Source organism: Aquarana catesbeiana, linkage group LG08, assembly GCF_042186555.1.
Source record: "Aquarana catesbeiana isolate 2022-GZ linkage group LG08, ASM4218655v1, whole genome shotgun sequence".
Classification (NCBI taxonomy): domain Eukaryota; kingdom Metazoa; phylum Chordata; class Amphibia; order Anura; family Ranidae; genus Aquarana; species Aquarana catesbeiana.
In genome coordinates, this window is record NC_133331.1 from 11,278,681 (window position 1) to 11,346,342 (window position 67,662).

The following is a 67,662-nucleotide window of genomic DNA, read 5'->3' on the forward strand; positions in this document are numbered from 1 at the left end:
CACCCCCCCTGTACACGGCCGCCTCTGTACCACCCCCCCTGTACACGGCCGCCTCTGTACCACCCCCCCTGTACACGGCCGCCTCTGTACCACCCCCCCTGTACACAGAAACCACTGTACCCCCCCTGTACACAGCCACCTCTGTACCCCCCCTGTACACAGCCACCTCTGTACCCCCCCTGTACACAGCCACCACTGTACCCCCCTGTACACAGCCACCACTGTACCCCCCCTGTACACAGCAATCTCTGTACCCCCCCCGGTACACAGCAATCTCTGTACCCCCCCGGTACACAGCCAACCTCTCTGGAGTTAATCCCCTTTTTAATGCATGCCAATATTCTGTTTGCTTTGTTAGCAGCAGCTTGGCCTTGCAAGCGGCGCTTTCCCTTTTGGGTGGAGCTCTGCTTTAACATCTAGGGACGATCAAGGGGTTAAATGTGTGCCCAACAATGTGTAATGTGTGTACTTAGGGATGTTTTTCACTAAACAATGTCCCAGGTTTTTACTCCCTGCTTTGCAGGGAGAAAAACAAAAAAAAAAAGGGCACATCACTGCTGTCTGTAGAGGGCCCTGTGTTGTTTACCAACACATAGCTCTCTTCTGTCATTCGCTCAGCCGATCAGAGGGTCCAAGCCATAAATCATTGGTCGGGACCCGATAATCTCTTGTGCTGCAGCAAATGACAGCCGTCTTCGGGGGCCGCACACGTATGCGTGGGGGGGGGGGGTACCCGGAAGAACATAGCGATGTACAGGTACGTGACTCTGCAAGCTGACCTGTCGCAGTAAATGTACTGCGGTGAGTCGGCAAGCGGTTAAACTCAATGCACCTGAACATAAGCGAAGCGCAGTGTGCATTAGGCCTCATTCATATGGGCGTACCGATCCGTACATTTGTGCGAAGGGGCCGTCTTCACCCACGCGGGACGCACAGGTGTTCTGTCAAGGCTGCCTGTTTAACCGCATAAAGACCGACCCGCGTTCATATACTGCGGCAGGGCGGCCTTTTAGCGCAAATTCACGTACCTGCGCGTGATTTTTTTTCCCCGTCTGTTTCAGAGTCTGGGGGCGCGCACGCGCGCTGCCGGCGACCTACTCCCACTGCGATTGGACACAGCAGGATCAAATCAGCGGGTCCGGCGGACCCGCCAATCGTTCCCGATGGCAGACAGAACGGTGGTCTGCTTATGTAAACAAGGCAGATCGCCGTTCTGTGACAGGCGAAGACAGAGAACTTGTGTCTTCTTACAGTACAAGCACCTCCCCCACACAGTAAGCACTCCCTAGGGTAGTGATGGTGAACCTTGGCACCCCGGATGTTTTGGAACTACATTTCCCATGATGCTCAGGCACTCTGCAGTGTAGTTGAGCATCATGGGGAATGTAGTTCCAAAACATCTGGGGTGCCAAGGTTCACCATCACTGCCCTAGGGACACATTTAAAGTGATTGTAAAGTTTTGTTTATTTATTTTTAAAAATAAACATGTTATACTTACCTCCTCTGTGCAGTTGGCCATTGGCCTCTTCTCGTGGCCCCTCTTCGGTGCTCTTGGCCCCTCCCTCCTGTGGAGTACCCCCACTGTGGGGGCACCCAAGCCGAGTCACAGCTCCCTGTGTCCATTCAGACACGGGGCGCCGACTCGGTCCCACCCCCTCTCTCCCCTGATTGGCTTACTGATTTTGATTGATAGCCACGGGAGCCAATGGCTCCGCTGTGTCTCGGCCAATTAGGAGAGTTCCAGATGGGTAAGACACTTGTGGACATAGGAAAGAGAGGGGGCTCAGGAAAGTATTGGGGGGGGGGGGGGGGGGTGCTGCTGCACACAGGTGGTTTGCTATCTTAATGCATAGAATGCACTTCCTGCCTTAACAACCCCTTTAATTGCTCCTGATGTTAACCTCTTCCCAGCCAGTGCCATTAGTACAGTGACAGTGCATAATTTTTTTTTTTAGCACTGATCACTGTATTGGTGCCACTGGTCAAAAAAAAAAAAAAGGGTCAAAAGTGTCAGTTAGGTGTCTGTTTTGTCCTCCACAATGTCGCAGTCCCGCTGTAAGTCGCTGATATCTCTAGTAAAAAAAAAAAAATCTATAAAAATTCCATAAAAATATCCCATAGTTTGTAGACGCCATATCTTTTGCGCAAACCAATCAATATACACTTATTGGGATTTTATTTTTACCAAACACATGTAGCAGAATACATATGTGAACGGATCTGAACGCAGTCTGCGCTTCGATCTTTTCATTGGATCCACAATCCGGGATGCACATGGAGATCAGTGCAGCTGGCCAACTGTTACTGATTTCAGCAGGCTGCCTGGAACGCCTGTGCATCCCCCCACGTGGGTGTAGACGATCCTTCACAGGGGTGTACGGATCGGTATCTCGGTGTGAATTAGACATGTGCAGTTTGTTTCCTTCCGAATTCGTTAATTCGGAAATATCCGAATTTTTCAGAATATTCGGAAAATTTGAAAAAGAATAAAAATCCGAAAATTCAAAAGAAGGAGAATCTGAAAACCCAAAATTCGAAAAATCTGAAATAATTTGGCTGTTAGTGAACGTAACGAATACGAATGTATCCGAAGTTACAAATGCTGTATCTAAAACGAATGGAACGTAATGAATTAATAATAATAGCAACAATAAAAACTATTTATTATTATTTATTATTAATTAGTTCCGTTCGATTTTGATTAGATACGACATTTGTTATTTCGGATAATTTGTAACTTCGGATGAATCCGTATTTGTTACGTTCACTAAGAGCCAAATTGGAAAGGAAATTCCAATACTTATAATTTAATAGTTAGTTATTATTAGTTATTATTTGGAATTTTCGGATTGTCGTTCCTTCGGATTTCCAAATTTTTGAAAAAAATAAAAATACATTTTTTTCCGGCAGTGCACATGTCTAGTGTGAATGAGGCCCAACACCATTTAACTCCTAGGAGCCGGTGCCTACCGGCCCTTTAAGGGGGTTTAGGAGGCAGGGCGGGGTTTACGATAATGTGACTGCCGTGATTGGCTGTCACATGAACAGAAAGCTCCCGATCTGAAAAAGGCGATTTCACGTGGTTAGAGGGCCCGGGAGCGCACTCTTGGCACGGCTGTATTAGCCCTAACGAACGCAAATTTTCGGCCACTCAGTGCCAAGGCCCACCCGCCGAGAGGCCACATATTTGCGTACTGTCGGCTCATAGGAGTTAAAACCATTTCATGCATTTTGAAATGTAAACTGTATGTGAATAAGGTCTTATTGGCTCTAAAAAGGTAACAATTTCTGTAATCCCCCCCTCCCCCTTCCCCGGATGCTGCAGGAAAAACTGTGGGAACAGAATCTCAATAAACAGAATTTTTGGCATTATTGCTATTTATTATTCTTCGATGAATTAAATATTAAACACACGTTTTAAAATAATGCAGCAAAATACATCTGAGGGCGAATCATTCCTATATACACCATAACATGTTCAATGGCCTCTATGTACAAAAATAGCGTTTTCCCCTCTATCCCCGCCCACTTTATTCAGATAACGCACAGATGTGCTGCAGCATGGAGGTTGGTCCTAATGCCAAGTTGGCGCATATATGCGTCTCTTTTTTTGCATGCCCCCCCAAGCACCGTGACTGAGCTGTCACCGACCATTCATGGTCACCTAACCGGCCCCTGAGTCCTTTGACAGCCAATCACGGTGATCACACAGTAGAGGAAGCCCAGGTATTGCCCCATAAAAAGGGCCGTCAGAAAATTGCTTTATTAAAACAAACATATATTAGTGCCATTCCCATGCCGCTTGTTCATGTCACACAGAGAGCAGATGAAGACGGCCATTCATGTGGCCAACCAACAATACAAGATGGCGGAGGAGCTCCCGGAACATCGGCGCAGTTGATGAGCAGCGTAGTCAAGGTGAGAACATCCTCCATACATCGTCTTTGACCACCACGGGGGGAAAGTCACCGATAGGAGTTCCAAACCATTCCTAAACTATCAGATGAACCCCCCTGTAGTGCTTTAAATATGTCGTATTCCTCCAGTCCAGAAGGGGGAGACACATGTAGTCCTGGATTTCTATTCACATATCTGACCCAGATACAACAACTCCCCCCCCATCCTCCATCCTTCATCGCTTTATCTGATGCAGATACCCGGAGAGCCGCCTCTGCTGCTGCTGCCTCCTCAGCTCGTGTTTAGTTCTTTGAGCCATCGGTTGGTTCTTCGTTCCGGAGACCGGCGGCTCAACCGGTGCGGTTTCATTGGAGCGGTCAGAATCCTCCTCAGAAGACGTGCTTCCTCTGTGGCCACTTTCATTGATGCTGTAAAGGGATCATAGAAGGAGGAGGAGTTATACCGGAGATATGAACAGGCAGAAGAGGACAACATAAACCAATCAGTACGGGTTTCCTTAAAGTGATTGCAGCACAGAAGGGTTTTCACCTAGAATGCATTAAAGTGAAAAACTTCGAGACTTAAAAAACTTCTTTAAAGTGATTATAACATTAAAGTGGTTCCAAAATCTGAAAGTTTTTTTTAATTAAAAAAACCTTCTGTGTGCGGCAGCCCCCCCCCCAATACTTACCTGAGCCCCCTCTCGATCCAGCGATGTGCAGAAAAGCATCGGCTCTCAGTGGAATCTCCCTCCTCATTGGCTTTCCCAGCTGTCAATCACATCCAATGGGGGGAGAGAGGGGGGGTGGGGCTGTGTCTGAATGAACACACAGAGCAGCGGCTTGGGAGCGCGCCTGCTTGGGCGCCCCCATTGCAAGCTGCTTGCTATGGGGGCACTCGACAGGAGAGAAATGCCAGGAGCATCGGCGCTGAAAAGAAGAGGATTGAGGCTGCTCTGTGCAAAACCATTACACAGAGCAGGCAAGGACAACATGTTTATTTTAAAAAAGAAACAATTTTGCCTTTAATATCACTTTAAAGTGGGGGTCCGCCCACACCGCCAAAAAAAAAATAAATATTAAAAGCCAGCAGCTACAAAATACTGCAGCTGCTGACTTTTAATAAATGGCCACTTACCTGTCCCAGGGTCCAGCGATGTCGGCAGGCGACGCCGAGAACCTGCTCGGTTCTCGGCAGCTGCCACCGCCATCCTAGGTGAGGGAATCAGGAAGTGAAGCGGTGCGGTTTCACTTCCCGGTTCCCTACTGCGCATACGCAAGTCGCACTGCGCATCGTAACTGGTCCCCGCTCTCTCCTGGGAGCTGTGCATTTCCCAGGAGACAGCGTGGAGGGACAGGAAGAGCACACTATGATTGCTTAGAACAGTGAATATCACTGTAATAAAACCACCACTTTTACTGAACGAAAGATACATTTAGTGTTTACTTTTGTGATTAGCTGTGATTGGCCTTGTCTGTACCATGTGACCAATCACAGAGATCGACACAATAATACACAATGAATGGCATGAATAGAAGCCATCCATTGTGTACAACTGTCATGTGACCTGCCGCGATTGGTCACAGCAATCCTGTGGTACAGGCAGCGGGCCGGTACACTGATCTGTCATCTGGACATCACATGACGTTCACCCAGATCTAAAGCGGTCCCGTCTGGTCATCATTTGACTATTATATTACGGTATATTATATTACGGTATATACATACATACACACACACACACACACACACACACACACACACACACATACACACTATATATTGACTATAGGCCAGACTGAACTGGTTAAATAAACATGTCATACTTACCTGCTCTGTAGTGTTTTTACACACAGCAGCCCGGATCCTCCTCTTCTGGGGTCTCCTGAAGGCACTCTTGGCTCTTCGTATTCAGTGAGTGCCCTCATAAGAAGCCGCTTCCTATGGGGGGGGGGGGGGGGGGACTTGTGCAGGCCTGATCCCCAAGCCACGCTGTGTGAGTCCATACAGTGCAGCGTGGCCCCGCCCCCAATCACTGGATTTGATTGACAGCAGCAGGGGCCAATGGCTCACACTGGATCCAGTGAAGGAGAGAGCGAGAGAGCACGCTGGATCAAGATTGGGGTCCAGTATTTATGGTGGCTGGGGGGGGGGGGGGGGCTGACAGTAGGGCATTTTTTTTTTTTTTACCTTTGATGAAAAATTCTTCAGGCCTTACATTCTCCCCCCCCCCCCCAATTACAAAAGCCCATGCAGTCACGGGGTCCCAGAAGATGTAAAATCTAGTGAAGAAATCTCTTGTCTAATTTAAGTTGCATACCTCTACCTCCAAAACTTGGGACTCCAAACTTTCTAAACAAAAGGGCCAGTTTACTGTCCTTCAGGCTTTAGGGGGGCCGGACTGTGGTCAGTGGGGAGTAGAAAATGCCCATCAGTGCCCATCATTGGTTTATAATGGGAGGAATAGTGCACCATTGTTAATATCAAGAAGAAATAGTGACCCACTCAGTGGGAAGTCTAGGGCCCCAAGGGCCAGATAAAGGAAAGCAAAGGGCCACATCTGGCCCCTATGCCATGCTGGTCCCCTCTGAAGTCTCACAAAAAAAAAAAACCCTCCTAATTGGTGGATCTCAGCATTGCTGCTACAGGGAGAAAAAGCGCATGCGTAGCCTTTGACAGCGCTCGCTTCTGTGAGGTTGAGCAGAACATACAACTTAACCCCTTGGTGCCGGCACCTCCCGCCACTTTAAGGGGTTTAGGATGCCGGGAGGCGGGGCTTACGATCATGTGACTGCCATGATTGGCTGTCACATGTTCGGAAAGCTTTCCGTTAGCTGCTGGTAAACATTGGCACAGATGTTTTTGCAATATTGCACGCAAATATGCAGCCGCTCGGTGCCCAGGCCCACCCTCCAAGAGGCCGCATATTTGCGTGTGCCTGGCGCTAAGAGGTTAAGCATACCCGTAGGTCATGTTGGCCCCTCAAAGCCAAGGTGTGTGACTTGGCAGTTTAAAAAGAAGTTACATTGTTGTCTTTGACCATTAAAAAAAAGTATATAACATTTACATAAATAGAAAAGTACAAGGCTGCCACCTAGTGGGCACAGGAGGTGGCCAACACACTCACCTAAAAGGCCTTTTCAAAACAGATAGGACTACATATTTATAAATAGGGCCCGGGGCCCCAACCTTCTATAGGTATAAAACCTGAGCCACAGAATCCACCCCCCCCTCCCTTATACTTAAATAAGCCAATCCAGCCCTGTACAGGAGCAGCGTCTCTCTCTTTCTCCCTCCTCACAGGGCAGAGAGGCAGCAGCAAGAACCATTGGCTCCTGCTGCTGTCAATCAAATCCTGTGTAAAGGAGGGGGCGGGTCCGAGCCGTTCTCACTGTATCTATGTATGCAGGAAGCATGGCTTGGGATTGAGCCCATACATGTGCCATAATAGAAAGCAGCTTCCTATGGGAGGAGCCACTGAATGGGCTGAATACAGAAGCGTACATTATAGAGTGGCAGTGAACATGGAGAGCAGTGTTGGGGGAGTCTGAGGTGGGGGGTGGAGGGCATTCAGGTGCAGCAGGGAAAAAACATTGGTACAGCAGCAGCAAGCACATGCAGGTGCCATGGTGGTGAGTGCAGAACTAAACGGTGGTGGAGTTCTCCCACAGCTCTGCTCTCTAATCTGGTGGGAGAAATAGTGCCCCATCATTGACATCAGTGGGAAGAATAGTGCCCCATCATTGGCATCAGTGGGAGAAATAGTGCCCCATTCATTGGCATCAGTGGGAGGAATAGTGCCCCATCATTGGCATCAGTGGGAGGAATAGTGCCCCATCATTGGCATCAGTGGGAGGAATAGTGCCCCATCATTGGCATCAGTGGGAGGAATAGTGCCCCATTCATTGGCATCAGTGGGAGGAATAGTGCCCCATCATTGGCATCAGTGGGAGGAATAGTGCCCCATCATTGGCATCAGTGGGAAGAATAGTGCCCCATTATTGGCATCAGTGGGAGGAATAGTGCCCCATCATTGGTGTCAGTGAGAGGAATAGTGCCCCATCATTGGTATCAGTGGGAGGAATAGTGCCCCATCATTGGCATCAGTGGGAAGAATAGTGCCCCATTATTGGCATCAGTGGGAAGAATAGTGCCCCATCATTGGTGTCAGTGAGAGGAATAGTGCCCCATCATTGGTATCAGTGGGAGGAATAGTGCCCCATCATTGGTATCAGTGGGAGGAATAGTGCCCCATCATAGGCATCAGTGGGAGGAATAGTGTCCCATCATTGGCATCAGTGGGAGGAATAGTGTCCCATCATTGGCATCAGTGGGAGGAATAGTGTCCCATCATTGGCATCAGTGGGAGGAATAGTGCCCCATTCATTGGCATCAGTGGGAGGAATAGTGCCCCATTCATTGGCATCAGTGGGAGGAATAGTGCCCCATCATTGGCATCAGTGGGAAGAATAGTGCCCCATTCATTGGCATCAGTGGGAGGAATAGTGCCCCATCATTGGCATCAGTGGGAGGAATAGTGCCCCATCATTGGCATCAGTGGGAGGAATAGTGCCCCATCATTGGCATCAGTGGGAGGAATAGTGCCCCATTCATTGGCATCAGTGGGAGGAATAGTGCCCCATCATTGGCATCAGTGGGAGGAATAGTGCCCCATCATTGGCATCAGTGGGAAGAATAGTGCCCCATCATTGGTGTCAGTGAGAGGAATAGTGCCCCATCATTGGTATTAGTGGGAGGAATAGTGCCCCATCATAGGCGTCAGTGGGAGAAATAGTGTCCCATTCATTGGCATCAGTGGGAGGAATAGTGCCCCATCATTGGCATCAGTGGGAGGAATAGTGCCCCATCATTGGCATCAGTGGGAGGAATAGTGTCCCATCATTGGCATCAGTGGGAGGAATAGTGCCCCATTCATTGGCATCAGTGGGAGGAATAGTGCCCCATCATTGGCATCAGTGGGAGGAATAGTGCCCCATCATTGGCATCAGTGGGAAGAATAGTGCCCCATTATTGGCATCAGTGGGAAGAATAGTGCCCCATCATTGGTGTCAGTGAGAGGAATAGTGCCCCATTATTGGCATCAGTGGGAAGAATAGTGCCCCATCATTGGTGTCAGTGAGAGGAATAGTGCCCCATCATTGGTATCAGTGGGAGAAATAGTGCCCCATCATTGGTATCAGTGGGAGGAATCGTGCCCCATCATTGGCACCTGTGGGAGGAATAGTGCCCCATCATTGGTATCAGTGGGAGGAATAGTGCCCCATCATTGGTGTCAGTGGGAGGAATAGTGCCCCATCATTGGCGTCAGTGAGAGGAATAGTGAAGGGTACAGGGGAGAGTTTTAGTTAGTGATCACTATCATAGCCAATCACACGCTATCCCAGCGATCGTGTGAACAGTAGCTGGTCCTCCCAGCTCTCAATCATTAGTACAAGACTTGGAGCTGCTGGGGACATCTCCATCCTGCAGGGGGTGCCATGGAGCGGGCTTCCCGGCGCAAACACAGGCATGTAATATGCAGCCCCAGAGTAGACGACCCGCCTTCCACGAGGCTGTATATATAGGCGTACGCTCGCTGGGCACGGATTAGATAGAAATCTTCTAGAACAAGTCAGGACTTACCAGAGTTTGCTGAAGTTCTGCACGGACAGAGCTGCCATCCCATCAGCGCTCAGTTTGCTCGATGAAGAATGAACGCTTTTATTCCGTTTCTTCCTTCGCAGCTTCATCAGGGCGTCAGCGATGTGCCGGTCTCCTGCGTAGTTGTAGATGATCTGCGCTCGCTCCTCGGCGCACTCGTCCCCGCCGGCGCGGAACAGCGTCTGCAACTGCAGGAGGTCGATGTCTTTGAAGATGTTGGCGGAGGCCTTCTTCCGGGTCCGCGGTTCTGGAGCCTGCCATGCCGGGGAGCTGACTACCGACGCCGGAGTGCCCATGACGAGGTCACCAGGAAACCACTAGAAGGAGAAGAAGAAGACAACAGGAACCGTGAGGATCCAATCGGAGACAACGTAACATCTTCTACAGGATTTTATATCACACGTCATTGGTGCTCACAATTTAACCACCTACCTACCGGGGCAATTCTTTACAAATTCGCACATATGCTAAAAATCTGCATTTTTGGCTAGAAATTACTGTAACCCCCCCCCCCACAAAAAAAAGAATATATTTTCCGAAGGCAGAGACCCTGAAGAATAAAAACGGTGGTAGTTGCAATTTTTGTATGTCGCACAATATTTGTGCAGTTATTTACCAAATACATATTTTTAGGAAAAAAAATAAAATAAATAATAATATTTAAAAATAAAAAATAAAACAATAAACTTAAAATTTAATACATTATACCCAATTTTTTGATAAAATATAAAATGTTGGGCTGCATCGAGCGAATAGAAAACAAAACGTGTCAAGTCTTAAACCTGGGCATGCCCGCGGAATTACAAAAATCCACGCCACTCAAATTCTCCATAGACGATGTTTTAAAAGCCTTTGCAGGTTTTTTTTTTTAACTTTATTGCCATCACAAGAGGGCTAACAAGACCCCTATGTGCTAGCACGGAAGGTGACAGGTACTCTTTTTATTGAGCACAAATATATACGAGTTCAGCTGCAGCCTGTCCTCTGTGCAAGTGAAGCCATATTGGATTCCATGCATGGAGATGGTGAGCGGAGGGTGTTTATCCAGCAGAATGTATCAGAGCCGTGTGAGAGTCACAGAATATCGGAGTCTCCGACATCAGGGGAAGGAGAGAGAGAGAGAGAGAGAGAGAGAGAGAGACCGGTCAGTGGGAGGACCTGTACTGTACGCACATAGACCACCCTCCCAGGCTTCTCCCCCCTTTGCAAGACGACCTTTCCCAGGTATCCCCCCCCCCACGCAATGCGACCCTTCCAGGCATCCACCTCTTGAAATGCGACTTTCCCAGGCAACCTCCCCCTTGCAAAGCGACCCTCCATGGCATCCCCTCATGCAAGGCTTCCCTCCCAGGCATCCCCCTCCCTGCGAGGCAACTTTCCCAAGCATCCCCCCTTGCAAAGCAACCCTTCCAGGCCTCCCCCCCTTGCAGCGCGTATTTCCCAGGCATCCTCCCCCTTGCAAAGTAACCCTTCCACCAGGCATCTCCCTCTTGCAAGGGGACCCCCCCAGGCGTTCACCTCTTTCAAGGCTTCCCTTCCATGCATCCCCCTCCCTACGAGGCGACTTTCCCCAAGCATCCCCCCCGCCCCCTGCAAGGCAACTCTCAGGCATCACTCTCCTTGCAAAGCGACCCTTCCAGGCATCCGCCTCTTGCAAGGCATCCCCCCCTTGCAATGCACTCTTCCCAGGCATCCTCTCCCTTCGAAAGTGACCCTCCCACCAGGCATCTCCCTCTTGCCAGCTGACCCTCCCAGGCATCCTCCCCCTTGCAAAATGACCCTCCCACCAGCTGACCCTCCCAGGCATCCCCCTCTTGCCAGGCAACGCTACCAGGCCCCACCCCCCTTGCAAAGTGACCCTCCCACCAGGCATCCCCCTCTTGCAAGGCAACCCCCCCAGGCACCCACCCTTGCAAGGCGACCCCCCCAGGCATCCCCCCGTGCAAGGCTACCCTCCCAGGTATTCCCCCTCCCCCTGCACAGCAAACTTTCCCAGGCATCCTCCCCTTTCTCGCAAATTGACCCTCCCACCAGGCATCCCCTTTCTCGCAAGGGGACCCTCCCACCAGGCATCCCCTTTCTCGCAAGGGGACCCTCCCACCAGGCATCCCCTTTCTCGCAAGGGGACCCTCCCACCAGGCATCCCCTTTCTCGCAAGGGGACCCTCCCACCAGGCATCCCCTTTCTCGCAAGGGGACCCTCCCACCAGGCATCCCCTTTCTCGCAAGGGGACCCTCCCACCAGGCATCCCCTTTCTCGCAAGGGGACCCTCCCACCAGGCATCCCCTTTCTCGCAAGGGGACCCTCCCACCAGGCATCCCCTTTCTCGCAAGGGGACCCTCCCACCAGGCATCCCCTTTCTCGCAAGGGGACCCTCCCACCAGGCATCCCCTTTCTCGCAAGGGGACCCTCCCACCAGGCATCCCCTTTCTCGCAAGGGGACCCTCCCACCAGGCATCCCCTTTCTCGCAAGGGGACCCTCCCAGGCATCCCCTTTCTCGCAAGGGGACCCTCCCAGGCATCCCCTTTCTCGCAAGGGGACCCTCCCAGGCATCCCCTTTCTCGCAAGGGGACCCTCCCAGGCATCCCCCTCTCGCAAGGGGACCCTCCCAGGCATCCCCCTCTCGCAAGGGGACCCTCCCAGGCATCCCCCTTTTCCAAGGCGACCCTCCCAGGCATCCCTCTCTTGCAAAGCGACCCTTCCAGACACCCCCCTGCGAAGCAACCTTCCCAGGCATTTCTCCCTTAAAAGGCGACCCTCCCAGGCACCCCCCCCCCCCCCTCACAGTGACTTTCCCAAGCATCCCCCTCCTTCAAGGCAACTTTCCCATGACTCACAGCACTCTGCCCAATCTGCTACTGAAACCCATCCCCCATCTGTGCACATCAAATACATGCAGAGATAGAACTAGAGGAGGTGTGGTGCAGAGGGTGATCGCCACCCATAATCCTGCGCTATTCACACTCTGCAATCACCATTAATTATAGATAATGACTCCCCTTCCTGCAGAGATTTGTTCTACTTACAGGGGGGGGGCACTAGGGGGTCAGAGGTCGGGAAATCCTTGTGTGTGGCGCTCAGATCCGGGACGTCTCTAGAATGGAGGGATGAGAACATCGTGTTTGGTCTTCATCTGTAACCTGCATGTCAATGAGCCCAATGTACTAATTATTATCATTCGGTGGGTGGAAGTACTTTCAGTTCCCTGTTGAAACTAGTTCTGCTTTCTGACAACAGAATGATTATTTCTCCAATATAGAGAAGTCACGCAACCGCCACTAAATTCACCCTGTGCCCTGACCGCACTGATACAATCATCACTTTAATGACCACCCCCTCCCCCGCAACTTACTCTGCTCTTCCACCCGGGAATACCTACTAGGCACGGGGAGCATGGGTCTCAACCCATCCTTCCCACAATGCACCAGTGCTGTCATATTGGGGGCGGGGGGTTGGAAAGTCCTAAAGCCCTGATCCATGTGTAAGCTCTGACGACATGGAGCTTACACACGGCTTCTTCTAAGCAGCTTGGGTGGTGGTGGTGGGGGGGGATGTGACATTTAAAGTAGACATAAACCCTAACTGAATGACAATTAGTTGCCTAAAGCACTGTGTATCAATGTAAGGGGGGGGGGGGGGGGGGGGTAAGTCATCTTTGGAAAGGTTTATTAATGGAGAGCTACAAACCAATACTTAGAGAATTGCAGGCTTTTTATTCTTTGCGTACCTTATCCTTGGCTCTGGTGATGAAGCCTTCCCAGGATGCATCTGTGAGGCCAGGGTTACATCACCAGTGTCTCACCAGGAAATGGAAAAAAAGCAAAAAATGGTTGTTGAACAAATGAACGTAAGATAATTATATGGCAGCATTCAGAGCTGTAAGCTGATGCGATTTTAAAGTAAAAGTTGGCAAAGGCCCACTGCACAGTGACACTAAACATCCTTACTCTCCAAAAATAATCCATACACGTCCTCTACTCAATGTCCCGTCATCGATTTTTAAGCATATTGTTTTGGGGGTTTTTTTTGCCTCCTTTTAATGTCCTCCGTGAGCTCCAGAACTTCTAATTCCCCCCCATTTCCTTGGATCAGGGAGTGCAGATAAGTTGCGGTCATGTGCACTGCTCTATGTACAACCCACAGTCCACAACCCTCACCCTGCAGTCCGCAGTCCACAACCCTCACCCCACAGTCCACACCCCACAGTCCACACCCCACAGTCCACAGGAACGAGCAAGAGGGGGGAAAGAGGGGGGCAATGTTCCTACATACAGTGGGATGACGAACAAAACATAGCCACCCTCTAACAGGAAGTCAGATCACAATTTGGGGAATGGAGGAGGAGAAGAACAATAGCAAGAACTTGTCTGAGTACAAGTACAAGAATACATACTGGAATAGGATTTCGTTTTTTTCCCCCCTCAAAATCTGATTTTAGTGGTGCCACGAAATGAAAACTCCGTTGCAGGAAATTCAGGATGCACTTGGCTGAAAACTGACAGCTTTTTTTTTTTAATTTTTAAAATTGAATTAATGTGGCTGGCGACACTGCACTGAAGCCTTATGGGGAGAAGACTTTGCACTAAAATCTAGGAGAAGAAGACTTTGCACTTGCACCACAAATACATGAAAACGCACATGCAAAACACAGAGTTCCTGGTGGCAATGGGCCCAAAGTCCTTTGTGACATCACAGCTTGAATAATCCGGGATGCATCTTGCAACTCTAATTATCCGAGCTGTAATGACCACTTGTACTTTGTATTCCCTATGTGTCCGCACCACATAAAAGCAGCTTTACCTCGCAACACCTGAGCTATTCCTCATTGGAGGATGTGGCCACCAGGACAGGAAGTGAAAGAAAATCCCCAATACAGGACACAGACAACAACAAACCAAAAAAAAAAAAAACAATACAAAGAGTATCCGAGCAATTCCAGAACATATGCAAAACGGAAACAAATTGGCAAGAGATGTATAACCAACCCCCTCCCCCTACTTTCCATCATCCTTCACAGCGCATGTGAACTTTAAAATAAGGTCACCATAAAAAAAATTAAAAAAAAGTAAAAGAAGATTTTGGCTTCACATTGTGTTCAGTTTCACGCCTGTGCTGATGTACTCACATCTCTGGATTTTCTGCATTTCTGCACCTCTATCACTTGTTTTTTTTGTTCTAAAATCTTCAATAAAAAAAATTGATAAATAGTATTGAAAAAAAAAAATATTATAAAAATAAGTTTTTATTATTAGTATTATAACAAAAATAAAATAATAAAACTGTATGACATCATTTTTGCCAGAAAGTAATGGAAGAAAATGTTAATAATTGTTTTTTTAAAACAATTAAATATAATATACCTTCATATCCATCTACTAATGCTAGCAGCAAAATGTTGATTAAGTGAAGATCCACTATAAAAAGTAAATGTAGAGTCACCCTTTAAATCCGTGGCTCGTCATGCGTCAAAAACGTTGCGCCGGTGATCCGCAGGCAAGGAAGCGCCGAGCTGCGCCGGGTGCGATTTCTCTAATTATAATCCACAACAGCTACACGTGTTATGACAGCTTCCCTGCGCATGCACAGCCCCCAATACGATTGGATGGAGGGATTCGATCCGAGAGAGGCTGATCCGTCCCGACGGCAACATTTCCCATTAGTATGCATGGTGACGGGGGAATGAAATCCCTGGCTGGGGATCACATCTCCCAGGATGCAGTGCAGGAAGAATGTGCACACCAGCACTGGCCGCTGACGTCAATCCAGGAGATAACGGGAGGAAATAACAACCCTGTGCAATAAAATCCCTCGCTGCAGGATGACATCAGGAGCCCTGGAACTGGAAAGACTGGAACCATCCGAGATGGAAGAGTCGCATCATCGACCGCAGAACATGGATTGCAAAACTCCACCTTAACCACTTCTATGCCGGGCCATTCTTTACTTTTTTTTTTTTTTCTGCTTTTCTTTTTCTTTCTATATTTTTTTTTGATAGAAACTACTGTAAACCCCCCAAAAAGTATATAATCTTCTAAAAGCAGAGACCCTGGAGAATAAAATAGCGGTAGTTGCATTTTTTTTTATGTCGCTGGATATTGGCACATTTATTTTAAAAATGTATATTTTCAGGGGAAAAAAAAAAAAAAAAAAAACACACTAAAATGAATCTTAGGCTGCGTTCACATCGCCGCGTTCCGGGCGGAATCACCCGCAATTCGCAATCGCGGCACGCCCGTGCGTTCCCGGTGCATTGCCCGTTGATTTGTAATAGCATCCCCAAAACGCGGCGCGACTTTCTCACGAGTCAACGGGTGACAATCGCGGTAAAAAAAAAAAAACGCGCAAACAGAATCGCAGGACGCCCAAAAGAAATACAGGAGCTTCTTTGGGGCGACGGGCGTCCCCGTGCTTCTATTTTTACATTTTTTTTTTACTGCGATTGTCGCCCCCTCCCATACGTGGAGATGTGAGGCCCCTTTCACACTACCGCGACTTCAAAGTCGTGACATTTTACCGCAATTTCAGGGTATGCCTGTGTGAACTTGAGGTCTATGGACCTCAACTCGCATCAAAGTCGCACCAAAGTAGTACAGGGGACTACTTTGAAGTCGGTGCAGATATGAACAGTACTCATTGGAAATCATGGGGTGCGACTTGTCATGCGACTTTGCAGTCCCAAGTCGCAGGACAAGTCACACACAAGTGTGAAAGGAGCCTTAGTGCGAACACACACAATATCATACCCAATTTTTGGTAAAAACGTAAAAAGTTGGGTTGCGTTGAGTAAACAGATACCAAACATGTCAAGTCTTAAAATTGGGCACACTCGTGAAATTGCAAAACAAACAAAAAAAAAGAGCCTTTAGTTCTACTTTAACCACTTGCCTACCAGGCACTTCTGCCCCCCCCCCCTCTTGCCCAGGACTAGAATTTTTCAGCGCCGTAACACTTTGAATGACAATTGCGGTCATGTAACACTGTACACATGACATTTTTATAATTTTTTTTCCACACAAATAGAGCTTTCTTTTGGAAGTATTTAATCAGCACTTGGCTTTTTTTTAATTTTTGGTTAAACAAACCAAAAAAAAAAAAAAAAAAAATAATTTTTTATAGTTTGTTATAACATTTTGCAAACAGGTAATATTTCTCCTTCACTGATGTGCGCTGATGAGGCTGCACTGATAGGTGGCACAGATTGGCAGCTCTGGTGGGCAACGTTGGGACCAATGTCCCTTTAACAGAAGCTGGTTACCGGCTTTCTTCTTTTCCTGATAACCGGCTTCTGTTTAATCCTGTGATCAGCTGTTATTGGCTGAAAGTTGATCACATGGCCCTTTACCCCAAATCTGTGATCTGCTGAGTCCGAAGGTCTCAGCGATCACAGAGCGCGCCCCGAGGACGTCCATGTACGCCCTTCCCAGCATTGTAAGCCTGAGCTGGAGCCGGCTATAGCATGGCAGGAACTGGTTAATATGCAATTGACTCACTTTAGAAATAAAAAAATAAAAAAGGACAGTAAGGGTCATGTGACACTGGTAAATCTGCGCAGGCAAAACTTTGGGGCAGAATATTCAACATAGTTGCAGTAATTATAATGGGGTTCAGAAGGACTCACATGAACATTTTATAGAGGTGACCAGCCGGTCCTGATACTGGAGCAGAAGAGACACTTCCAATATCTTTTACATGAGGGCCGACACACTCTGTAAGAACGGACTGCAGAACAAAAAAAAAGACAGAAAAAGTTGAGCGTCATCATTGAGACCAGAATGTACATAGATTGAAAAAAGACAAAATCCATTTGGTTCAACAGAAAAATGAATAGAATAAATAAATAGAAAACCTCCATATACACAATGCTATACCCATAGTGCAAAAAAATAAAAAATAAAAACCCAATAAAGCAATTATCTAATTTGCTCCAGCTTGGAAAAAAATAAATCCCTTCCTGATCCCCCAGAAGGCAAATCAGACATGTTACCTGCATGTGCTTATGTATGATCCATCAAATTGTTTATTTTTACTATGTATCTGAATGAATCATAACATAACACACAGGCTCAACAGGAGCATACAGATGTGTTGCCAGGCAGATGTTGCTGGTCATAGCGGCTCTGTGGTCAGGAGGACATTTACCTTCATGGTTCCGGTAGCTGCAGACACAACCTGCAGATGAGGAGACAAGAGGCAGTTCATGGAGGTGGAGGAGAGGCGAGGTAGATGACCCAAACTCAGGTCACTCTGCAACCTGCAAACACAAAACAAACACAGCGTTATAACATGTAACAATAAAACTGATGACATCACTGGAGAATGCAGCCTATCCATTCACTAGAGAGCGGTGACATCACTGAGAATGCAGCCTATCCATTCACTAGAGAGCGGTTGACATCACTGAGAATGCAGCCTATCCATTCACTAGAGAGCGGTTGACATCACTGAGAATGTAGCCTATCCAGTCATTAGAGAGAGGTGACATCACTGAGAATGTAGCCTATCAAATCAGTAGAGAGAGGTGACATCACTGGAGAATGCAGCCAATCCATTCACTAGAGAGAGGTGACATCACTGAGAATGTAGCCTATCAAATCAGTAGAGAGTGGTGACATCACTGGCATCATCAGCCCACATGCGGTTACTAAACACATTTGTCTGGATGCCTTTCCTGCAGGACACGGCGATGGTTTTAAGGCAGCCATGCTGTGGAGATCAATCACCACTTGTTTCTGCAGTGACTATAATATTATGGAGGGGAATACCTTTACTGTCACAGTAGGCATAGTGTCTTTTGAAATACAATGCCTTCAACAGACAGGCAGCACATGACATATATATATGTTAACTGTCACATTGTGTCAGATTTTTAATTAAAGGCATGACAGGGATTTAGGTAAAATTAACCAGTTGCCGCCAAATCATGTACCTGGTACGTCGTTGGACTTCAAGCTCTTGTACAGGGAAGATATGCAGCTGCAGGCATCACCCCGGTACTTTTTTTTTTTTTCAAGAGACGATCGGCTCACTTGTAACAACCACCGGAGTGGCTCTCCCATCCCACCAGGAGACCCGAGCTACTGGCTGACACGTCCGCCGGCTAGTCGGGAGACCCCGAAGAAAGCCGGAGATTGGCTTTGATCAGATCTCCACTATGGTAATCCTGAGGCGCTGACTTCACTTCCGGTTTACCAGCATCTTAATGGCGCCATTTTTTTTGGAAAACCGAATATATTAAAAAAAACAAACACAGATCTTGGTGTTTTGAATGCTTTCAAGTGCAGAGGAGGGGATAGGGGGTCTTATAGATCCCAGATCTCCCCATAAAGAGGACCTGTCACATGCCTATTGCTGTCACAAGGGATGTTTACATGGCTTGTGGCAGCAATAAGTGATCAAAAAACATTTTTTTTTTTTTTAAAGCAACAGTGTAATTAAAAAAAAATATATATTTTTTAAAGTGTCCCCGTCCCCCCCATGCTAGCACGCAAAGGCGAACGCGTGCGTCATGTCACACACACACGTAAACTACGATCGTCCCCACACGTGAGGTTTTGCTGCGAACATCAGATCATGGGCAGTAATTCTAGCACCAGACCTCCTCTGTAAATCTAAACTGGTAACCTGTAAAAGCTTTTAAAGCGTTGCCTAGGGATAGTAAAATTTACGTAGTTTGTCGTCGAGCGGGCGTGCGCAATTTTAAAGCGCAACATGTTTGGTATCTATTTACTCTGCGTGACATCTTTTATATTTTACAAAAAAAATTGGGTTATGTATTTTTTTTTTATTTTTTTTTTAATGCCAAAAAAAAAAAAAACCACAAGTGTATTTATTTTCCAAAAACTGCATTTGAAAAAACCGCTGCACAAATACCGCAAGACATAAAAAATTGCAAAACCTGTCAATTTATCCCCTAGAGTCTCCACTTTAAAAAAAATAATAATGTTTGGGGATCTACCCCCAAAAAAAATAGCTTGTCACATGTAGACAAAAAGTGCCAGAAAATGCCTGGTCTTCGTGTGGTAAAAAAAAACACGTGTAAAATGCTGTAATAGGTGGAAACGTTATTACCGTGATAAGTTGCGTGAGCTTTCTCCATTACCGCCAGCCTGGCCAGTAAAGGCTGCAGGTCGTTTTCATTGGGCAGATAGTCATACAGGGCCTGTCACATAACACAAAGAATACATCAAGTTAGCATAAAGCATGCTTATTAATGAAGACAAAAAGGTTTACAGAGGAGAGAGAGAGAGAGAGAGAGAGAGAGAGAGAGAGAGAGAGAGAGAGAGAGAGAGAGAGAGCGCAGAAGAAGGAAGAAAGAATACACTGGACAACCTCCCCTCCACCCCGGTCCCCGCTGTACTTACCTTCAGGGTTGCTGAGCTGTCAGCACCCCTTCAGAGGAGGTCCAGGGATATGAAATCTCCGCTCTTCTCTGTGCTGCGAATCAGGGATGGACCAGATATCGATTCATTGTGAAGACGCTGAACATTCATTGTGAATCCGTCTGGTCCATCCCGGGAAGTGCTGCACGCAGAAGAGGGAGAGGAGCAGAGATTTCAAAATCCCCAGACCACAGGTGCCGATAGGTGCCTTGTCCAGTGTTCGTTCACCTTTACATTTTTTCGATAAAAAGGTGAACTAACCCTTTAACCGCTTCAACACCGGGCACTTTGACCACCCCTGCCCAAGCCAATTTTCAGGTTTCAGCGCTGTCACACCTTGGACAATTGCACGGTCATGTAACACTGTACACATATGAAATTTTTAGCATTTTTTTCACACAAATTGAGCTTTGTTTTGGTGGTATTTAATCACCACTGGGCTTTTAATTTTTTGCTGAAAGTCCGAAAATATAAAAAACAAAAAAAAAAAAAACATTCATAGTTTGTTATAAAATTTTGCAAATAGGTAATTTTTCTCCTTCACTGATGGGCACTGATAAGGCAGCACCGATAGGTGGCAATGATGGGCGCTGATGAGGCTACACTAATAAATGGCAATGATGGGCACTGATGAGGAGGCACTGGTGGGCACTGAGTGGCAATGATGGGCGCTGATGAGGCTGCACTGGTGGGCACTGATAGATGGCAATGATGGGCACTGATGAGGCTGCACTGATAGGTGGCAATGATGGGCACTGATGAGGCGGCACTGATATGTGGCAATGATGGGCGCTGATGAGGCGGCACTGATATGTGGCAATGATGGGCGCTGATGAGGCGGCACTGGTGGGCACTGATAGATGGCAATGATGGGCACTGATGAGGCTGCACTGATAGGCGGCAATGATGGGCACTGATGAGGCTTGCACTGGTGGGCACCATTTGGACTGCACTAATAATCAGGACACGGATAATCAGTGCCCTTCATATCAGTGTAGATGTCCCTTTTAGAGAATCCGGTTATCGGCTCTCCTCTCGCTGTCAGCATGTAATAAGGAGTGCCGATAACCGACTTCAATTTACATCCATGACCAGCTGTGATTGGACAGAGCTGATTACGTGGTAAACAGCCGCTGATTGGCTCTTTACCTCAATGTGTGATCAGCAGTGTCCTCTCGTCAGCGGGCGCTCACGGGATATGACAGCCTCCCAGAACTAGCCATCGGGGCTGTAACCGCCATTCAGCTATAGCGCGGTCAGCAAGTGGTCAAATAAAGACACAAAAAGACAGTTCTCTGCAGAGATTACAGGATGACTCCGGTATCTATGGCAACCCAGGAAGAAAATTTCTAGTAGGGCCGATACAATCTTTTATAGAAATCAGATTTCTCTGAACACATATACTCACTGTGATGATCTGGGCATTGAGCTTGGCGGACAGAGCATTGGCATTAGAGTGAGCGCTGAAGAGGGCATGGAACGCCTGCATGGCACAAGCCGTGATCATCTGCAGAGGGGAAAGAAGAAACATTTAAGAAAATGTAAAGTGAGACATGGTAACCGCTCGCCCCCTGGAAAATTTACCCCCCCCCCCCCCTTCATGACTAGGCCATTTTTGCTGAGCCAGCAGAGATTCAAACCATCTAGACGGCTTTAGTGCAGAAATAGCTGGGTGAGGGGGTATGTAAATGGTATGATACCAACCCCCCCCCCCTCCCCCAAAACACTCACCACATGGTTCAAGGTCATGACCTTCAGTAACGTCTCACAGCAAGACTTGACCACACTGACAGGGAAACACGGCAGCAGATCCTTCAGCAGGGTCAGCATGTGTAGCGTTGTGGTGGCTTCTTTACTGCCTGAAGACCATAGAGGGGGGGGGGAGGGGGACAAAGTTATACATTTATCTGATCAACACAATGATAAAGCTTTCTTTTTGGTGGTATTTAACCTTGTTTTTTTTTTTTATATATATTTTTTGCTAAACTAAAAGACACTGAATTTTGGAAAAAAAAAAAACGCGTTTTTCTTTGTTTCCGTTATATAATTTTGCAAATAATCAATCAATCAATCATTCTTCATAATTTTTAGGCCAAAATGTATTCTGCTACATTTCTTTGGCGGAAATAACGCAAATCAGAGTAATTTATAGTCTGTAGAGTCCACAAACTATGGGATATTATATCTGAAAATTGATCAATCCTGATTTCTTGAGGCCCAAAAATGTTAGGACAGTACAAATACCCCCAAAATGACACCTTTTTTTTTTGGAAAGTAGAGACACAGTCCCAATGTATTTAGTAAGAGGCATGGCGGGTTTTTTGAAGTTTGTCATAAAATTTTAGAAAATAAATAATAAAAAAATCGACAATTGTTTTTACATACTGTCACCAGTACAGCGTTATTATGTAACTGGTGTGGGGGTGATCATAGACTGACTGGTGACAGTACAAAAAAAAACAAACATTTTTTTAACACTCTGACTAGAGCAATAAAATATTTCCATAGTAACATTTTACTACTCTGGGGAAGTGATGTTTTTTTTTCTTTTTTAATATTTTTTTTTTTTTTTTTTTTTTTACACACACATTATGTTTACATTGCATTACATTGCAATAAGCAAGCATTTTACTGAATGAAACTGATTCATTTAGGTTTCTTTTGTTGCGATTAGCTAATCACATGGTACAGATGGGCTGCGATTGGCCCTGTCTGTACCATGTGATCATTGTGACCAATCACAGCTAGCAACACAATTGCACACAATAGTTGGCATAAAAAAGAAGCCAGCCATTGTTTACAATTGGCATGTGATCTGCTGGGATTGGTCACAGCGATCACATGGTACCGGTAGAGGGCCAGTACACTGATCAGTCATCGAACACAGGCAGGGACAGATCGTGCTGCAGTGCAGCCTTGCGGACGCGTGCAAGGCACGATCCTGGAGGACGTCATATGACGTCCATCCGGATCGACAAATGTTCCACCCGGCTGTCATTTTGCTACAGGACGGGTGGGTGATGGTTAACCACTTGCCGACCAACTGCCATCACTGTACACAATGGATGGCACGAAAAGGAAGCCGGCCCGTGATTGTGTAACGCATGCCCCCAGCTCCTCCCCACTGCGTCCTATCATCAGAAACTTCTCCCACTTGAACTTTGTTATAACATTGTATTTACTTTTGAAGTCTGACCTTCAGGCCACTTTCCCACTGAGGCGCTTTACCGGCGTTTTTGCACTAAATATAGCGCCTGTAAACTGCCTCTTCTGCAGCCCCAGTGTGAAAGCCCGAGTGCGTTCACACTGGGGCAGTGCGCTTGCAGGACAGGAAAGAAAAAAAAAGTTCTTTAAACAGCATGTTTGGGGCGGTGCGGGAGCGGAGTACACACTGCTCCCCCACCGCCCTTGCCCATTGAAATAAATAGGTGCCACTTTCAAAGCAGCACTAAGGGGGCACTTTTAACCCCTTCTGGGGTTATGGCTGATGGCTTCAGCCATGAGCCCTATAAACCACTCCAAAACCCACAACATATATACTAATAATTCATATATATATATATATATAATGCGTATAATACAGAATTTATATAGCGCCGACAGTTTACGCAGAGCTTTACAAAAATATATATATATATATATATATATATATATATATATATATATAAATTTATTATATATTTAACACACACACTAGGGATCAACCGATATTGTTTTTCGGTGCTGAAACAATAACAATAATTTTGGCAACCTCTCAGGGCGATAGCCGATATGGTCTGCCAATATGCTGTACATTTAAAAAAAAAATAAATAAAAAATTTTACACTTTTTAAAAATTTTTTATCACTGTTATTGCTGTCACAATGAATGCAAACATCCCGTGTGACAGCAATAGGCAGTGACAGGTTCTCTTCACGAAGACCCCAAACCCCTCCACTGCACTTGAAAGTATTCAAAACGTCAAGATCAGCGTTTCTGAATACTTTCTATTTTTTAAAACTGGTGCTTTTAAGAGGTCAGTAATCCGGGAAGTGATGTCATGGGTTACCAGGTCCAAACGAAGCATTGGCTTTGTTCGGGTCTTCGGCCAGCCGGTGGCGACCAGCTGATTGCTCGGGCCCCCTGGTGGGACAGGAGAGCCCAGGCGAGCGGCGGAAGGCAGCAGGAGGGGGGTGTCACCTGCCACTGTTTGTAATAACAGCCGAGCGGCTGCTGAGCTGCATCGGTTGTTGTTACAATAAAGCCGACCGTCCGCTCTAGAGAGCAGTACCGGGGTGGTGCAAGCAATATCGGTCTAGTTTGCGACCAATACTGATTTTTCAGAAAATGCTGATAACGGCCTTACCGAAAAACGGTTGATCCCTAATATACGTATAGTGATCGAGAAGTGGGTAAAGGTCACCAACATTTTCGAAAGTTGCTTCAGTCTATTGTAGCAAAACTCTAATACTTCCAGGAAGGGCAGGACCTCACACGGGAGTAGAGGTGACTTTTATTTCACCAGCAGTCTATTGGGAACAATCATGATTTGTAGAAGTTGGAAGATTTCAGCTTCAAATTTTTAAACAAAATTTTCAGTCTTGATATTTGAGGTTGAGGTTTTGAGGCATTATTCCTCCCACTGACTCTGCACTCTTCCTTCTATACCCAGCTCTTACTCTACCCTTCCCCCAGTGTTCTGTCCCTTCCCACAAAATACAACTCTCACCTCCCGATTTCTCGATCTCCTGGACACAAAATTTAGCGGTGGACTGGGCAGCAGGATGGTGAGCGGGGGCGGAGTCTGTAAACATGAACTCGCTGCCTTTCAGGATGGAGCACACGCCAAGCTGAGCGGCCTTCCGCACCTACGACAAAAAAAAAAAAAAAAAATCACACATACGGAGGATCAGATCATATTAAAAAAGTACCCACAGACCTCTGAAGACTTCCTTTTCTAAAAGATCTCTTGTTTTTTTTCCTGGTCTACAACTTACTTTTGGCTTTGCATGGACAGTGAAGCTCAGTAAGCCATGGTACACCTGCAGAGTGGAGGGATAACTCCATGCAGACAGGTCCTGTTTCGGAAGCAACACTGACAAACATGAAACGATCTGAAAAAAAAAAATAAATAAAAATTAAAAAAAAGAAGACGATGTAATAATGAGATTGCAGAAAGACATACAAAAGTATATGAAAATAGACATCGCCATCACCGTTGTACTGCAATCCGTGCTCCCACACTCTAAAAATATGTATGAATCTACTAAACACAATATATGAAAGTGCAAGGTGCTACATGTGCAAAAAAGCAAAAAGTATCAATTAAAGTGATTGTTAGTTAAAAAAAACGAAAAAAAAAAAAAAAAAAAAAAAAAAAAACAACTCCTCCTTTACAAACATGTTATACTTGCCTCCACTGTGCAGCTCGTTTTGCAGAGAGAGGCCCCGATGACTGCCAGGTGTTCTTTCACCTTAATGCATAGGATTTTTTTTTTTTTTTTTACCAAAAATATCGCAATAAGCGTATATTGATTGGTGGCAACAGTTATAGCCTCTACAAACTATGGGAAAGATTTATGGCATTTATTATTTCATTTATTTTATTTTTTTTTGTAGAAAAATGGCGGTGATCTGCCATTTTTAGCAGGCCTGTGACATTGCGGCGGACAGATCAAACACTTTTGAGTTTTTTGGGACCATTTACATTATATTAAAAATGCACTGATTACGGTGTAAATGTCACTGGCAGGGAAGGGGTGTGTTCCCCTCGGTGTGTTCTGTGTGGGGATGTGACAAGGAGGGGAGACATATCAATATTCCTACTTAGGAACAAACAATATGGCTCCTCTCCTCTGACAGCACAAGGATTTGATTTGTGCGTATACACACACACAAATCCCCGTGCTGGCACTCGTGCATGCGATAGCGCGTGACTGTCAGTGATTGTGCCTGCGCATCGGGTCCCACAGCAGTGCACGCCCCCTCTGGTGGCCAAAAGGGGTAGGACGTACCCATACGGGGTTTCACCCAAGGGAGCCATTCTGCCGCAGTATATCTGCGGGAGCCGGTCGGGAACCGGTTAAAGGTAAAGCTGGCTTTAGAACCAGTTTAACCACTTACCGACCGGCTCACGCCGATACACGGCGCCACAGTGGCACGTTCCATCAAAAGGACGTATGGGAACGTCTTCTCCTTTCAAAGCCACCGTGTGCGCGCGCCTGCTGCATGGCAGGGGATCCGATGCGCGTAACCGGCGGGGGCGCGATCGCCGCTGGCAACCCACGTTCGCGAGAGCCAGAACGGGGATTTGCTTGTGTAAAACGTACAAATCCCTGTTCTGTCAGGGGAGAGGAGACAGATTGTTTGTTCCTAGTAAGTAGGAACAGCGATATGTCTCCTCCCCCCCACAGTAAGAAACACTCACCAGGGAACACATTTAACCCCTTGATCGCCCCCTAGTGTTAACCCCTTCCCTACCAGTGACATTTACACAGTAATCAGTGCATTTTTATAGCTCTGATCGCTGTATAAATGTAAATGGTCCATAAAAATGTGATAAAAGTGTCCGATTTGTCGGCCGCAATGTTGCAGTACCGCTAAAAAAAAAATAATTAAAATGCCATAAATCTATCCCCTATTTTGTAGATGCTATAACGTTTGCGCAAACCAATTGATATACGCTTATTGCGATTTTTATTTACCAAAAATACGAAGAATATATATTGGCCTAAACAGACGAAATTAGATTTTTTTAAAAAAAACATTTTTTGGGTATATTTATTATAGCAAAAAGAAATGTTTTTTTTTAATTTTTCCCAAAATTGTCGCATTTTTTGTTTATAGCGCAAAAAATAAAAACCGCAGAGGTGATCAAATACCACCAAAAGAAAGCTCCATTTGTGGGGAAAAAAAGGACGTCAATTTTGTTTGGGTGCAGCGTCGCACGACGCTGTGACGGGACCAGCTTCTCTAAAATTACAGAAACATGAAAATCTAAAAACACAGGATAATACAAAAGGAACACGACTTACCCATCTAAGAGCGGAGGTGCTGCCGCTGGTGGCCTGTGAGGACATAATATCCATGAAGGCCTTAGACGTGTCCGAGAATTTCTTAATCAGCACAGGACCCGGAACCCTAAAACACATCATCAGTTACTGGAGGATGAAGGACCAATGACCCGTAACCACTGGGGGGGGGGGCGTTGACAGACAGGCTTACCTTTTCAGAACCAGGTTCAGCAGGTAGGCAACGGCAGACAGCGACTCCGCAGACTCAACAGCTTCCAGAGTGGTCATCTATGGGAGAGAAAAAAAAAAAAAGAATATATAAAAATTTTTGTTTTTATGTTCTGCAGTGTACAGACAAACCATGGAGGGATTTCCACATTTAATCTCCTTATCAGTTAGTAAAATGAAGAGAAAACCAAATCATAAGCAAAAAAGTGTCACCTGGAGGACGATTTTCAGAGCGAGAACTGCTTAACTCCCACAGGTTTCAGTTTTATTAAATAGCAATACAGTAGTAAACTCAAAACGAAGTTGTAAAAGTGGAACTTCTGCTTACCTAATTCCATCCCCCTCTCCGGTGCCACATTTTCAGGGGGGGAGGGGGGAGCAGGTAACTTTTTTTTTTTTTTTTTTTTATTATAGGTACCCTGTCCCCACTCCTGGGTAACCGGGCTGCGGCAAGTTACGTTAAGAGCTCGGCCCCCTTCTGCCGGGCCAGTGAGAGAGTGCAGAGCGCATGCGCAGTAGGGGACCCGGCGGTGAAGCCCGCAAGGCTACACTGCCAGGCTCCCTTACCCGCAACCAAGGCGGCAGCACCTGTCCATCGACTGAGGTGCCAACATCGCTGGACTCCAGGACAGGCAAGTTTTCTAATGTTAAGGCTGCATTCACACCCGAGCGTTTTCAGCTCATAAAACGCCTGAAAAACACCCAACAACCATTCATTTCAATAGCACCTGTTCACATCCGAGCGTTTTGTCAACTGAAGCAAAAACGCCTGAAAAACGCCCTAATCTCAAAAAATAACATGAGCTTCTTTGGGACAGATTACAGGTGTTTCTCTGCCTTTTACATTGGTGACCTGAACAAAACATCGGCAAAAACGAGGCAAAATGCGCAGTAAAAAACGCGCAACTTTGAAATGCTCAGGTGTCAATGTAGCCTAAAAATCAGCAGCTACAGTACGTGGTGCTGCTGACTTTAAATTTTTTTTTTTTTAAAAGGGGCGAGCGGAAGGAACTCCACTTTAAAACAAAAATTTAAAAAAATCTTCTCCCTGCAAGGTAATGTCATAATGTGCTAGTAGGCTTCACCTACTGGCACATTATGAAAATGTTATCTAAGAACGAAGCCCTCCAGTGGCGCGCTGTCATCGCTGAGCTTCCATCTTCACCCGGTCTTCTTTCTGGGTTCGCGGGGCTCCGGCTGCTTGAACGGCCAATCTGCGATGACATCACTCCCTTCCATGCGCGCGGGAGTCTCGGCCACGGCACAGATCTCTGAAGGTAACGGCACGAGTATGCTGCTCCTTCAGTGTGACGTCACCGGCTGCAGGGACATTGAATATCTCCTGTACGGCGCACATTTAGTAGATGTTCCCCGTAGTTACAAGGACTCTTTATTATAAGCTTACCTGTAGGTAGAAGTGTCCAATGGGAGTTCACTACCACTTTAAGCCCCCGTTCACATGGGAGCGACTTCGCATGCAATTTGACGGTGGCACCGGTCAAATTGGTGCGACGCCGACTTTGCGGTGCCACACCAATTTGAAACAGTAGTACATGCGTTGCTTTTGCCGAATTTGCTCTTCCAATGTCAGCTCTGCAAAGACAACAGAGCTAGCGGTGGCTGAGGGGAAAAAAGATGATCCTAAATGCCGCATCTGCGGTGGGTCCGGATGGGACATTGACTTGGTCAGGACCCGGACCGTGGTCCACCATTTAGAGACGCCCGTTTTATTGCATTATAGTGCAGCACATTTGAAAAATGAAGACAATGGCAACCATGCAGAGAAATCACTCACCAGAGCAGCAAAGTATTCCGTTTCTGTCTCCTTCCCTCCCTGAGAGCGGATCACTTCTGTTACTGCAGCCAGAACCGCACAGATCTAAAAAGACAATCAATTAAGTCTCAGATCTATACTTTGTATCGGTGATAGAAGTCCTAGAACACAAATGAATGCAACAGTTATAACGCTACATTGGAGCAAACAATAGATAACGACTTCTCACTAATCACCAATGTAAGGAACATTCTTCTCACTGATCACCAATGTAAGGGACATTCTTCCCACTGATCACCAATGTAAGGAACATTCTTCTCACTGACCACCAATGTAAGGGACATTCTTCTCACTGATCACCAATGTAAGGAACATTCTTCTCACTGATCACCAATGTAAGGAACATTCTTCTCACTGATCACCAATGTAAGGAGCATTCTTCTCACTGATCACCAATGTAAGGAACATTCTTCTCACTGATCACCAATGTAAGGAGCATTCTTCTCACTGATCACCAATGTAAGGAACATTCTTCTCACTGATCACCAATGTAAGGGACATTCTTCCTCCTAACCGCCCACACAGATGTGTCAATCATTCTTCCTCCATTGTGATGTGACTATTTTACAATAAAACACTCGGTTGGTATTTGGTGATCTGTGGTGTGTTGGCAGAGATGTATATGGCCCTTTGATGCTTCCAGTCTCCCGATACTTCTCAGCCTAATCCAGGAACGTGTGTAATGAGAATGTTCATATTCAATGATCTACAAGTCCCATCTGCCGCTGAGGCAGGCAGCTTGTAGTTCTGAATGAACTATGAGCGCTCTGGTAGTTCACTGAACCTTCCTGCTCTTCAGTAATTACCTCCCCTAGGGGCAGACAGCGGTAATGACAGTCTGCAGGAGCCGGACATTGTACCCACCATCTACTGATTATAGGTGCAATGCTCTGCAGGCTAGAAAAACAAATGCATATTTCTGTATTTGCAAAACAATGTGCAGTTATTGGTTATTAGATGAAAAGTTATCCTTCAAAGGTCTACAACCCGAGTCGTCACCCACCTCCTTGTGAGCGGCCGAGTTGGACTCCCAGAATCTCTGGACTTTGTTGAAGGTGATGTTGGTGCAATCGGAGAGGCCGCTGAGGAAGGTGGCCCCGGATCTTTCTGTGACGGCCATTTCCTCCTCCTCTTCCTCCGGCCTCTTCTGTATGGACAGGGAACCCGACTGCAGGTCATTGTGCAGCTTTACAGCGTCTACCGTCAGATCACTCTTCCCTGGAGAGCAGAAAAATGATCAACCAATGACAGGTGAGGACACAGGTATCATGTAAGGTGGAGCACAGGTATCACAAACCTGGAGATGTTTTCACCGGATTGGAAGGACTTTTAAAGTCACTTGCCAACCGCAAATATGATATAAAAAATATATAATTTATACACACCCTATATTACCAAAAGTATTGGGACGCCTGCCTTTACACACACATGAACTTTAATGACATCCCAGTCTTAGTCCGTAGGGTTCAATATTGAGTTGGCTCCGCCCTTTGCAGCTATAACAGCTTCAACTCTTCTGGGAAGGCCGTCCACAAGGTTTAGGAGTGTGTCTATGGGAATGTTTGACCATTCTTCCAGAAGTACATTTGTGGGGTCAGGCACTGATGTTGGACGAGAAGGCCTGGCTGGCAGTCTCCACTCTAAATCATCCCAAAGGTGTTCTATCGGGTTGAGGTCAGGACTCTGTGCAGGTCAGTCAAGTTCCTCCACCCCAAACTCGCTCATCCATGTCTTTATGGACCTTGCTTTGTGCACTGGTCCAAATCATTTGGTGGAGGGGGGATTATGGTGTGGGGGTTGTTTTTCAGGGATTGGGCTTGGCCCCTTAGTTCCAGTGAAGGGAACTCTTAAAGGGTCAGCATACCAAGACATTTTGGACAATTTCATGCTCCCAACTTTGTGGGAACAGTTTTGGGACGGCCCCTTCCTGTTCCAACATGAGTGCCCACCACAAAGTTGGGAACATGAAAATGTCTTGGTATGCCGACACCTTAAGAATTCGATCAGTCCTGATGTACTTAAGGCCGATCTCTTTTGTTGAGACTCAAAAAACGCCAGGAAAGTACAAATACCCCCCAAAATACCCCTTATTAAAGTAGTTGAAAGTAGACAGTCCAAGGTGTTTAGAAAGAGGCATTGCTGTTTTTTTTTATTTTTCTTTGTATTTCTTAACCACTTCCCGCCAGCCAAATGATGGCGCGGCTCTCGTCCTGAGTGAACGGCTTACTACAGCCTCCCAGAACGACCGCGCATCGTGACGATCGCTGGTGCGGTGTGTCAGTCAGACACACCGCTACACCGATCTCGGTAAAGAGCCTCCAACGTAGGCTCTTTACCACGTGATCAGCCGTGTCCAATCACAATGTAAACAGGAATAGCCGTTGATCGGCTTTTCCTCACTCGCGTCTGACAGACGCCGATCGGCTGCTCTCCTGACAAAAGGGGGGGTCTGTGCTGATTGTTTATCAGCGCAGCCCCCCCTCGGATGCCCGCCCAGGACCACCAGGGATTGGCACCACCCTGGTCCACCAGGTATGCCCCCCTAGACCACCAGGCAGCTGCCAATCAGTGCCCATCCCCAATGCCTGCCAGTGCCATCAGTGATGCCTATCAATACCATCAGTGCCACCCATAAGTACCCACCAGTGCAGCCTTTCAGTGTCACCCATGAGTGCCCAGTGCTGCATATCAGTGCCACCTACCAGTGCCCATCAGTGAAGGAGGAAGCTTAGTTATTTACAAAATTTTACAACAGAAACAAAAGAAAAACTTTTTTTTTTCCCCAAAATTTTAGGTTTTTTTTTATTTAATGTTTAGCAACAAATAGAAAAAAAAAACCGCAGAGTTGATCAAATACCACCAAAAGAAAGTTCTATTTGTGGGGAAAAAATGATAAAAATTTAATTTGGGTACAGCGTAGCATGACCGCGCAATTGTCATTTAACCACTTCAATACCGGGCATTTTCACCCTCTTCCTTCCCAAGCCAATTTTCAGCTTTCAGCACTGTCACACTTTGAATAACAATTGCGCGGTCATGCTACACAGTACCCAAATTAAATTTTTATCATTTTTTCCCTACAAATAGAACTTTCTTTTGGTGGTATTTGATCACCTCTGCGGTTTTTATTTCTTGCGCTATAAACAAAACAAGAGTGACGAGTTTGAAAAAAAACACAATATTTTTTACTTTTTGCTATAATAAATATCCAAATTTTTTTTTTTTAACAAATTTTTTCCTCAGTTTAGGCCGATATCTATTCTTCTACATATTTTTGGTAAAAAATATCACAAGAAGCGTATATTTATTGGTTTGCGCAAAAATGATAGCGTCTACAAAATAAGGGGATAAATTTATAGCATTTTTATTATTTTTTTTTTTTTTACTAGTAATGGCGGCTATCTGCGATTTTTATCGTGACTGCGATATTGTCATATGACGGTCGGCGGGCAGCAAGTGGTTAAACAGCAACAAACGGCCTGGGCAGGAAGGGGGTGTAAGTGCCCGATATTGAAGTGGTTAATAAAAAGCTCAATTTTTTTTTATCATATATTGTCACCAGTGTAGTACCGCGTTGTCATATAACTCATATGGCAGCGATCCGAGACACTGACCGGTGACAGTATGTGAAAAATTATATATATATTTATTATTTTTTTATATCTATAGTAACACTGTACTACTACTATGAGGTCATCAGGATTTTTTTTTTTTCACCTTATGATTACCTAATAAAAATAACACACACACATATTATATATATATATATATATATATATATATATATATATATATATATATATATATATATATATATATATATTTTTTTTTTTTTTTTAATTATTTTTCACATACTGTCGCCAGTCAGTTTTTTTTTTCCCTCATATCATCACTACTATGTAATTTTCTATGTTTAATTTTTTTATGTAAACTTCTTTTTTAAAATGAGGATTATTCATTTAATATTCAGAAAAAAAAAAATTATATATATATATATATATATATATATATATATATATATATATATATATATATATATGATTTTTTTATATTTTTTTTTTACTTATATATTTTTTTTTATAATATTAAATGAAAATAATCCTCATTTTAAGAACAATATAATAATAATTGTAGCAGAAAAAATATAATACATAGTAGTGATATGAAAAAAAAAATAATAAAAAATAAATAAAAAGAAAGGGAACAATATTATCATTGTAATTGTTACTTTAATTAATAATGCTCAAAATAATGATAGTGATCGTCTCTCCCCTCCCCCTCTCTCACCGGAACTCCGGCTGAAGAACCGGCTCCGTGCGGCCTCCCGGTGTCTCCTCTCCTCGGGGTTGCAGTCGCTGCTGTGCCCCTTCTTCCAGCGCTTCACCTTCCCGGCCACCCCGGGGCGCAGCTTCCCCGACTTACACCGATCACTTCCGGGCGGAGCTCTATGGTGATCACAGGAAGCACTTGGTGGTGATCGCACTCTATAGGAAGTGCTGGCCTCTGGCGGCACCGGGGAGCATTGCAGTCCCTGAAATGTCACCAGAAAATCTACAGAGCGGAATTCAGCTTATAATATTACATTAAAATAAATAAAACGAATCAAACATACATAATTATTACATTTTATTAACCACTTAAGGACCGAGCCTCTTTCTGAGATTTCTGGTTTACAAGTTAAAAACAGTTTGTTTTTTTTTTTTGCTAGAAAATTACTTAGAACCCCCAAACATTATATATATATATATATATTTTTTTTTTTTCTAACACCCTAGAGAATAAAATGGCGGTCTTTGCACTACATTCTGTCACATCGTATTTGCGCAGCGGTCTTACAAGCGCACTTTTTTTGTAAAAAAAATACACTTTTTTTAATTGAAAAATAAGACAACAGTAAAGTTAGCCCATTTTTTTTTTTTTTTTTTTTAATATTGTGAAAGATAATGTTACACCAAGTAAATTGATACCCAACACGTCACGCTTGAAAATTGCTGCTCACCATTAAAGGCGGAACCCCATGGGAAAAATGAAAAATCTAAAAAAATAAAAACATGGCCACCCAAAATCCAGACCCCCTCCTGAGCATGCATCCTGGCAGGCCAGGAAAGGGGGGGGGGGGATGAGCATGCACCGCCCTCTTCTCCTTGTCCATACCAGGCCACATGCCCTTGACATGGGGGAGGTGCCTTGTCAGGGGGGAGGTGCCTTGTCAGGGGGGAGGCGGGTCCCACTTACCACTCCCCATGTTGAGGACATGTGGTCCAGTATGGCTCAAGAAGTGGAGAGGGGTGCATGCTTATCCCCCCTTCCCTGGCCTGCCAGGCTCCATGCTCGGTTGGGGTTCTGGTATCAGATTTGTGGGGGCCATGTTTTTTTTTTCATTGTTCCCTCTTTGAAGGTGAGCAGCAAACTTACATTTTTTTTTTTCAGTTTTGCTCTGTGAATGAAAACTTGTAACAGATATAAAGTACCCTGTTTCCCCGAAAATAAGACCTAGCGTGATTGTCAGTGATGGCTGCAATATAAGCCCTACCCCCAAAATAAGCCCTACCCTGAAAATAAGACCTACAAGGACTTTAACTAGGGCTTATTTGGGGGGTAGGGCTTATATTGCAGCCATCACCAACAATCATGCTAGGTCTTATTTTCGGGGAAACAGGGTAGGTGTCATCCCAAATATGGCTGCAAATGAGGAAATACCTTTTAGGTGAGCGTCAAAGAAGTGTTGCTGGTGCCCCATTCAAGTGGTCCCCATTCAGATACCCGTAAAACAGTGGAGACCGGCCAGCAGACCTGGGCACGGTAGGTGGAGCTGGTAGCAGCTCCACAGACAATCATAGACAATGATGAAGGACTATCAGGGCATCATTGTTGCCCAATCCACCATACTGGGAATGGACTCTCCACCATCTATGAAGAGCCAGGCTTCCACATTCAACTGAGTTGTCCTGTCTACATTTCAGGTCAAACCCATGGCTAGCTCATGTCCTCTAAGAGAGAGCTTATCCATGGAGTAGAGACACTATGCAGACCAGAGGACACGTATTTGTCCCATTCCTCATGACCAATATTGGCGTAGTGACCACTGAGGCCTACAATGGCTGAAGGACTCTCTAGCTCCAGGTCACTCTACAACAAGGATCTGCCTCTCTAGGTCACCTAAGAATATCGTAACCCAAGGAGAATGAAGGGAAAATATGGACGCTCGTGGCTAGGGTGGGTGGAATGAGAATCGTTCATAGAGTCTCCCCCTACAGGACAGGATATTGAAGAGGAAGAATTCCATGAACATGGGAGAGGCATGGACAGTTCATCTGTAGGGTTGGTGGAATGAGAACAGTTCATACAAACTCCCCCTACAAGACAGAATATGAAAGATTCAAAACTCTACAATATGGACCTGAATCTCCAGGTCTTTTAAGAAATTTAAAGCCAAAGGAGGAAGAGGAGGAAAAGTGGAACTTCTCTATATAGGTAAAGTTCTGCTTTAAGATCGGGCAGCACAAAGGCTTAGTAGTTAGCACTTCTGCCTTGCAGCACTGGGGTGTTTGGTTCATATTCTGACCAGGACATTGTCTGCATGAAGTCCGCATGTTCTCCCTGTGCTTGCGTGGGTTTCCTCCGAGTACTCCGTTTTCCTCCCACACTCCAAAGACATACTACCTCGCGTTTGTGGTGCAGTGGTGAGCATAGCTGCTTTCTAAGCAGCTGATCCGGGTTCGATTCCCGGCCAACATCATCTCATAAGATGGCTGCCTCACCTGGTACGTGTCAACCCCCCCTTCCCATCATATCTGTATATACAATGTTATCTCTACAGTACTGTGCAAACGATTTAGCCAGGTGTGAACAAATTCTGTAACCATAGAAGCCATGTGATCCCTTCCTGGCTATGTCCTGCTCAGAGATCACTATGAACCTACCATAGGGTCCATGTGATCCCTTCCTGGCTATGTCCTGGTCGGAGATCACTATGAACCTACCATAGGGGCCAAGTGATCCCTTCCTGGCTATGTCCTGCTCAGAGATCACTATGAACCTACCATAGGGTCCAAGTGATCCCTTCCTGGCTATGTCCTGGTCGGAGATCACTATGAACCTACCATAGGGGCCTATTGACATGAAATGTTCCCCACATGTCAGTAACAATCTATGAAATCCATACATACAAAGACACTCCAAAAACAGAGATATTGTGCTGCACAGTTGCTCGGCACTCCCATAAGAGATATTTTGAGACACAGTTGCTCAGCACTCCCATTAAGAAATATTGGGCTGCACAGTTGCTCGACACTCCCATACAGAGATATTCGGCTGCACAGTTAATCGGCACTCCCATACAGAAGTATTGTGCTGCACAGTTGCTCGGCACACCCATACAGATGATATTGGGCTGCACAGTTGCTCGGCACTCCCATAGATATTGGCCTGCACAGTTGCTCGGTACTCCTATACAGACGCATTGTGCTGCACAGTTGCTCGGCACTCCCATAGAGAAATTTTACTGCACAGTTGCTTGGACTCCCATACAGTAAGTATTGTGCTGCACAGTTGCTCGGCACTTCCATAGGGTTATTGGGCTGCAGTTGCTTGGAATTCTTAAACAGAAGTATTGTGCTGCACAGTTGCTTGGCACTCCCATAAAGAGATATTGTGATGCACAGTTGCTCAGCACTCCCACACAGAAGTATTGTGATGCATAGCTGCTCGACACTCCCATACAGAAGTATTGTGCTGCACAGTTGCTCGGGACTCCCATAGAGATATTTTACTGCACAGTTGCTCGGTATTCTTATACAGAAGTATTGTGCTGCACAGTTGCTTGGCACTCCCATAGAGATATTGGGCTGCACAGTTGCTTGGCACTCCCATACAGACATATTGGGCTGCACAGCTGCTGGGCAGTAAATGAGTCTCTAGTGAACCCCATGACTTAAAGCAGCACTCCAGCCCTCCCTTCAGTCTTGCACAGTTGTATTGGATCCTTTCCTGTCCTGAAATTGCTTATTGTCATTAGTACAGTGACAGTGCATATTTCTAGCACTGATCACTGTATTGGAGTCACTGGTCCCCAAAAAGTGTCACTTAGTGTCAGATTATCCGCTGTAATGTCACGGTCCCGCTAACAATCGCTGATCGCCGCCATTACTAGTAAGAAAAATGAAAAACAATAAAAATTCCATAAATCTCTCCCATAGCTTGTAGACACAACCGATCAATATACGATTATTGGCATTTTTAGAGGAAGAAATTTTATTTTTTACTTTTTTTTATTGGATGTTTTATAACAGAAAGTCAAAAATATTGTTTTTTTTTTGTTTATAGGCGATAAAATCCCAGCAATAGAAAGTTCTATTTGTGGAAAAAATGAGATGAATGATATTTGTGTAGAGCGTCGCACGACCGCGCAATTGTCACTTATAGGAACGCCGTATCACAGAAAACGGCCTGGTCATGAAGGGGGGGTGAAGAGGTTAAACCCCAATGGTGGAGATAATCACTTTGATAAACGATCAATTTCTTTTCTGATCGATTTCCTCCAATAGGAATAATCGATCGATAGGCGACAACCCATTCAATCGATATGATACATCTGAGGAAGTGGATTTCAATGGAAAAGGATATAATCATAATGGATAATAAATGTATTTCTGTTTCCATGGTGTAATCCCAGAATCTGATTGGTCACAGTAGTAGAGTGGGAGTGGCTTAGATCTTTATCACTGTCTGGGGTCTCCATAGTGGAGATTTAGCCCTCACTTCCTCCGGGGTCAGAAAGGCAGGAAGTGAGCAGAATCTCTCCCACAGCAATAAATAAGGGGAGGAGCATCTACTCTACACACAGTGGCCATCTTGGATTGCAGAGCCTCTTTCCAGGGATAAATGTTTTCGGGGACCAATAGAAATCCCCCAAATGGTTACAAGGGACCCCATACTGAGAGAAATATGTAGGCTGCCATTGCTGATCGCCTTCTGAAAATGCTAAACTCCTGGCTGGCTCTGGCTTCTATGCTTTCTGCATCACTGCATGTTCATTTAGAACTTCTTCCCAATCAGTGATGGAGAACGGACAGAAAGCATCAGACTGACAGCCAGGCAACGAGTAGATTCAGTCTCTGTATTCTCCCATAATAAACAATCCAGGGGCTTTACAAGACGCGCCCCTCCCCTCCCCCCACTACCCTCACAGTAAACACTCTCATTTCTCTCTTTGTAATATGAGACACATCCCCCTCATAACGCTAACAATAAAAACATTTTCCTTTATTTATAATGTAACATATGAGGGAGAAATAAAAAAAAAACATTTGCAGTGAAAGGGTTAAAATGTGTGTGTGGGGGGAGGGGTTACTTGGTTTGACAGCTAAAGGGTTGAAACAAATGAACAATATAGTTTGGTAGTGAAAGGGTTAAAAACTGAAAGAAAAAACAATTAGATTTGGCAGTTGAAGAGAATAAATCTCCCTAAAGGGGGCGCAGACAGCAATAAAAACCTGACAGGGGTTCTAATCCCTCTCCACTCCTTCTAACACTAACCATAAAAACATTTCCCTTTATTTATAATGTAACATATGGGGGAGAAATGAAAAAAAAAAATATTTGGCAGTGAAAGTGGCAGTTAAAATGTGTGTGTGGGGGAGGGGGAGGGGGAGGGGTTACTTGGTTTGACAGTTAAAGGGCTGAAACAAATGAACAATATAGTTTGGTGGTGAAAGGGTTAAAAACTGAAAGAATTTGGCAGTTGAAGAGAATGAATCTCCCTAAAGGGGGCGCAGACAGCAATAAAAACCTGACAGGGGTTCTAATCCCTCTCCACTCCATCCAACACTAACAATAAACAAGTTTTCCCTTTAGTGATAATTTTACATTTGGGCAAGAAATGTGAAAAACACATTTTGGTTTTGTCGGTAAAAGGGTTAAAAATGGGGGGAGGGTATAAAAAAAGAAAAGAAGTTGGTTTGGCGCTAAAAGGGTTAAAAAAAATATAAAACTTACAAAAATCTGTGTTTTGATAAAAAAAAAAAAATGATTCATAGAAAGGGTTAAAAATGAAAAAAAAATACGATTTTGTAGGGCAAGGGTTAAAAACAAAAGGGGGAGGGGAATTGGTTTCATAAATGAAAGGGAAAACATTTGATTTGGCAGTGAAAGGGTTAAAAATGGAGAAATAATTGGTGTGTAATAATGATAAAATAAAAGAAAAGATTTGATGGAGGATTTCTAAGGCTCCATTCACAATGTTATCATAAGAATAGAGATCTTTATTTCAGCCATGGGACTGTAAGGGTTAAATCTCATTCACAATAACATGTTCTTCCAGGAGCCGTATATCCCTATTAGATCCGTATACTGATCCTACAGGCTGAATTCACAAAGCTCACAAATAAGGACGTGGCCCCTTTAAGAAAAATCGTCAGTTATTTTTCAAAAAAAAAAAAAAAAGGTCACCTGACTGCACTCTGCGATCTGATTGGTCCCTTGATTCTCTGCCTATGATGTCATCGGCTGAGTCTCTATATAGCCAGACGCAGGTCAGTGAGCTCTCAGAAGCTCAGAGATCACAGACCAGTGAAGACGCTTCTTATCTCTCCTGAGATATTTCTTGCGATTTTATTGGATTTGATTTCGTTCGATTCAATTTCATTGCGATTTCTATTGTCATACATTTAAAGCGAGTTTCTTTATTCCTAATAATGAACCGATTTAAATGTAATTGGCTTCTTTCTCTGAAAAACACCAAAGAGAAAGCCAGCAAAGGAGGGGCAATGGTAGGAGGTATCAGTGACCAGCCTGCAGATACCCCAACTAAAAAGCCCCCCAAAATGAAGAGGATTGTGCGCGGCTGTTTCAGAGCCGTTGTTGGATGTTTCGGCTGTAACCGAGATACTGGGATTGGTAAGTGTTATGGATAGTGATAGATACAAAAAGTACTCTGGATAAGTCACCTACACTCATCAATCAAATTATTGATTATTTGTTTTCATAGAATTATAGAACAGAAGGGATATTAAAGTGATTGATAAGCCACAATCTGATCTTTATAACATTTCCTCTGTCAGATAAAAATCTGCATCCTCGTGCCTGTGCGTTATTTATAAATAAAACGCTTTCTAGTTGTATTAAAGAGGAAGGAATCCCATCGATTTAACACTTTCAAAAAACATTTCTATTTCTGGCATGTCTGGAATGCTAACTGTCACATTGGTTGTGCTCTCAACCAAACTGTCAAACCATCCAATGGCTGGTGTCATAACGGATCACATGTGCAGCATTATGACAGTTGAAGATTCACCACTTCACCCTTCTTATGTGTATGTTGGTCTTGCTGATGGGTACATGATCTCTATGTGTTATCAGATGGGACACTGTAGGTGTCCTGGGGGATGCTATTGATTAAATATGTCCGCATTCATCATCACGGGTGTTTAATAATAAGAAACAGAAGCACTGCAGATTACTCCACCGCACCCGAAAGTGAAGAATCAGACCCCTTTTTCATTTTAGTGGGTCGGCATAACTGCCAGGCAACCAAAATTTTTATATAAAGGCCATTAGTCATCCCTGTGTCCCTGTCATGTTGGGATTATTTATTGTCCCTTGCACTGGAATTTTGAACTTTTCTCTCCATAATTTGATGTTGTATACAAATACATATATATATATGTAGGTGCTAAATCCGATTCTTATTTTCTTATTGCAGATGTACAACGTACTCCCCCAGTGAAGAAGATAGTATTTGAAAGCGACTTTGACATACCACCAGCACATAGTTGCCAACATTGTGAAAAAAAAATGAGGGACACTTTTGTGGCTGCAGGCGGAGCTGTCCAATAATTAGGGGGCGGGGCCTAGCAGGCGTGGCCTAGCAAAAATAGACAAGTGCGGCGCGCGAGCAGAGTCCGTCCTTGCATCAGATGTCCCCGGCGGAGCCCCCCCTCACACCAGGAGTCCCCGGCGGAGCCCCCCCTCACACCAGGAGTCCCCGGCGGAGCCCCCCTCACACCAGGAGTCCCCGGCGGAGCCCCCCCTCACACCAGGAGTCCCCGGCGGAGCCCCCCCTCACACCAGGAGTCCCCGGCGGAGCCCCCCTCACATCAGGAGTCCCCGGCGGAGCTCCCCCTCACATCAGGAGTCCCCGGCGGAGCCCCCCCTCACATCAGGAGTCCCCGGCGGAGCCCCCCCTCACATCAGGAGTCCCCGGCGGAGCCCCCCCTCACATCAGGTGTCCCCGGTGGAGCTCCCCCTCACATCAGGAGTCCCCGGCGTAGCCCCCTCTCACATCAGGAGTCCCCGGTGGAGCTCCCCCTCACAATCAGGAGTCCCCGGCGGAGCCCCCCTCACATCAAGTGTCCCCGGTGGAGCTCCCCCTCACATCAGGAGTCCCCGGCGGAGCCCCCCCTCACATCAGGAGTCCCCGGTGGAGCTCCCCCTCACAATCAGGAGTCCCCGGTGGAGCCCCCCCTCACATCAGGAGTCCCCGGTGGACAATGTTTCCGCCGGCCGCCGACCTCTAGCGGCGGCGGCGGCGGCGGTTTCGAAAACGGGAACCGGATTTTTCGGGGCATTTCCCGGGACACCACAAATCCGGAAATCCGGGACAGTTGGCAGCTATGCCAGCATGGTGACGTTCACAAGGAGTCTCCACCAGAAACACAGATTTCTACACTGGTGGCGGCTGCCACTCCAGTAACCGGAGGGTCCTCTCATCGGGCCTCCATTTTTGTTTTTGGAGCTTCTGAATCACCATCAATGTAGCTGGACAAACCAGACAATTGGTTGTTCCTAGAAAAAGACTCAACAAAAAGTCAGAGGAACCCTCCTAGGGACCAGGTTAATCAAAAATATCACATTCTAAAGGGAAAGGTAGAACAAGGGGGAGTATGGAAGAGGGAGAGGGAGGAAAAGGGGGGGAAGGGAAGGTTGAAGAAAGAAGGGGGTGAGGGTTGGGGGGAACCCCCACACCCCTTCCTTACTCCTAACCTCCCCCCCTCCTTTCCTCCCTCTCCCTCTTCCATACTCCCCCTTGTTCTACCTTTCCCTTTAGAATGTGATATTTTTGATTAACCTGGTCCCTAGGAGGGTTCCTCCTACTTTTTGTTGAGTCTCCTTCTAGGAACAACCAATTGTCTGGGAGGAAAAGGGGGGGGAGAGAAGGTTGGAGAAAGAAGGGAGTAAGGGTTGGGGGGAACCCCCCACCCCTTCCTTACCCCTAACCTCCCCCCCTCCTTTCCTCCCTCTCTCCTTCTTCCATACTCCCCCCCTTGGGCGTGTGTTGGACCGGCTATGAGGGGAGGTTGGAGCCCGGTATGTTTTTGAGGTGTGTGTTGGACCGGCTAAGGGGAGGTTGGAGGCCGGTATGTTTTTGAGGCGTGTGTTGGACCGGCTATAAGGGGAGGTTGAAGGCAGGTATGTTTTTGAGGGAGGTTGGAACTCTTTTTGTCTTCAGAGGCGTGAGGAGTCTTTCCGGCTTTCTTTAGGCTTTCTCTGCTGGAGAAATGAGAACTCTTGCCACCAGTGAGGTCCTATATGGAGAAGACCAAGGCCTCACTCACACGAGGTGTATGAATCTGTACCCTGTGTGGGGGCTGTGTTTACCCCAAAAAGGACATCCATGTGGGTGCAGTTGCGCGGATGCACCCTGGGTGCGTTCGGGGCCGTGCATCTGCACCCACACAGATGTCACATTGGGTACAGCCTCTGCACTCCAGTTGGCATATGGGCAGCACAGAGGCTTAGGGGTTAGCCTTGCAGCACTGGGGTCCTTGTTTGAGATTCTGACCAGGACACTATCTGCATGGAGTTTGCATGTTCTCCCTGTGCTTGCGTGGGTTTCCTCTGGGTTCTCCGGTTTCCTCCCACACTACAAAGACATGCTACTTTGCGTTGGTGGTGCAGTGGTGAGCATAGCTGCCTTCCCAGCAGCTGACCCGGGTTCGATTCCTGGCCAACGCCATCTCCAATACTTGGAGTCCTCAGAGAGAAAAGCGCTATACAAGGTCAATGCGGAGAATATATTAGCGGTGGAATAAAGAATGAAGCGAATGTGTGGAATGTTTGAGGAAGAAAATGTTCTCCCAGAATCTATAGAAGGTGAACCCAGCACCTGATAGAAGACGCATAGTCTGCGATCACACCTAGGCCTTCTGGTTTGCGGTTGGAATTACTGCAATTCCCGATTTGCTGCAAAACACGGGACACGCTTGTGATACCGTTACTTTCAATGGCATCTCAATCACTGGACAATATTGTCACCTATACAATAAAATCAAGGTAAGTGCAGCGCAAAAAACTAAATAAAAGAAAAAAAAGAAAAAGTCCAATCAAGATGGAAGTTCCAATCACCCGACAAAAGGAATGGCAGGATCCCTTGTGTGAAAATAGGGGGAAAGAAGTCCTTCTGATGTGCAGTGACAGTATCCTTCACCAAATACGCCCAAATACGCTTACCAGAAATGGTGGACCTCCCTGCCACAGAAGGTCAAAAGCGCATGTATCCCCCTCAGGGATGTTGCAAACCTCCCAGGTTAGAGCGGTCCTCAATCCCAGTGAGTGGAACTCCTGTCCAGCAAGGAAATCCAATCAAGCAGGGGGAACCTCCAAATAGCCTCCAGAAGCAGATGAAATCATAGTGTGCAGCGCTCCAAAAAAGGCAAAGGGAACACTCTAAGTGTACTCCGTTTAATGGTCACAAAATATAAGTATAAAATAGCAGCTCTAGGTAGCGCAAATGGATAAAAACTTTACAATAAAAGCCGATCCACAGACCAGCTGCATAGAGGTGGCAGCAGGGCATTGCAGAGTATTGGCAGGGCATTGCAGAGTATTGGCAGGGCATTGCAGAGTATTGGCAGTTAGTAATAATAATAAGAAGAAGAATATTACCAATAATAATAAAAGTATAATAAATGTTTTTAGCTGAATTCCGCTCTTCTTTTCAATGGGGGACATTTCTCCACAGAACACAAAACTTCTATGACATCCATGTGATGAATCGGACCTATCAGGGAGCAGATTGCAGAAGCCCCTCCCCTCGATGGACCAGTTCGGCCAGCAGGGGGGCTCTGTGTGTGTATGGAGGACTACATCTCCCAGCATGCCCCGCTCTCCTCATAGAGATCTGTGTTAATGTTGTGTAGAGATGTGATGGAAATATAATATCCCCCCCCCATGGTGGCTCTCCGGGGTACACACACTATGGATGACTCCATGAGATCACATTATATTACTATACATCATGAGGAGAGAGATTTAGAAGCTCAGACTGGCACGACGTTAACAAAGATGGCCGCCAAGGGGACAGTGAGGGGGCGGAGACTTCACTGTCATGTGACATCTCCATGGAAACCAGGAAGTGGTGTGATAATAACAAGAGGCAGCTGTGATTGGAGATCCCGATGGCTCAAGGGAGGAGGACTGACCAATCAGGAGCGGAGGGGGAGGAGCTACAGGTCCCAGCAATACCGCACAGTATAGCCAGGCGTAGGAGGAGGAATGCCCGGATGTGGATACGTGAACCAAGGCCCCGAACCTCCCTGCACACCACACTGCAGATAAAGTCTCTATTGGGAAATGTTTTTTTTTTTTTTGGCTGCGGATAGTGAAGGGCAGGGGGGGAGGCAACCCGGGGACCCTCCAGATTTTGCAGAACTACAAGTCCCATCATGCCTCTGGGAGTCATTGTACCTGCCAGCCTTGCAATGCCTCATGGGAAATGTAGTTCTACAACAGCTGGAGTGCGACTGGTTGCCTCCCCCTGGTGTAATCCCCCCGCACTGTGTGCTTTTTATGGGATATCTCCAGTCACTTCCTGTCCCAGAGACACAACAGGAAGGCGAGAAGAAATCCCCGATCAGTTGTCACCAAAACAGGCTTCTCCATTGAAAGATCGATCGTCACCATCCGTTTCCGTGACAACTAAAATCTGGATTTCCTATCGCTTCCTGCCCCCGATGACCAATGGGGGTCACCCGACACAATTCACCACTTCACCCCCCCGAGACTCTTTATTGAGACTTTGTTCATTACAAGTTAAAATCTGTTTGTTTTTTGCTAGAAAATGAATTAGAACCCTAAAACATTATATATATATATATTTCTTTTTTCAGACACCCTAGAGAATAAAATGGCGGTCGTTGCAATACTTTATGTCACACCGTATTTGCGCAGCGGTCTTACAAGCGTAAATTTTTTTTTAGGGAAAAAAATACACTTTTTAAAAAAAAATTAAATAAGACAACAATAAAGTTAGCCCAATTTTTTTTATATTGTGAAAGATGATGTTACGCCAAGTAAATTGATACCCAACACGTCGTGCTTCAACATTGCGCCCCGCTCGCGGAATGGCGACAAACTTTGACGCTTAAAAATCTCCATAGGGCGACGTTTAACATAAATTCTACAGGTTGCGTGTTTGGAGTTACAGAGGAGGTCCAGGGATAGAATTATCGCTCTCGCTCTAACGATCGCGGCGATGCCTCATGTGTGGTTTGAACGCCGTTTTCATACGCGGGCGCTGCTCACGCATGCGTTCGCTTCTGCGCGCGAGCTCGGCGGGACGGGGCGCATTACTTTTTTTTTTTTCTGATTTATTTAGCATTTTACTTTGACACTGTCTTTAAAAAAAAAAAAAAATGGTGTCACTTTTATTCCTATTAGAAGGAATGTAAACATCTATTTAAAAAGGGATCAAAGTCTTTACCAAGTAACTATAGACCTGTTAGTTTAACTTCTATAGTCGGGAAGATACTGGAGCGTTTAATAAAAGACCACATAGACGAGTTCTTGCTGGAAAAAAACATTTTAAGCAACAGACAGCATGGGTTCATGAAAGACAGAAGTTGTCAGACAAACCTGATTTCTTTTTATGAAGAGGTAAGTAAAACCTTGGACAGAGGGGTGGCGGTGGACGTGGTTTATTTGGATTTTGCAAAAGCGTTCGATACAGTTCCGCACACACGGCTCATGTGTAAGCTAAAGTCTACAGGGTTGGAAATATCAGTTTGTAAACGGATAGAAAACTGGCTAAAAGACAGAATTCAGAGAGTAGTGGTTAATGATTCTTACTCTGACTGGTCTAAGGTTATCAGTGGTGTACCCCAAGGTTCAGTGCTGGGACCCTTACTCTTTAATATCTTTATAAATTATATCGGGTCTGGGATCAAAAGTAACATTTCTGTCTTTGCAGATGACACCAAGCTATGCAGTGGAATAACGTCCTTACAGGATGTCTCCAATTTACAAGCCGACCTCAATGCTCTGTCTAATTGGGCGACTATGTGGCAGATGAAGTTTAATGTTGAGAAATGTAAAGTTCTGCACTTGGGGGCTAAGAATATGCATGCATCATACATGCTAGGGGGAGTACAACTGGGGGAATCTGTAGTGGAGAAGGATCTGGGGGTTTTGGTAGATCATAAGCTCAATAATAACATGCAATGCCAAGCTGTGGTTTCCAAAGCGAGCAAAGTTCTTTCTTGTATTAGGAGAGGTATGGACTCCAGAGAGAGAGACATCATTTTGCCCCCCCTGTACAAATCATTAGTAAGACGTCATCTGGAATATGCCGTTCAGTTTTGGGCACCAGTTCTCAAAAAGGATATCGGGGAACTGGAGAAAGTGCAGAGAAGGGCAACCAAACTGATAAGAGGCATGGAGGAGCTCAGCTATGAGGAAAGATTAGAGGAACTGAATTTGTTCACTCTTGAGAAGAGGAGAATAAGGGGGTATGATCAAAATGTTTAAATATATAAGGGGTCCATATAGTGAACTTGGTGTTGAGTTATTCACTTTACGGTCAACACAGAGGACAAGGGGGCACGCTTTACGACTGGAGGAAAAGAGATTTCATCTCCAAATACGGAAAGGTTTCTTCACAGTAAGAGCTGTGAAAATGTGGAATAGACTCCCTCCAGAGGTGGTTCTGGCCAGCTCAGTAGATTGCTTTAAGAAAGGCCTGGATACTTTCCTAAATGTACATAATATAACTGGGTACTGACATTTATAGGTAAAGTTGATCCAGGGATAATCCAATTGCCTCTCTGGGATCAGGAAGGAATTTTTTCCCCTGCTGTAGCAAATTGGAGCATGCTCTGCTGGGGTTTTTTGCCTTCCTCTGGATCAACTGTGGGTATAGTATTGGGTATATTGTTTTTTTGTTTTTTTTTGTTTTTTTATGGTTGGACTGGATGGACTTGTGTCTTTTTTCAACCTGACTAACTATGTAACTATGTAACTATCTCTTGTAATAGAAAGAAATCATGACAGGTCCTCTTTAATGTGAGATCCGGGGGGTCAAAAAGACCCCAAATCTCATATTTACACTAAAATGCAATAAAATAATAAATGTCTTTTTTTTTTTTTTTGCAAAAAAAAAAAAAATTAAAAAATGTCCCCTTTAGGACCATTGGGCGGAAGTGACGTTTGACGTCGCCTCCATCATCCAATGGGATGGAGCTGAGTGGGAGGGGCCATCGTTCCCTCCCTCCACTTCCAGCCTCTGAGAATAGAACATCGGATCGTCTCCGCCGGTACTGACGGCTCCGCAGCGCGGCGGGAGGGGGGGAGGAACCTCTCCTGCCCCCCCCCCCCCCCGATAAAAGTAATCTTGCGGCAAATCTGCGGCAGAGACCACTTTTATGGTAAAGAGAAGCGCCCGCCGTCTCTGAAAATACCGGAGTTGTGGCCGCTCACTTCTGCCGTAACAACGGTATTCAGCGTCAGAACACGTCTGACCAGAAAGACTGAAAAAAAAAAGAAAAGTACCTTTTAAAAAACGTCCAACTTCCTCCCGAAATCAGAGGTGTGAGATCACCGGTCCCGATATTCCATCATAAAATGTATATTAACCCCTTACCTCCCGGGCACTCTCACCCCCTTCCTGCCCAGGGAACGGCCAATTCTCAGCTTTCAGCACTCTCACACTTTGAATGACAATTACGCCGTCCTGTAACACTGCACACAAAGGACTTCTTTTATTATTTTCTTCACACAAATAGAACTTTTTTTGGTGGTATTTAATCACCACTGTTTTTATTTATTTTTTTTTTACAAAAAAAAACAAATAAAAAAATGAAAATGTTCAAAAAAAAAAAAGTTTTTGGGCTCTTTCTCACGGGGCGGATCAGTGATGATCCGCCCCGTGAACACCCGCTTGGTCAGCGGGGATCGCTCCGCCGATTCCCGCTGAGCAGGAAGATGACAGGTCCATCGCTGCACGCTGTGCAGCTACGGACCTGTCAGAGCGCCGCTCTCCCCTATGGGGGATCAGATGATGACGGACCGTGGTGTCCGTCGTCACCCGATCCGATCCGAAAACAGATGGAAAAGTAGGTTTTTCCTCCGTTACACTTTTCGGATCAGAGCGGGGTCGGATGTCAGCGGACATGTCACCGCTGACATCCGACGCTCCATAGGGATGAATGTATGTCCGTTTTTCATCCGAAAATGGAAGGATGAAAAACGGACATACGGATCCCCTGTGTGAAAGAGGCCTATCTTAGTTTTTGTCAATACAGTTTGTAAATTTAAGTAATTTTTCTCCTTCACTGATGGGCACTGATGAGGTGACACTTATATGTGGCACTGGTGAGCACTGACTGGCGGGCATGGATAGGCGACACTGATGGGCGGCACTTATGGCCACTGATCGGTGGTACTGATGGGCATCAGTGATTGGTGGCATTGATGGACACTGATGGGCGGCACTAATGGGTGACACTGGTGACCATTGATGGGTGGCACTGATGGGCATCACTGATAGGCGGCACTAATGGGCCATGATGGGTGGCACTGATGGGCATCAGTGATAGGCGACACTTATCAGTACTGATGGGCGGCACTATTGGGCACTAATGGGTGGCACTGGTGGGCATCACTGATGGGCGGCACTAATGGGCATTGATGGGTGGCACTGATGGGCGGCACTAATGGGCCATGATGGGTGGCACTGATGAACATCACTGATAGGCAGCACTAATGGGCATTGATGGGTGGCACTGATGGGCATCACTGAGAGGCAGCACTAATGGGCATTGATGGGTGGCACTGATGGACATCGCTGATAGGCAGCACTAATGGGCATTGATGAGTGGCACTGATGGACATCACTGATAGGCAGCACTAATGGGCATTGATGGATGGCACTGATGGACATCACTGATAGGCAGCACTATTGGGCAAAATGGGTGGCACTGCTGGGCATCACTGATAGGCGGCACTGATGGGCGGCACTAATGGGCATTGATGGGCGGCACTAATGGGCCATGATGGGTGACACTGATGGGCATCACTGATAGCCGGCACTGATGGACACTGATGGGCGGCACTAATGGGCATTTATGGGTGGCACTGATGGGCATCGATGGGTGGCACTGATGGACATCACTGATAGGCAGCACTCATGGGCATTGATGGGTGGCACTGATGGACATCGCTGATAGGCAGCACTAATGGGCATTGATGGGTGGCACTGATGGACATCACTGATAGGCAGCACTATTGGGCACTAATGGGTGGCACTGGTGGGCATCATTGATGGGCGGCACTAATGGGCATTGATGGGTGGCACTGATGGGTGGCACTAATGGGCCATGATGGGTGGCACTGATGGGCATCACTGATAGGTGGCACTGTTGGACACTGATGGGCATCACTGATAGGCAGCACTAATGGGCATTGATGGGTGGCACTGATGGACATCGCTGATAGGCAGCACTAATGGGCATTGATGAGTGGCACTGATGGACATCACTGATAGGCAGCACTAATGGGCATTGATGGGTGGCACTGATGGACATCACTGATAGGCAGCACTATTGGGCACTAATGGGTGGCACTGGTGGGCATCACTGATAGGCGGCACTGGTGGGCATCACTGATGGGCGGCACTAATGGGCATTGATGGGTGGCACTGATGGGCGGCACTAATGGGCCATGATGGGTGGCACTGATGGGCATCACTGATAGGCAGCACTAATGGGCATTGATGGGTGGCACTGATGGACATCACTGATAGGCAGCACTATTGGGCAAAACGGGTGGCACTGCTGGGCATCACTGATGGGCGGCACTAATGGGCATTGATGGGCGGCACTAATGGGCCATGATGGGTGACACTGATGGGCGTCACTGATAGCCGGCACTGATGGACACTGATGGGCGGCACTAATGGGCATTTATGGGTGGCACTGATGGGCATTACTGATGGGCATTGATGGGTGGCACTGATGGACATCACTGATAGGCAGCACTAATGGGCATTGATGGGTGGCACTGATGGACATCACTGATAGGCAGCACTTATGGGCATTGATGGGTGGAACTAATGGGCATCACTGATAGGTGACACTGAAAGCAAACACTGACTGGCATCACTAATGGGCACCAATTTCTGGCACTGGTGGGCACATCTTGCTGGCACTGGTGGCGCTCTCATGTAATCAGTGCCCTGATTACACCTCTCACTGTCCCCTGCGAGGAGATGCCGCTGATCGGCTCTCCTCACCACACACTCTGTCAGAGCGAGGTGAGGAGAGCCGATGACCGGCACTTCCTTCTTTACATGTGACCAGCTGTGATTGGACACAGCCGATCACATGATTAAAGAGATCGGGTGCCGCGCCGTGTCCTAGCAACACAGCATGACTGCGATTGCCACGCGCCCCCGCGGGCGCGCAGGAGCGGGCCGTTCGGGTGCGCCGTCATGTGACGTCCACCCAGAACGAGAGCCGCACCGCCTCGCCGTCATTTGATGGTGGGCGGGCGGCAAGTGGTTAATGAGGAACTGCAGTCCGCTCACATAATCTGTAATAAAGAACATCTTTGCCATTCTGAAGCTTCCCTCCAACCACTTTGCATATTATTTTATATATACTGCGATTCTGCCAAATATGCTGCAGAAATCTCCCTCCACTGAGTCTGGCTGCAGCCATTTTAACTGTGGGCAGCTGAAGCTTCTGCCTGTTCACTTCCCGGATTTCCACAGAGGCACACCTCCAGCTCTGCAGCTCTCATTGGCCCCTTTTTTATTACTCACCCCCCCCCCCTCTTCCTGGCAAACTCTCACCAGAGTGAGTGAGAGAGAGAGAGCTGTGCGTGATGTCATAAGCCTAGACCAGTGATGGCGAACCTTGGCACTACTGGAACTTTTGGAACTACATTTCCCATGATGCTCCAGCACTCTGCATTGTAGTTGAGCATCATGGGAAATGTAGTTCCAAAACCTCTGGGGGTGCCAAGGTTCACCATCACTGGGCTAGGCCAATGACCAGACAAGAGACAGGAAGTGGGCTGTATAAGGGATTTACTGGCAGGAAAAAAAAAATGTTTTACTATCCAAAGTTAAAAGAAGAAGAAGAAGAAGAAGGGCAGAAAATTTAATAGATGAGAAGATGAAAAAATTACTGAAGGTTCCACTTTAATGACCAGGCCATTTTTTTTTTGCGATTCGGCACTGCATCGCTTTAACTGACAATTGCGCGGTCGTGCGACGTTGTACCCAAACAAAACTGACGACCTTTTTTTTCCCCCACAAATAGAGATTTCTTTTGGTGGCATTTGATCACCTCTGCGTTTTATTTCATTTTTTTGCGCTACAAACAAAAAAAAGAACATTTTAATAAAAGAAAAAAAAAAAAAAAAAAAACATTTTTTTTTAACTTTCTGCTATAATACTTATCCAAAAAACAAAAATATAAAAAAACAAATGTATTCGTCAGTTTATTCCGATATGTATTTTTCTAGATATTTTTGGTAAAAAAAAAAAAAAAATCGCAATAGGCGCATATCGATTGGTTTGCACAAAAGTTATTGCGTCTGCAAACTACGGGATAGATTTAGGGACTTTTATTTATTTTTTTATTGTTTTTGCTGGTAATGGCGGTGATCTGCGATTTTGTAGCGGGACTGCGACATTGCGGTGGACAAATCTGACCCCAAATTACACTTTTTGGGGGAGCAGTGACCTTATTACAGCGATCAGAGCTATAAAAATGCACTGATCAATGTGTAAATGTCACTGGCAGGAAAGAGGTTAACACTAGGGGGCGATCTAGGGGTTAAATGTGTTCCCTAGGTATGTTCTAACTGTAGGGGGGGGTGGGCTGACAGGAACATGACATAGATCGCTGTTCCCAGTCGCTGCTGGCTTCCTGCGGCCGAGTGCAGGGTGTACCAAGATGGGCGTTGTGATGTTCAACCGCCAAAGGCAAGACGGACCGTCACTTCCGTCCGCTAACTTCCGGTTGCGCCGCCTCTCCCAGGTATCGGATTGGGCATCGGGAGCATTTGTGCGAGTACAAGTAACTATTGTATCGGGACAACCCTAGTTAGAACCCTCAAACATTATATATATTCATTTTTTTTTTTTTTTGCACAGACCCTATAGAATAAAATAGTGGGTGTTGCAATTTTTTATGTCACGCGGTATTTACACACTTTCATGAATTAAAAAATAAATAAATAATAAAACACTAAAGTTACCCCAATTTTTTTGTATAATGTGAAAGATGATGTTACGCCGAGCAAATAGATACCTCACATGTCACACTTTACAATTGTGTCTGCCCGTGGAATGACAGCAAACGACGGTGCTTAAAATTCTCCATAGGTGGCGCTTTAAACGCCTTTACAGGTTACCAGTTTAGAGTTGCACGGGAGGTCTGAATTGCTGGAATTATTGCTCTCGCTCTGACGTTCGCTACAATACCTCACATGTGTGGTTCAATCGCCTTTTACATATGAGTAACGTATGCGTTCGCATTGAGCACCGTGGGGCAGGGGTGCTCGGCAATCGCAGGCCGCGCCCCCGGGGCGTGCGGGCAGCACGAGAGGACGCCCATGTGCGCCCTCCCGGCATTTTAAGCCCGCGCTGTAGCCGTCTTTCGGGCTATAGTGTGGACAAAAACTGGTTAAGCCCGAGAGGTGGAAGTGTCATCCGTTGTCGCTCTGCTCCTCCAAGGGCATAGAGCCAAGTGGGGGGGGGGGCATCTTGCCCTCACTTGACCTCCTGCCCAGCTACCACTCTGACCTCCTGCCCAGCTACCAATCTGACCTCCTGCCCAGCTACCAATCTGACCTCCTGCCCAGCTACCACTCTGACCTCCTGCCCAGCTACCACTCTGACCTCCTGCCCAGCTACCACTCTGACCTCCTGCCCAGCTACCAATCTGACCTCCTGCCCAGCTACCAATCTGACCTCCTGCCCAGCTACCAATCTGACCTCCTGCCCATCTACCAATCTGACCTCCTGCCCAGATACCACTCTGACCTCCTGGCCAGCTACCAATCTGACCTCCTGCCCATCTACCAATCTGACCTCCTGCCCAGATACCAATCTGACCTCCTGCCCATCTACCAATCTGACCTCCTGCCCAGATACCAATCTGACCTCCTGCCCAGCTACTAATCTGACCTCCTGCCCATCTACCAATCTGACCTCCTGCCCAGCTACTAATCTGACTTCTTGCCCAGCTACTAATCTGACCTCCTGCCCATCTACCAATCTGACCTCCTGCCCAGCCGGTGAGTGCTCTGGTGTGGAGGTGATGGTTATCCGGTGAGTGCTCTGGTGTGGAGGTGATGGTTATCCGGTGAGTGCTCTGGTGTGGAGGTGATGGTTATTCAGTGATCACACTCTGCAGAGCTCAGTGAGGAGAGCCCTGAGAACTGATTGGAGGGAAGGGACGCACCTCTTTTCACACAGCACACTTGAACAGAGCTCTGGCTGTCAATCACAGGCTGTGTGCTAGAGGTCCCTCCCCTGTCAACTTTTATCTCTTGGTGTCAGGAAAACTTGTCAGAAGTGACTGATGCAGATAGCAGAGAAGGAGGCAGCAGACACAAATGACACTTAGTGCTCTGGACTGAGACAAGTACACACTATAGAGGGATGTGCTTTCTTCATATTTCAAGTCTGAGGTTTACAACCACTTTAATGTCTGTGCGCTAATCTCCCCATCCTGCTAATGACCTGGAAACCATGTGTAATGTCTCCTAAACATCTCCTGTACTATGTCTGCAGTCTCTGACCATCTCCTGTACTATGTCTGCAGTCTCTGACCATCTCCTGTATCATGTCTGCAGTCTCTGACCATCTCCTGTACTATGTCTGCAGTCTCTGACCATCTCCTGTATCATGTCTGCAGTCTCTGACCATCTCTTGTATCATGCCTGCAGTCTCTGACCATCTCCTGTATCATGTCTGCAGTCTCTGACCATCTCCTGTATCATGTCTGCAGTCTCTGACCATCTCTTGTATCATGTCTGCAGTCTCTGACCATCTCCTGTATCATGTCTGCAGTCTCTGACCATCTCCTGTATCATATCTGCAGTCTCTGACCATCTCTTGTATCATGTCTGCAGTCTCTGACCATCTCCTGTATCATGTCTGCAGTCTCTGACCATCTCCTGTATCATGTCTGCAGTCTCTGACCATCTCCTGTATCATGTCTGCAGTCTCTGACCATTTCCTGTATCATGTCTGCAGTCTCTGACCATCTCTTGTATCATGTCTGCAGTCTCTGACCATCTCCTGTATCATGTCTGCAGTCTCTGACCATCTCCTGTATCATGTCTGCAGTCTCTGACCATCTCCTGTACTATATAACAGAAAAGAAACTGCGCTAAATATAAGATCAAAAGCAAGTGAATGCACACATAGTTTTTGAGTCCATCAGAAACATCAAACAGGTGTCGATTATCACCCTGTAGGAGATCCCCATAAGGCATGAATCTTCATCCCAAGCAAAAGTGACATCACACTTAAAATCACCGCAGAAATTAGTGTTGAAGATAGGACAGTCCTTCACCTTTAAAACAACTGCCTCTTACCAGCTCCCTTGATCTCTGGTCAGGAGATCAAATACGCCTTTTAGCTTATAACCCAGCCACAGTCTCAGGATGAGATAGATAAAACACCAGATCAAGTCCTCTTTAAAATATAAAAAAGTTAAAGATGAACATGAGGTATTTCACACAGCTTAAGCTATCACCCTCCATGTCGGTTGTCCTCCTTCACAAAGCTGGTAATCTCTCAGCGATCGGACCTCAGGTTGGGTGAAATCACATCAATCAGGACCGCTAGCTTCTGTCCTGCAGACCTCCCAGGAGCTCGATTCCAAAAGGTCACCTTTGCTGGTCCAATGTGAATATCCAAGTTCTCTCAAGTTATCCCCTTGGATGAGAAGTGTGGGGGGGGGGGGGGGGGGGTGTTTTACAGGTACATTCTTGAGGTTCGTATGCTTCCTCTGGATTCTGGTGTTCCCAGATTCTGCTTATACAATCCAACGGAAGAAGTTGCAAGGCAGGCGAGGAGCTCAGAGGAGAAGTTTAGTCCAGCAGGGTATCTGGGCTGTGATAGTCCACAGTGAGAGGTGCTGAGCTGGGTGACAACCTTCAGGGTGCTGCTGAGCTAAGAGGAGGATAGGGGTGTCCTTCCTTTACATAGTGACCCCCAACTCATTCATCGGTTGTTAGTGCAGCACCCAGCAGATCAGAGAGCAGATCTCCAGACACAGAGCTCTGGATCTCCAGCAAACACTGTGCTGTCTGTACTATGTCTGCAGTCTCTGACCGTCTCCTGTATCATGTCTGCAGTCTCTGACCGTCTCCTGTATCATGTCTGCAGTCTCTGACCGTCTCCTGTAGTATGTCTGCAGTCTCTGACCATCTCCTATAGTTTGTCTGCAGTCTCTGACCATCTCCCGTATCATGTCTGCAGTCTCTGATCATCTCCCTTATCATATCTGCAGTCTCTGACCATATCCTGTACTATGTCTGCAGTCTCTGATCATCAAACACAGCCGCCTCTGTACCACCCCCCCTGTACACGGCCGCCTCTGTACCACCCCCCCTGTACACGGCCGCCTCTGTACCACCCCCCCTGTACACGGCCGCCTCTGTACCACCCCCCCTGTACACGGCCGCCTCTGTACCACCCCCCCTGTACACAGAAACCACTGTACCCCCCCTGTACACAGCCACCTCTGTACCCCCCCTGTACACAGCCACCTCTGTACCCCCCCTGTACACAGCCACCACTGTACCCCCCTGTACACAGCCACCACTGTACCCCCCCTGTACACAGCAATCTCTGTACCCCCCCCGGTACACAGCAATCTCTGTACCCCCCCGGTACACAGCCAACCTCTCTGGAGTTAATCCCCTTTTTAATGCATGCCAATATTCTGTTTGCTTTGTTAGCAGCAGCTTGGCCTTGCAAGCGGCGCTTTCCCTTTTGGGTGGAGCTCTGCTTTAACATCTAGGGACGATCAAGGGGTTAAATGTGTGCCCAACAATGTGTAATGTGTGTACTTAGGGATGTTTTTCACTAAACAATGTCCCAGGTTTTTACTCCCTGCTTTGCAGGGAGAAAAACAAAAAAAAAAAGGGCACATCACTGCTGTCTGTAGAGGGCCCTGTGTTGTTTACCAACACATAGCTCTCTTCTGTCATTCGCTCAGCCGATCAGAGGGTCCAAGCCATAAATCATTGGTCGGGACCCGATAATCTCTTGTGCTGCAGCAAATGACAGCCGTCTTCGGGGGCCGCACACGTATGCGTGGGGGGGGGGGGTACCCGGAAGAACATAGCGATGTACAGGTACGTGACTCTGCAAGCTGACCTGTCGCAGTAAATGTACTGCGGTGAGTCGGCAAGCGGTTAAACTCAATGCACCTGAACATAAGCGAAGCGCAGTGTGCATTAGGCCTCATTCATATGGGCGTACCGATCCGTACATTTGTGCGAAGGGGCCGTCTTCACCCACGCGGGACGCACAGGTGTTCTGTCAAGGCTGCCTGTTTAACCGCATAAAGACCGACCCGCGTTCATATACTGCGGCAGGGCGGCCTTTTAGCGCAAATTCACGTACCTGCGCGTGATTTTTTTTCCCCGTCTGTTTCAGAGTCTGGGGGCGCGCACGCGCGCTGCCGGCGACCTACTCCCACTGCGATTGGACACAGCAGGATCAAATCAGCGGGTCCGGCGGACCCGCCAATCGTTCCCGATGGCAGACAGAACGGTGGTCTGCTTATGTAAACAAGGCAGATCGCCGTTCTGTGACAGGCGAAGACAGAGAACTTGTGTCTTCTTACAGTACAAGCACCTCCCCCACACAGTAAGCACTCCCTAGGGTAGTGATGGTGAACCTTGGCACCCCGGATGTTTTGGAACTACATTTCCCATGATGCTCATGCACTCTGCAGTGTAGTTGAGCATCATGGGGAATGTAGTTCCAAAACATCTGGGGTGCCAAGGTTCACCATCACTGCCCTAGGGACACATTTAAAGTGATTGTAAAGTTTTGTTTATTTATTTTTAAAAATAAACATGTTATACTTACCTCCTCTGTGCAGTTGGCCATTGGCCTCTTCTCGTGGCCCCTCTTCGGTGCTCTTGGCCCCTCCCTCCTGTGGAGTACCCCCACTGTGGGGGCACCCAAGCCGAGTCACAGCTCCCTGTGTCCATTCAGACACGGGGCGCCGACTCGGTCCCACCCCCTCTCTCCCCTGATTGGCTTACTGATTTTGATTGATAGCCACGGGAGCCAATGGCTCCGCTGTGTCTCGGCCAATTAGGAGAGTTCCAGATGGGTAAGACACTTGTGGACATAGGAAAGAGGGGGGCTCAGGAAAGTATTGGGGGGGGGGCTGCTGCACACAGGTGGTTTGCTATCTTAATGCATAGAATGCACTTCCTGCCTTAACAACCCCTTTAATTGCTCCTGATGTTAACCTCTTCCCAGCCAGTGTCATTAGTACAGTGACAGTGCATATTTTTTTTTTTTTAGCACTGATCACTGTATTGTTGCCACTGGTCAAAAAAAAAAAAAAAAAAAAAGGGTCAAAAGTGTCAGTTAGGTGTCCGTTTTGTCCTCCACAATGTCGCAGTCCCGCTGTAAGTCGCTTCTATCTCTAGTAAAAAAAAAAATCAATAAAAATTCCATAAAAATATCCCATAGTTTGTAGACGCCATATCTTTTGAGCAAACCAATCCATATACACTTGTTGGGATTTTTTTTACCAAAAACATGTAGCAGAATACATATGTGAACGGATCTGAACGCAGTCTGCGCTTCGATCTTTTCATTGGATCCACAATCCGGGATGCACATGGAGATCAGTGCAGCTGGCCAACTGTTACTGATTTCAGCAGGCTGCCTGGAACGCCTGTGCATCCCCCCACGTGGGTGTAGACGATCCTTCACAGGGGTGTACGGATCGGTATCTCGGTGTGAATTAGACATGTGCAGTTTGTTTCGTTCCGAATTCGTTAATTCGGAAATATCCGAATTTTTCAGAATATTCGGAAAATTTGAAAAAGAATAAAAATCCGAAAATTCAAAAGAAGGAGAATCTGAAAACCCAAAATTCGAAAAATCTGAAATAATTTGGCTGTTAGTGAACGTAACGAATACGAATGTATCCGAAGTTACAAATGCTGTATCTAAAACGAATGGAACGTAATGAATTAATAATAATAGCAACAATAAAAACTATTTATTATTCATTAGTTCCGTTCGATTTGATTAGATATTTATTTGTTATTTCGGATAATTTGTAACTTCGGATTAATCCGTATTTGTTACGTTCACTAAGAGCCAAATTGGAAAAGGAAATTCCAATACTTATAATTTAATAGTTATTATTAGTTATTATTTGGAATTTTCGGATTGTCGTTCCTTCGGATTTCCAAATTTTTGAAAAAAATAAAAATACATTTTTTTCCGGCAGTGCACATGTCTAGTGTGAATGAGGCCCAACACCATTTAACTCCTAGGAGCCGGTGCCTACCGGCCCTTTAAGGGGGTTTAGGAGGCAGGGCGGGGTTTACGATAATGTGACTGCCGTGATTGGCTGTCACGTGAACAGAAAGCTCCCGATCTGAAAAAGGCGATTTCACGTGGTTAGAGGGCCCGGGAGCGCACTCTCGGCGCGGCTGTATTAGCCCTAACGAACGCAAATTTTTGGCCACTCAGCGCCAAGGCCCACCCGCCGAGAGGCCGCATATTTGCGTACTGTCGGCTCATAGGAGTTAAAACCATTTCATGCATTTTGAAATGTAAACTGTATGTGAATAAGGTCTTATTGGCTCTAAAAAGGTAACAATTTCTGTAATCCCCCCCCCGGATGCTGCAGGAAAAACTGTGGGAACAGAATCTCAATAAACAGAATTTTTGGCATTATTGCTATTTATTATTCTTCGATGAATTAAATATTAAACACACGTTTTAAAATAATGCAGCAAAATACATCTGAGGGCGAATCATTCCTATATACACCATAACATGTTCAATGGCCTCTATGTACAAAAATAGCGTTTTCCCCTCTATCCCCGCCCACTTTATTCAGATAACGCACAGATGTGCTGCAGCATGGAGGTTGGTCCTAATGCCAAGTTGGCGCATATATGCGTCTCTTTTTTTGCATGCCCCCCCAAGCACCGTGACTGAGCTGTCACCGACCATTCATGGTCACCTAACCGGCCCCTGAGTCCTTTGACAGCCAATCACGGTGATCACACAGTAGAGGAAGCCCAGGTATTGCCCCATAAAGAGGGCCGTCAGAAAATTGCTTTAATAAAACAAACATATATTAGTGCCATTCCCATGCCGCTTGTTCATGTCACACAGAGAGCAGATGAAGACGGCCATTCATGTGGCCAACCAACAATACAAGATGGCGGAGGAGCTCCCGGAACATCGGCGCAGTTGATGAGCAGCGTAGTCAAGGTGAGAACATCCTCCATACATCGTCTTTGACCACCACGGGGGGAAGTCACCGATAGGAGTTCCAAACCATTCCTAAACTATCAGATGAACCCCCCTGTAGTGCTTTAAATATGTCGTATTCCTCCAGTCCAGAAGGGGGAGACACATGTAGTCCTGGATTTCTATTCACATATCTGACCCAGATACAACAACTCCCCCCCCATCCTCGGTCCTTCATCGCTTTATCTGGTGCAGATACCCGGAGAGCCGCCTCTGCTGCTGCTGCCTCCTCAGCTCGTGTTTAGTTCTTTGAGCCATCGGTTGGTTCTTCGTTCCGGAGACCGGCGGCTCAACCGGTGCGGTTTCATTGGAGCGGTCAGAATCCTCCTCAGAAGACGTGCTTCCTCTGTGGCCACTTTCATTGATGCTGTAAAGGGATCATAGAAGGAGGAGGAGTTATACCGGAGATATGAACAGGCAGAAGAGGACAACATAAACCAATCAGTACGAGTTTCCTTAAAGTGATTGCAGCACAGAAGGGTTTTCACCTAGAATGCATTAAAGTGAAAAACTTCGAGACTTAAAAAACTTCTTTAAAGTGATTATAACATTAAAGTGGTTCCAAAATCTGAAAGTTTTTTTAATTCAAAAAACCTTCTGTGTGCGGCAGCCCACCCCCCCCCCCCCAATACTTACCTGAGCCCCCTCTCGATCCAGCGATGTGCAGAAAAGCATCGGCTCTCAGTGGAATCTCCCTCCTCATTGGCTTCCCCAGCTGTCAATCACAGCCAATGGGGGGAGAGAGGGGGGGGCTGTGTCTGAATGAACACCTGCTTGGGCGCCCCCATTGCAAGCTGCTTGCTATGGGGGCACTCGACAGGAGAGAAATGCCAGGAGCATCGGCGCTGAAAAGAAGAGGATTGAGGCTGCTCTGTGCAAAACCATTACACAGAGCAGGCAAGGACAACATGTTTATTTTAAAAAAGAAACAATTTTGCCTTTAATATCACTTTAAAGCGGGGGTCCGCCCACACCGCCAAAAAAAAAAAAAATATTAAAAGCCAGCAGCTACAAAATACTGCAGCTGCTGACTTTTAATAAATGGCCACTTACCTGTCCCAGGGTCCAGCGATGTCGGCAGGCGACGCTGAGAACCCGCTCGGTTCTCGGCAGCTGCCACCGCCATCCTAGGTGAGGGAATCAGGAAGTGAAGCGGTGCGGTTTCACTTCCCGGTTCCCTACTGCGCATGCGCAAGTCGCGCTGCGCATCGTAACTGGTCCCCGCTCTCTCCGGGGAGCTGTGCATTTCCCAGGAGACAGCGTGGAGGGACAGGAAGAGCACACTATGATTGCTTAGAACAGTGAATATCACTGTAATAAAACCACCACTTTTACTGAACGGAAGATACATTTAGTGTTTACTTTTGTGATTAGCTGTGATTGGCCTTGTCTGTACCATGTGACCAATCACAGAGATCGACACAATAATACACAATGAATGGCATGAATAGAAGCCATCCATTGTGTACAACTGTCATGTGACCTGCCGCGATTGGTCACAGCAATCCTGTGGTACAGGCAGCGGGCCGGTACACTGATCTGTCATCTGGACATCACATGACGTTCACCCAGATCTAAAGCGGTCCCGTCTGGTCATCATTTGACTATTATATTACGGTATATTATATTACGGTATATATATACATACACACACACACACACACACACACACATACACACTATATATTGACTATAGGCCAGACTGAACTGGTTAAATAAACATGTCATACTTACCTGCTCTGTAGTGTTTTTACACACAGCAGCCCGGATCCTCCTCTTCTGGGGTCTCCTGAAGGCACTCTTGGCTCTTCGTATTCAGTGAGTGCCCTCATAAGAAGCCGCTTCCTATGGGAGGGGGGGGGACTTGTGCAGGCCTGATCCCCAAGCCGCGCTGTGTGAGTCCATACAGTGCAGCGTGGCCCCGCCCCCAATCACTGGATTTGATTGACAGCAGCAGGGGCCAATGGCTCACACTGGATCCAGTGAAGGAGAGAGCGAGAGAGCACGCTGGATCAAGATTGGGGTCCAGTATTTATGGTGGCTGGGGGGGGGGGGCCTGACAGTAGGGCATTTTTTTTTTTTTTTTACCTTTGATGAAAAATTCTTCAGGCCTTACATTCTCCCCCCCCCCCCCCCCAATTACAAAAGCCCATGCAGTCACGGGGTCCCAGAAGGTGTAAAATCTAGTGACGAAATCTCTTGTCTAATTTAAGTTGCATACCTCTACCTCCAAAACTTGGGACTCCAAACTTTCTAAACAAAAGGGCCAGTTTACTGTCCTTCAGACTTTAGGGGGGCCGGACTGTGGTCAGTGGGGAGTAGAAAATGCCCATCAGTGCCCATCATTGGTTTATAATGGGAGGAATAGTGCACCATTGTTAATATCAAGAAGAAATAGTGACCCACTCAGTGGGAAGTCTAGGGCCCCAAGGGCCAGATAAAGGAAAGCAAAGGGCCACATCTGGCCCCTATGCCATGCTGGTCCCCTCTGAAGTCTCACAAAAAAAAAAAACCCTCCTAATTGGTGGATCTCAGCATTGCTGCTACAGGGAGAAAAAGCGCATGCGTAGCCTTTGACAGCTCTCGCTTCTGTGAGGTTGAGCAGAACATACAACTTAACCCCTTGGTGCCGGCACCTCCCGCCACTTTAAGGGGTTTAGGATGCCGAGAGGCGGGGCTTACGATCATGTGACTGCCATGATTGACTGTCACATGTTCGGAAAGCTTTCCGTTAGCTGCTGGTAAACATCGGCACAGATGTTTCTGCAATATTGCACGCAAATATGCAGCCGCTCGGTGCCCAGGCCCACCCTCCAAGAGGCCGCATATTTGCGTGCGCCTGGCGCTAAGAGGTTAAGCATACCCGTAGGTCATGTTGGCCCCTCAAAGCCAAGGTGTGTGACTTGGCAGTTTAAAAAGAAGTTACATTGTTGTCTTTGACCATTAAAAAAAAAGTATATAACATTTACATAAATAGAAAAGTACAAGGCTGCCACCTAGTGGGCACAGGAGGTGGCCAACACACTCACCTAAAAGGCCTTTTCAAAACAGATAGGACTACATATTTATAAATAGGGCCCGGGGCCCCAACCTTCTATAGGTATAAAATCTGAGCCACAGAATCCACCCCCCCCCTCCCTTATACTTAAATAAGCCGATCCTGCCCTGTACAGGAGCAGCGTCTCTCTCTTTCTCCCTCCTCACAGGGCAGAGGCAGCAGCAAGAACCATTGGCTCCTGCTGCTGTCAATCAAATCCTGTGTAAAGGAGGGGGCGGGTCCGAGCCGTTCTCACTGTATCTATGTATGCAGGAAGCATGGCTTGGGATTGAGCCCATACATGTGCCATAATAGAAAGCAGCTTCCTATGGGAGGAGCCAGGAGCCACTGAATGGGCTGAATACAGAAGCGTACATTATAGAGTGGCAGTGAACATGGAGTCTGGGGTGGGGGGTGGAGGGCATTCAGGTGCAGCAGGGAAAAAACATTGGTACAGCAGCAGCAAGCACATGCAGGTGCCGTGGTGGTGAGTGCAGAACTAAACGGTGGTGGAGTTCTCCCACAGCTCTGCTCTCTAATCTGGTGGGAGAAATAGTGCCCCATCATTGACATCAGTGGGAAGAATAGTGCCCCATCATTGACATCAGTGGGAAGAATAGTGCCCCATCATTGGCATCAGTGGGAGGAATAGTGCCCCATCATTGGCATCAGTGGGAGGAATAGTGCCCCATCATTGGTGTCAGTGAGAGGAATAGTGCCCCATCATTGGTATCAGTGGGAGGAATAGTGCCCCATCATAGGCGTCAGTGGGAGAAATAGTGCCCCATTCATTGGCATCAGTGGGAGGAATAGTGCCCCATCATTGGCATCAGTGGGAGGAATAGTGCCCCATCATTGGCATCAGTGGGAGGAATAGTGCCCCATCATTGGCATCAGTGGGAGGAATAGTGTCCCATCATTGGCATCAGTGGGAGGAATAGTACCCCATTCATTGGCATCAGTGGGAGGAATAGTGCCCCATCATTGACATCAGTGGGAGGAATAGTGCCCCATCATTGACATCAGTGGGAGGAATAGTGCCCCATCATTGGCATCAGTGGGAGGAATAGTGCCCCATCATTGGCATCAGTGGGAGGAATAGTGCCCCATCATTGGCATCAGTGGGAGGAATAGTGCCCCATCATTGGCATCAGTGGGAGGAATAGTGCCCCATCATTGGCATCAGTGGGAGGAATAGTGCCCCATCATTGGCATCAGTGGGAAGAACAGTGCCCCATTATTGGCATCAGTGGGAAGAATAGTGCCCCATCATTGGTGTCAGTGAGAGGAATAGTGCCCCATCATTGGTATCAGTGGGAGAAATAGTGCCCCATCATTGGTATCAGTGGGAGGAATCGTGCCCCATCATAGGCGTCAGTGGGAGGAATCGTGCCCCATTATTGGCGTCAGTGGGAGGAATCGTGCCCCATCATTGGTATCAGTGGGAGGACTAGTGTCCCATTATTGGTATCAGTGGGAGGAATAGTGCCCCATCATTGGTGTGAGTGGGAGGAATAGTGCCCCATCATTGGCGTCAGTGGGAGGAATAGTGCCCCATCATTGGTATCAGTGGGAGGAATAGTGTCCCATCATTGGCATCAGTGGGAGAAATAGTGCCCCATCATTGGTATCAGTGGGAGAAATAGTGCCCCATCATTGGTATCAGTGGGAGGAATCGTGCCCCATCATTGGCGTCAGTGGGAGGAATCGTGCCCCATCATTGGTATCAGTGGGAGGACTAGTGTCCCATTATTGGTATCAGTGGGAGGAATAGTGCCCCATCATTGGTGTGAGTGGGAGGAATAGTGCCCCATCATTGGTATCAGTGGGAGGAATCGTGCCCCATCATTGGCGTCAGTGGGAGGAATAGTGCCCCATCATTGGTATCAGTGGGAGGAATAGTGCCCCTTCATTGGTATCAGTGGGAGGAATAGTGCCCCATCATTGGCGTCAGTGGGAGGAATAGTGCCCCATCATTGGCGTCAGTGGGAGGAATAGTGCCCCATCATTGGCGTCAGTGGGAGGAATAGTGCCCCTTCATTGGTGTCAGTGGGAGGAATAGTGCCCCATCATTGGCGTCAGTGAGAGGAATAGTGAAGGGTACAGGGGAGAGTTTTAGTTAGTGATCACTATCATAGCCAATCACACGCTATCCCAGCGATCGTGTGAACAGTAGCTGGTCCTCCCAGCTCTCAATCATTAGTACAAGACTTGGAGCTGCTGGGGACATCTCCGTCCTGCAGGGGGTGCCATGGAGCGGGCTTCCCGGTGCAAACACAGGCATGTAATATGCAGCCCCAGAGAAGACGACCCGCCTTCCACGAGGCTGTATATATAGGCGTACGCTCGCTGGGCACGGATTAGATAGAAATCTTCTAGAACAAGTCAGGACTTACCAGAGTTTGCTGAAGTTCTGCACGGACAGAGCTGCCATCCCATCAGCGCTCAGTTTGCTCGATGAAGAATGAACGCTTTTATTCTGTTTCTTCCTTCGCAGCTTCATCAGGGCGTCAGCGATGTGCCGGTCTCCTGCGTAGTTGTAGATGATCTGCGCTCGCTCCTCGGCGCACTCGTCCCCGCCGGCGCGGAACAGCGTCTGCAACTGCAGGAGGTCGATGTCTTTGAAGATGTTGGCGGAGGCCTTCTTCCGGGTCCGCGGTTCTGGAGCCTGCCATGCCGGGGAGCTGACTACCGACGCCGGAGTGCCCATGACAAGGTCACCAGGAAACCACTAGAAGGAGAAGAAGAAGACAACAGGAACCGTGAGGATCCAATCGGAGACAACGTAACATCTTCTACAGGATTTTATATCACACGTCATTGGTGCTCACAATTTAACCACCTACCTACCGGGGCAATTCTTTACAAATTCGCACATATGCTAAAAATCTGCATTTTTGGCTAGAAATTACTGTAACCCCCCCCCCCACAAAAAAAAGAATATATTTTCCGAAGGCAGAGACCCTGAAGAATAAAAACGGTGGTAGTTGCAATTTTTGTATGTCGCACAATATTTGTGCAGTTATTTACCAAATACCTATTTTTAGGAAAAAAAATAAAATAAATAATAATATTTAAAAATAAAAAATAAAACAATAAACTTAAAATTTAATACATTATACCCAATTTTTTGATAAAATATAAAATGTTGGGCTGCATCGAGCGAATAGAAAACAAAACGTGTCAAGTCTTAAACCTGGGCATGCCCGCGGAATTACAAAAATCCACGCCACTCAAATTCTCCATAGACGATGTTTTAAAAGCCTTTGCAGGTTTTTTTTTTTAACTTTATTGCCATCACAAGAGGGCTAACAAGTCCCCTATGTGCTAGCACGGAAGGTGACAGGTACTCTTTTTATTGAGCACAAATATATACGAGTTCAGCTGCAGCCTGTCCTCTGTGCAAGTGAAGCCATATTGGATTCCATGCATGGAGATGGTGAGCGGAGGGTGTTTATCCAGCAGAATGTATCAGAGCCGTGTGAGAGTCACAGAATATCGGAGTCTCCGACTTCAGGGGAAGGAGAGAGAGAGAGAGAGAGAGAGAGAGAGAGAGAGACCGGTCAGTGGGAGGACCTGTACTGTACGCACATAGACCACCCTCCCAGGCTTCTCCCCCCTTTGCAAGACGACCTTTCCCAGGTATCCCCCCCCACACGCAATGCGACCCTTCCAGGCATCCATCTCTTGAAATGCGACTTTCCCAGGCAACCTCCCCCTTGCAAAGCGACCCTCCATGGCATCCCCTCATGCAAGGCTTCCCTCCCAGGCATCCCCCTCCCTGCGAGGCAACTTTCCCAAGCATCCCCCCTTGCAAGGCAACCCTTCCAGGCCTCCCCCCCTTGCAGCGCGTATTTCCCAGGCATCCTCCCCCTTGCAAAGTAACCCTTCCACCAGGCATCTCCCTCTTGCAAGGGGACCCCCCCAGGCGTTCACCTCTTTCAAGGCTTCCCTTCCATGCATCCCCCTCCCTACGAGGCGACTTTCCCCAAGCATCCCCCCCGCCCCCTGCAAGGCAACTCTCAGGCATCACTCTCCTTGCAAAGCGACCCTTCCAGGCATCCGCCTCTTGCAAGGCAACCCTCCCAGGCATCCCCCCCTTGCAATGCACTCTTCCCAGGCATCCTCTCCCTTCGAAAGTGACCCTCCCACCAGGCATCTCCCTCTTGCCAGCTGACCCTCCCAGGCATCCTCCCCCTTGCAAAATGACCCTCCCACCAGCTGACCCTCCCAGGCATCCCCCTCTTGCCAGGCAACGCTACCAGGCCCCACCCCCCTTGCAAAGTGACCCTCCCACCAGGCATCCCCCTCTTGCAAGGCAACCCCCCCAGGCACCCACCCTTGCAAGGCGACCCCCCCAGGCATCCCCCCGTGCAAGGCTACCCTCCCAGGTATTCCCCCTCCCCCTGCACAGCAAACTTTCCCAGGCATCCTCCCCTTTCTCGCAAATTGACCCTCCCACCAGGCATCCCCTTTCGCGCAAGGGGACCCTCCCACCAGGCATCCCCTTTCTCGCAAGGGGACCCTCCCACCAGGCATCCCCTTTCTCGCAAGAGGACCCTCCCACCAGGCATCCCCTTTCTCGCAAGGGGACCCTCCCACCAGGCATCCCCTTTCTCGCAAGGGGACCCTCCCACCAGGCATCCCCTTTCTCGCAAGGGGACCCTCCCACCAGGCATCCCCTTTCTCGCAAGGGGACCCTCCCACCAGGCATCCCCTTTCTCGCAAGGGGACCCTCCCACCAGGCATCCCCTTTCTCGCAAGGGGACCCTCCCAGGCATCCCCTTTCTCGCAAGGGGACCCTCCCAGGCATCCCCTTTCTCGCAAGGGGACCCTCCCAGGCATCCCCTTTCTCGCAAGGGGACC

General features: G+C 46.9%; 3 protein-coding genes across 6 annotated transcripts in view; all 3 read right to left on the minus strand.

Moving 5' to 3' along the window:
* Positions 1 to 3,361: 3,361 nt before the first annotated feature.
* Positions 3,362 to 15,674, minus strand: LOC141105587 (arginine vasopressin-induced protein 1-like). 4 transcript variants are annotated; one of them, XM_073595517.1, is made up of 4 exons: positions 13,288 to 14,441; positions 12,587 to 12,700; positions 9,542 to 9,876; positions 3,362 to 4,326 (listed from the first exon to the last, which is right to left on the minus strand). In XM_073595517.1, the coding sequence occupies exons 3-4, from the start codon at positions 9,853 to 9,855 to the stop codon at positions 4,134 to 4,136; spliced, it is 507 nt and encodes a 168-aa protein (XP_073451618.1). In that variant the 5' UTR covers positions 9,856 to 9,876; positions 12,587 to 12,700; positions 13,288 to 14,441; the 3' UTR covers positions 3,362 to 4,133. The 4 variants fall into 4 exon arrangements, with proteins under 4 accessions (XP_073451618.1, XP_073451615.1, XP_073451617.1 ...); XM_073595514.1 differs by lacking the exons at positions 12,587 to 12,700; positions 13,288 to 14,441 and adding an exon at positions 14,921 to 15,674; XM_073595516.1 differs by lacking the exons at positions 12,587 to 12,700; positions 13,288 to 14,441 and adding an exon at positions 15,000 to 15,670.
* Positions 14,681 to 33,574, minus strand: LOC141105586 (RRP12-like protein). The gene is made up of 13 exons (XM_073595513.1): positions 33,281 to 33,574; positions 29,997 to 30,211; positions 28,955 to 29,038; positions 27,143 to 27,219; positions 26,953 to 27,058; positions 24,916 to 25,032; positions 24,648 to 24,786; positions 21,671 to 21,798; positions 21,348 to 21,446; positions 19,629 to 19,719; positions 17,700 to 17,811; positions 17,179 to 17,279; positions 14,681 to 14,742 (listed from the first exon to the last, which is right to left on the minus strand). Exons 2-11 carry the CDS (start codon positions 30,111 to 30,113, stop codon positions 17,795 to 17,797), a joined length of 975 nt encoding a protein of 324 aa, XP_073451614.1. The 5' UTR covers positions 30,114 to 30,211; positions 33,281 to 33,574; the 3' UTR covers positions 14,681 to 14,742; positions 17,179 to 17,279; positions 17,700 to 17,794.
* Positions 33,575 to 65,415: 31,841 nt separating this feature from the next.
* Positions 65,416 to 67,662, minus strand: part of LOC141105507 (RRP12-like protein) — a 25,044-nt gene continuing 22,797 nt past the window's right edge. The window contains exon 15 of the mRNA XM_073595365.1: positions 65,416 to 65,527. The gene's annotated coding sequence lies outside the window, so the exon portion shown is untranslated. The remainder of the gene's footprint in view (positions 65,528 to 67,662) is intronic.

Bases quoted from the DNA above. Each gene is read 5' to 3' on its own strand.
- LOC141105587 (XM_073595514.1), bottom strand. The intron at 4,327-9,541 runs GTAAGTCCTGAC...ATCCCTTTACAG, and splicing joins CAGAACTTCAGCAAACTCTG to CATCAATGAAAGTGGCCACA.
- LOC141105586 (XM_073595513.1), bottom strand. From the start codon at position 30,113: ATGGCCGTCACAGAAAGATCCGGGGCCACCTTCCTCAGCGGCCTCTCC. The intron at 25,033-26,952 runs GTAAGTCGTGTT...TTTTTTTTTCAG, and splicing joins GCACCTCCGCTCTTAGATGG to ATCGTTTCATGTTTGTCAGT. The intron at 19,720-21,347 runs GTGAGTATATGT...GTTATGTGACAG, and splicing joins TCAATGCCCAGATCATCACA to GCCCTGTATGACTATCTGCC.